This window comes from Mixophyes fleayi, chromosome 2, assembly GCF_038048845.1.
Source record: "Mixophyes fleayi isolate aMixFle1 chromosome 2, aMixFle1.hap1, whole genome shotgun sequence".
NCBI classification, from domain to species: Eukaryota; Metazoa; Chordata; class Amphibia; order Anura; family Limnodynastidae; genus Mixophyes; species Mixophyes fleayi.
In genome coordinates this window covers 59,919,359-59,978,569 of record NC_134403.1, presented here as the reverse complement: position 1 = coordinate 59,978,569, position 59,211 = coordinate 59,919,359, and the positions used below count along the sequence as shown (strand labels likewise).

The window sequence follows — 59,211 nt, the reverse complement described above, 5'->3', positions numbered from 1 at the left end:
CATAAGTTAAATACTGACTGTTTTTTTCATGTAGCACACAAATACTTGATAGCTTATTTGTACACTGAAATTTAAAGTTGATATTTGTGTGCTACGTGAAAAAACAGTCAGTATTTAACTTATGTGCAAAACAGAATACTAATTTGCACCCCTTGCATTGTAACATGGTTTTGTCCAGGAGACTGAATATAAGAAGTTTCTTAAGTTAAGATCCTTAATGAATCGGGCCCATGATCTTTTCAGCCGATGCCGGCAGCAGTGAATATCAGCTGGTGTCCCTGAGAATAAATGTAGAGAGTACTGTAGGTGGAATAATTCATCTGTTCGTTCTGAGACTGAATAGGAGTATGACAGAAATTAATAATTATTGTGCTGTCATTCTCAAAACGACTGACCACAGGACCAGATGAAGAACACAGATCTGAAGGTAAATTGTATATAGTGTGTACACATGTATCAGCAAACTGATTGGAACTTCAATAGTGTTAACAAATTGATTAAAAGTTTTTGTAGTGTGTACCTAGCCTTACGAAGATACAGTTTGCTATCTCCACACAGTGGTCAGATCAGACTGAAAAGCAGCAGAGTATGATGATTAAAACTGTAAATGTAAAATATATGTATAATACCGTACATGTGAGCTTGCTACTAGCTGGCACCTTAATCTGGTGCTGTGAACTGTCTTGCTTCTGCACCCATGCAATTCGGCTTCACGTGGCTTCCTTGGAAGGGCTGTAGACTTTCACAGATCTGCTTCCTTATGTAAACTGGACTCACTATTGTCATGTTGTGTATCCATGGATATGTATGTAGGAGCCATAGGACTTATGATGTTGATACTATTCAATTTTGTCCACTTTTGTGCACACTACTATGGGAGCTATATGGGCCGGCCACATGGTTTTCTGGGCACTCCCCCCACTGTTCACTTGCCCTTGAGTCAACCTATATTTTGGACAGTGCACTCCACTTGTAATCATTAAATGCCTTTTAAGTAGGCAGGGGCGCACACAGGGGGGTTTTCTGGGTCTCCAGAAACCCCTCCCCTCCGCTAACGAAGTACCCCTACATACGGCACTGTGCTATACAGCAGCCGCGGCGCTGTCAAAGAAGCGTCCGCGGCGGTGCTGTATTGTATACAGCACCGCCGCGGATGCTTCTTTGACAGCGCCGCGGCTGCTGTATAGCACAGTGCTGCCGAAATGGAGCTGCTGCACCCCTGGTAGGCCCGTTCTGCTAGTGCAATTAGTCTTCGTCACACCATTCATATTTGCTCTTCTCCCTCACTGCCCTCTCATCGTTATTATTTTTTTTTTATATCTGTCAATCTATTGTCCACCGATAATGAGGCTGGGTACATACTACAGAAATGTTCTCCCGATGTGTTATTTATAACGATTTTACCATCTGCATGCTGATTCATGTGTACACACTATATATGTTTTACAATATTTACCTTCAGATCTGTGATCTTCATCTGTCGTAACTATTGGTTGAAAAGATCGTGACCTTGTAAACTTTATGGAGATCCTGATCGTGAGGTCATAGACATGGACACTGCAGAATTAGAACAACATTGTTCCATCTTTGAACGAGATTTTTAGTGCGATTTAAAAATCAAATGAAACGATACGGTGCTTTGGAACAATAATCGCCCATCGTTGCAGTGTACACACTAATGCGATATCGGGCCAAACAGTCATTTATCGGTTGATTGGCCCGGTGATCGAATGAAAATCCTGTTGTATGTACCCAGGCTTACACTATAGTTCTGCTTAACACAATCCTGAGGATGGAGAGGGCTATTTGTAGAGGCAAGAGAAACTTACATTTTTGCTTTATACACTGTTGACACTTACAGGTAACCCCACATGTTACACTGACCATATTGACTTAAGGGAAAGGGATTTAGTAAACAAAAAATAATCTGTATGTGTTCCACCCTACTTGTACTGAAAATACACTTGAGTATTGTTAACGCATTTAAATCAATCAATGGATCGTTGTGATTTTGGTTTCTAAGTTACAGGCAGGTTGTAAAATGTTTGTACAAGCTCCTAAGGATGATCATTTCCATGTCATCATTGCTTTGATTTGGCTACATATATGAAAACCAACAAAAAGTGCCCTCTTATTTTCTTTATAGCTTGAGACCCATTGATAATCTAGGTTAAGTTTATTAGTCTATTGGTGCATTGATCTGGATACATCACATATGGTGGTGTTTGTTTTGCTTGGTTCTACTATCCAGCATTAGATGTGAAAGCTCTTGAAAGAATGGACATGGTTCCATGACCTCACCGAAAAGGTCATAAGACCAGCAGGGAGCAGATGCTGAGGCCACCAGCGCCCATGAACTTGCTAAATGTTTTCTACCCAGAGCAATATTTACAATTAAAAATATTACCTCAACTGCATTGTTAATGATGTGTGAAACTTATAGGATCTTTCATGGGAATTATTGTATTTCCCTGGAAGCTCACAGCCAATTATCACCTGCTGCAGTAAAAGAACAGGTGTGCAAAGTAAATAATAGTTGACACCTCCTGCTAAGCAAGACAGATACACCAAGAGCATGTTATGTTCACAAATACCTAGTTCATTCATATATTGCAGTTGCACACTAATTCTGCTGTGTTATAAGGTGGTCTCCTGTATTTACATGTCAGACATTTGAAAATAAACTAATGTGCATGGTGTTTTAAGGTTAAATTGTATGTTATAGGCCGTGGTGTCTGATATGACATGAAACAGACCCCACATAAATATTTGCCTTTTAAACTTAAATGGTCTTTTGGGCATTTTTGTACAAATGGTTGTCTGGCAGTCAACCCTCCTGGAAAGCAATGCTGGTGATAATTTACATCTGTTTAAGTGGAAGCAGTACATTAAAGGCCAATTCCACCCAAAAACAAATTCTCTGCATATATTTTTCCCCAGTTAGGAGCACTGTGGTGGTCCCATGCTAATCTAACATGCCCCCCCCTCTTCCCCCAATCTGGAATACTCATCCATGCAACCAGTGTAGTTGCATGTTATTGCCCGTTGTCAACCATCAGTCAGGGTGGAGTAAATCGTCATAAGTATATCCAGTCTGCACTGTTTTGGTTGGCCTTGCAATGGAAATAAATATAAGTGCCGGATAAATAAATGTTAGTGCTGTAGAGGTGAGAGATCCTTGACTGTAGGTTGGGGACAGGTGTCGCTTAAATTGTGTGGAATTAGTCTTTGAATTGAAACTATCATCACAATTGTAACAATTGGTTGGAGACGCACAGTTCTCTAAATTACTCTTCTTTTTAAGTTTGATTAAATGTCCCTTATTTGAGAATCTGAAGTCGATCAATCTAGCTTTACAGTATGTGGCTCAAAAGTAGGTGTTTATTGCTAATTAGATGATCGTGTTATCTCTACATCCTAGATAGCATGAGCCAGCTAAGCAATCACCAATTGAGATCCAGTTAAAGCCCAAGGGTCTTGTGCAGACATATTGACTACACAAATCTATATATGGACTGTTTATTTCTAGTAAAAAGAAAGCTCTCCTACGCTCCATCAGTATTTAATATGTGGATGATCTGTTTTCTACATTCCAGAACATGGACCTCCTTGCTCTTGTAGGACATTTACATTAGGAATTCATTACTAGTTAAAAAAATAATTATATTGTTGCAATCTGTAGAGAGAGCTTAAAACAGTACTTAGTTTTGCATGTACCATTTTTAATGGGATAACATAGCTAAACGTAGATACATGGTTGTGTTTGTACCACATCGATATTAAATGCATATTTTTAAATATGTAAAAATATGAACCGTTACACCAGTAGGCATGTTCTGGAAGCGGCAATGGTCTTGCTCAGATTGTCAGCATCACTGATCTTCTGATCGATCATTTCTTTCTCTCGTAGTCCCGTTTCAGCACAAGCCTCTGTTCCCCCTGGTTCACTGGCTGCTGGCAGAGAGGGGTGAACATATTTGTCAATAAACAGTTTAATTCACAATCCCTGCTACATGTCGATTAAGTTATGGGGGGAGGGGATTTCCTAATAAATACCCTAAGGTCATGCAATGCATATTCTGATTTTTATTCATAATATACCCAGCACCAGTAGCCCTACACCTGCCTGATAAATTGAGTATACTGGGACAATTATGTCTGTTTTTGAGTCCTAATTCACACTTTACTAGAATGAACTGCGATGTAGAATATGCTGCCACTATATAGAGCAGGCCTGTCCAACCTGCGGCCCTCCAGGTGTTGTGAAACTACAAGCCCCAGCATGCTTTGCCAGTAGAGAACCAGTTGATAGCTGGAAGGGCATGCTGGGACTTGTAGTTTCACAACACCTGGAGGGCCGCAGGTTGGACAGGCCTGATATAGAGGATAATCTTAATATCACCATCACCACTAGATAGGGCTCACACATTTTATGGGCAAAAAAAGTGACGCCAGTTTGATATGGAGTTTGCTCAGTCCATTTCCAGCACACTATTTCCTGTTTGGTCATGAAATGCAGCAGAAGTGCATTATGGCAGATTTAGTTTTTACATTTAATTTATTAACACTTATTTTAGTTCATCTACATCCATTAGGTGTTTCATTACAATTCTAAGTTATAGGCATCCCGTTTCAGAAAGGGGAATACGAGGAAGCTCTAGCAGAGAATGAGACGTCCACACATGGAAATCAAATTCTACATTGAACTGTTGGCTCCATAGTGGTTGCAGGACCAGCCTCAATGGATTATTTCCGGCTTGAACACACAAGCGCTTTCTCTTCGCCTGTTGGTGAAGAATGGTTGACTGGCACTGCAGGGCGGCTTTGTTGTACCCTATGAGGAATACATCGGCAGTGCACATGAGCATTCCTAGCTAGTGTTTATTATTTATGTATAAGGTGCCACAGATTCCCTAGCACTACATCCAGAAGCCAGTAAAAAAAGAGATGGTAATACATAGAAATAGCACAGATGAGTGATAAAACTAGTTTGATAACACCTTAACCAGCCTGTCCCTCGTGCCTCACAAAATGTGGAATATAACGTGCACTTTTTATAGCCCTGTTTTTGTTCCCCAGCTCAGAGTACAACCGTAGTATTTAATTACATGTGGATAAGTGGATGTTGTAGCCATGCCTATATAAGAGACTTATTAATTCCATGTTACCCATTGTAAAAACATGTTTGTTGTTAATTCAGTGATGCTGTTATGCATTGTTTTCAAATTGAAGCCAGGTGTGTTATGGGTAAGGATCAGGTGGTGCCCAGGGTACAGGTGAGGGGGCTGGAGCTGCATTCATTCTTCCCTTCCTTTCTTTAGAGGAAGCATGGAACAGCTGGGGACCCTGTGATATCACAAATTAGTATAAGGGGTTAATATTAGGAGGGGTTGACTGCTATCATATCTTTAGAGGTGGAGGAGGCCAATTAGTATCCATTGCCCTCCACAGGACTAGTGCAGACATTTGGCTGGTGGAAGCACAGATCATCTCCACTCCCAACTCCAACCCCCTGATCCAGCACCCATCGATGTTTAAGAGGGAGAGAGCCAGTGGGTTGCTCAGGATGGGGAAAGGACTGGAAATTTGACCCTGGATATGAGGCGCCGCTCTGGGGCGTTCATTCTGAGAATTGATGGCTGGAAGCTACAGTGGCTGGTGTTGAGTTGCCGTTCTCTACCAATGGTGTAGATCTCCAGATCCATAGGTCTTCAAGTCAGGATAGCTAAGTGACTTACTCCTTAAGCTAGTGGGGTAAGGGACAGATGATGTGGTAAACCTGTCTGGTATTTAGTTACTGAGTGTATATAACATTCTAGTGATTGTTTTTATTACAAAAAATGTATGGTTTTACTTTCTAACTGCATTTGTCTGAGTGAGCATAGGAACCTTAGAAGATACTGGGTAGGCTTCTCTGGGATAGTAAGGCACCCGTGGGTGACTTGCCAGTGTAAAGGTGGTAGATTTGGGCCAGAAAACCTGGTATCTTCACAGTGAGTAATGCTATGGGGACTCGCACGGAGTGCAACAATATACAAGACACGACATAAAAGGAAGTCAGTCAGACAGACATAGGTCATGGGACAATATGTAAAGAGGACCTGCCGGCGAGAGTTTACATTTTAGAGGGAGGATTTGTGAGAGACAGTAGGACCAACTGGGAGAAAATGGAGAGGGCAGGCTAAGGAAGAGGAGGTGATGGCTAAGATGGTTAGGAGGTAGTAGGATAGGCGAGCTTGAAAGGGTAAGTTTTGAGTGAGCATTCGAAGGTTGGGGGGGAGGGGAGTTCCAAAGATTTGGGGCAGCACAGTCTTGTACTTGAGCAGGAGGTAATCTGAGTTGAATTGTGGTGGAGTGGAGTGGAGTGGCCAGGTAGGTATGTACCTTGAGACAAGGTCAGAGATGTAAGGGGGGGAAGTGTCTGTAAGAGCTTTCTAAACGAAGGTAACAAGCATGAACTGAATTCTAAAATGGATAGGGAGTCAATGAAGGGAGTCACACAGAGGAGTAGCGTAAGACGAGTGAGAGGAGATGAGCCTAGCTACAACATTCTGTATGGATTGAAGGTCAGAAAAGAGAGAGAGGAAGGCTAGTGAGGAGGAGGTTGCAATAGTCGACAGGTAATGATGAGTGGCAGGATATGGGGAAGGACTGGATCTGAGAGGTAAAGCTGAGGGCAGAGTCAAGAGTGACTCCAAGGCAACGGGTTTGGGTGACAGGAGAGAGAGTTGGATGGACATTTAATGTTGGACAGACATGGATGCAAGACATATTGCATCACACTGAAATTTTTATTTTTTATAAAATTCTTAAATATGTAAATACAACTTTATTAGGCAATTAAATAAAGGAGAGTTGTAGTTAAACCTAAAGATAAAAACAAAGCAGACTGCTGCCACCCATGTGTGCTAAAGGAGCAAAGTTCAGTAATTGATGGACCACACTCATAATTATGGACTCCCTCATAACTGTTTCAAGTGAGATTTACAAATCATAAAATACAATCACTCATAGCTATTTAGCACAACGTGGAGCGGTAAAACACAGTTCCAAGTCATAACAAAAACCTGAAATGCATAAAAAGGGATAAGTAGTTCTTACCATTGTTTAAGTCATTCATTTGAACACATCTTGAATATTGGGTACAGTGTTGGGTTCCAATCTGTAATGTAAGAAGTACACTGGAGCACTCAAGAGGGTTCAGCAACAGGCCAAATCCATAATGAAAAGGTTGAAATTGTTACATTTAAGAGAGGTTAGAAAAACTAAGCTTGTTTACTTTGGGGGGAAAAGGCACCTAAGAGGTGACATAATTAATATACAGAAATATATTGAAAGTCAAAACAAAGATTTGTTTAACAAACTTTTTGTACCAAGGACCATACAGAAGGCAGGTCATCAATTGTGAATGGAATAAAGACTGTTTTATGATCCGCATAGTAAGAGTTCTTTACTGTAAGTGTGGTTGAGCTGTCAAATCCTTTCCACAAAATGTAAAAATCAATTGGCTATCTTCCTTACAAGAAATGGTATCTAGCTATAATTAGTAAAGGTGATGTTTTATCCAGGGAATTCATCGGATTTGTCATTTTTGGGGTCAGGAAGGAATTCTCCTGTAAAGAGTCACACTGGGTTGAACTCTGGGTCTTTTTTCAATCTTATTAACTGCAATAATTGTGTGTACTGCCAGCGTTATTTTCACAGTGTTCAATTAACCTTATCTGCAGTGCCAGTTAAACTGCACTCACCAAGCGGGTACAGTGCATGTGTATGTGATTTTAAATCGCCACATTCCGAAACAGAGTAACACTGCAACAACCCAGCAAGAAACAATTAAATTGCCTGTAACAGACTGACCCAATACTCCTGAGAATGCAGTCTATTGATTCACTAAGAGCCAGTTACTTATGAAGTGTTCGTGAATGGTCAGGTTCCATTCTCGTGAGTATGATTGATTCAGCCCATACAATGCCTGAATCCCATGTTTTGTTTGTGACAGGTGTTATATAATTTAACCGCCCTAAACATTTTATGGCTTCCGTCTCCTGAACTTTCTGAATATGAGAGCAGCAGTGTTCACATATGATTTCACTAATGTAAAAATAAAACATACAAACAGCCGTGGTCTACGATCTATATGTAACATTCAGTACAATGAAACCAATTTCCAGTCTGTTTTGTAATCTATAGTTTGTACAGAACACTCTGCATTGTCTTTTATGTGGAATGCAACCAAATTGATTGCAGAGTTACATATAACCAACTATAAAAGTATGCTGACATTACTGGTCTGTTGCATGTTGTGCATCTTAGGTACTTATTTTGCTAATATTCTGTGCAATGTGGTTGCATTTTTCATAGTCCTAAAATTAAAAAAAAAATGATTTCACATGTCAAAATATGCTATGTGAATAATGTCTTAAAAAAACAAAAGGCTTTGTAACAAAATGGAGAATAGAGATGAGGTCCCGTACTTACAGTCCAGTTGGAGTCACAACCTTTATTCTTGCACATAATCTCCTCTTCTGATAAGTGCAAATTCTTTATCAAGAAATATGTGTTCATTTTCCCTTTGCCTTTTACTTCAATGACTCCTCTTTCTGCTATTTCAAAGTCTAGGTGTTTCAGAGCACTGCAGAAATATCAGGTAATGACAAAATTATAAAGGTCAAATCTTCCATAATAAAAAAAAAATATACATGTTACACTTGTGGTGAACAAAAATGTAAACACTTGGGCAATAAGGCATATCATTGGTAAAATATATAGTACCAAAGGAGTTCTTAAGCTACAGATTTATTTTAGGATTTCCTGGCTGTATGTATGTGCTGATAACAGCTGTTATTTATCCCTGGGCAGGGGGGGGCAATGGGTATTGGTGATGAGTGGGCACCTGGACTATACCTAGCTGTCTGCCCTTTTGTTTTTGGGTACAGATAACTTGCAGTCACCTGATCACTTTTCTGGGATTGCATTGTCCTCTCAAAATAATGTGTATGTGAATGCAGTACACGTTAGTTGGCATAGCACACGGGCTGACAGGACAGGTGGGCTGCCTTGGGCTGGGTGACTGGTCTACCTGAAAATTTTGACCTTTAAAATGTTCCTAATAGGCTGCTGAGCCCAGTCTCGCCCCCAGGCTAAAATTTGCCAGCCAGTCCCAGGTGGCACAGCATGTGTGCTATGCATGAGACACTCCTTTTATGTTTTTGTCTAAAGTAAACAGGCTCCATCTTGTACTAGTGTAGTGCGAGAAACAGAGAGGAGAGGTGATGTGTTGGACATGGGACAGTGGGGAGGAGGTCCCAGGCTCACCCCAGTATTGCCTGGGAGATGGTGAGCAGCAGCTGCTGCAAGGGGCAAGTGGAATATGCCCTGAATAGGGGGAGACCCTTAGAGCATTAGGTCTCTAGAGGGGGAAATTGCAGAAGATGGCAATGTACTTGCACTAAGGCATATAAAAAAGAAACACTGGAGTGGGGGCTGCTGCAGAGAGGCAGGTGTGAGTGTAATCCAGCAGATTTGCGTTCTGCACATAAGAGGTGCCAGAGCACAAGGGATATAACCCCAGTAGAGGAGAGTCATGGCTGAGTGTACACTAAAGAAGAGTATCTGTCACGGGCACTAGGAGTCTTTGCCCAGGATATCACCAGATGATGTTCTTACCAGAGTAATATAGCTGGTACTATGGTCCTCTGGTAGCAGGGTGACAACGGAACAGGAGAATCAGCAGATTGTGAGAGAATGCTCAAGGAAAGTCTATGACTAGCAGCAACTGGTAATGACTTAGATGGATGTACACGAGGAACTAGATGGACAAGGAAACGTGAGGAGAGTCAGTGGTCTGCGTATAGCAAGTTGTACCACTGTCTATAGTGCAGGAATGGATTCCAGGTGCAAGTAGGTAACGGGGAAGTCAGTGGTCTGCGTACAGCAAGTTGTACCACTGCTTATGTGAGAGGATACTTGAAACTGGTGCCAATGGGAAACAGGAGTCAGTGGTCTGCGTCAGCAAGTTGTACCACTGCTATATATATATGTGAGGAGGGGCACGAGGAGATGAATGTAATGCAGAGGATACAAGGGGCACACGGAACTTGATCCCACGATGATATCCACAATACAATAATAACTGACAAGCGCTGCTTGAAGTATACAAAGTCACTATAGCGATCCAGGTAATAGGAAACAAAGTCAATAGTAACAATAGCTTCAGTAGATAGAAGACTCCGGAGATGAACACAACACAGTCCAGACGGAAATGCAATACAATAGCAAAGTCAATGGAAAGTATGCATACCGCGGTTCAGGAGAGCAGGCTGTCAAGGAGATGTGCAGGGATACCTGAACGGCTGAACGCCGGCAGGAGGAGAGACCACTGGAGGATGGAAGCGGTAATCAGGTTGGTGCAGCGCACGGAAGGTAACCGGTAATCAACTGAGCAATACTCAGGAAGCAGTAGTAAGTAAAACTGGAAACATGATGAACACGGGAGAGATGAGGCTGTCTGGAATCCGGCAGAGTAGCGGAGGCAGCGGAGGGAAGGTACGCTGAACACAGGAGAGTAGAGGCGGTCTGGAATCCGGCAGTAGTAGTGAAGGCAGCGGAGGGAAGGTACACTGAACACAGGAGAGTAGAGGCGGTCTGGAATCCGGCAATAGTAGGGAAGGCAGCGGAGGGAAGGTACGCTGAACACAGGAGAGTAGAGACGGTCTGAAATCCGGCAGCAGTAGCAGATAGGAATCAGTGGAGAGCTGACACGCTGATCACAGGAGAGTTGAGGCGGACTGGAAACCACAATCGTAGTAGACAGGAATCAGCTGGAGCTGAATACACGAGGAAACACAGGAACACCTTCAGAGGCTCATGGGGAATGAGACTCCAAGATCAGGCAACCAGGTAATGATCACAGGTGGTTTAAATAGGGAGGGTTGCCTGATCATCCAATCAATAAAAGCAACAGGTACTGAAGGTTTCATAAGGGCTGCACATGCGCAAGACCCTCAGGATGGCGGACGGCCACGGTTCCTGAACACAGGAGAAATGGCACTCACAGTCCGGTGAGTGACAGTATCAGAGCCTAAGCAAGTACATGTATGATATCCCCGCAGAGGAGTGATGAATAGCAGTTGAGAGTACACAGTGTGTGCAGTGCAGTGAAGAGAAGCTAACTCTGGATGTGGGAAATGTTTTAACTGTCAGCATGACCGTGAGTAACACTTGATTACTGGAGTACATGTGAGCCTGCATATGTTGGAAACAGGAGCAGACAGCCTAAAAGTGTGCCTGCAGATGGAGAGGCTGATACATGTGAGTGATGTAGAACTACAGTTCCAGGACGACCTGGTACGCAACGTGATTTATAAGCTATGCAACTAATTTGCTTTATCTGTGAACTGTGATATTTACTACCTGGCAACTTGTGCAGGAGTGAGATTGGGGCTGTATATAGTTACTGTACTAGTGTTGTTTGCAACTCAAGTATTGCTGGTGTGAAGAGGAGTGTAAATAAAGATGTTCTATTTTGCGATAGAGATGGTCTGGCAACCACCTTATGGTGACTTCCATTGCACAGCACCACCAAGTTGCTTCACCTATTTCCCCAGACCTTCAAATAGGCTTTGTACAAAAACCTGCATGTGACAGGGGGATACATATATTTACAGCTGCTCCCTCTCCCCTGTAGTGCTAGATTTTAGTAAGAAGCCCAGATGGGATAACAACATTAAGAATACTAACAATGCAGCTATCATTATACTCCATCATGAGTCCTGCAATGGAGCAACCCCACTCATTGCCCCTTTATGTTATAAACACTGGAAGAGGTTTGGGTAGTTCAACTCAGTCACTCAATGTTACCCCAGCAGGGTTTCTCATCACAGGGCAAGATAGGCAGGGATAGATGACATAGGTGGAATTTATTGAGCATTTGCCGGTTCTTTATTCCATTACTAGACCATTATTCTTACTGGAAAGTTGTTGGACTGAGGTGAATTTTATCTGGAACCCCGTGACTCTCCATCCGGGAAGCTGTGTTCACGGTGTCTCCAAACAAACAGTACCTTGGCATCTTATCCCCAACAACTCCAGCTAACACAGGGCCGGTGTGAACTCCAACTCTAATCTGAAATAAAGATTCAGCTGTTACAATAAGGATATATTAATCACTAAACAAAGAAGAGTAAGTATTACTTTAAGTAGAGGCACTCCTTAGATAATTATATAGGCATTGTCACTCACCAGACTGTTAGTGCCTCTAGGTTGGGACATGGGTCTCTCTCGCTCCTGCCGGCGCCTCTCCTGAGCCGCGGGCGTCCGCCATCTTGACTAAGATTGCGCATGTGCAGAAACCCTGAACTGTTAATACCTCGACTCTAGTCTCATTGGTTAATTAATCACTTCTCATTACTTAAGGCACCTGTTGCACTATTAGCTTTGCCTGTTCTTGGTTCTCATTCCTTGAGACTCTGAGGTGTTTCCTGTTTCTGCTCGTGTTATCCGTTTTCTCTGGACAAGTCTCCTCTCCACATCGGTAATAGAACTTACCCGCTGCAGATTACTCTCGCTACCTCCGTTACCTGCCTGCTTCTGGACAAGTCTCCTCTCCTCATCGGTAGTAGAACTTACCCACTGCAGACTACTCTCGCTACCTCCGTTACCTGCCTGCTTCTGGACAAGTCTCCTCTCCTAATCGGTAGTAGAACTTACCCGCTGCAGACTACTCTCGCTACCTCCGTTACCTGCCTGCTTCTGAACAAGTCTTCTCTCCACATTGGTAGTAGAACTTACCCGCTGCAGACTACTCTCGCTACCTCCGTTACCTGCCTGCTTCTGGACAAGTCTCCTCTCCACATCGGTAGTAGAACTTACCCGCTGCAGACTACTCTCGCTACCTCCGTTACCTGCCTGCTCCTGGACAACTCTCCTCTATACATCAGTGGTACAACTTGCCTATTGCAGACCACTCACGTTGCTCCGTTACATGCCTGCACCTGGACAAGTCTTCCCTTCACATCAGTGGTACAACTTGCCTATTGCAGACCACTCGCGTTACTCCGTTCCATGCCTAGACCTGGACAAGTCTTCCCTTCACATCAGTGGTACAACTTGCCTATTGCAGACCACTCACGTTACTCCGTTCCACGCCTGCACCTGGACAAGTCTTCCCTTCACATCAGTGGTACAACTTGCCTATTGCAGACCACTCCCGTTACTCCGTTCCACGCTTGCACCTGGACAAGTCTTCTCTACACATCAGTGGTAAAACTTGCCTATTGCAGACCACTCACGTTACTCCGTTCCACGCTTGCACCTGGACAAGTCTTCTCTACACATCAGTGGTAAAACTTGCCTATTGCAGACCACTCACGTTACTCCATTCCACGCCTGCACCTGGACAAGTCTTCTCTACACATCAGTGGTACAACTTGCCAATTGCAGACCACTCACGCTATTCTGTTACACACCTGCGCTGGAAAAGTCTTCTCTACATATCCGTGGTGAAACTTACCAGCTGTAGACCATTCATGTTTCCTTGTGATATAGCTACTACTTTGTATGGTACCTATTAGCTGGACTAAAGTCTACAAGTGCCTCTGTATTGTAGCTGCAAGTCGCTGACTCTTCTACTATATTGTTGATTGGTCTTTGCCTAACGCTACCCAGTTATCAAGTACTGGCCTGCTATATGCTACCTGCGTGCTAAGGCACTTGGACTCTTTCCTCATTTTATCCTGTTTACTAAACTGCTGTACCATCACAGTTCCACGGTGCCAAGACTCAGCATTTATACTATTGACATTCCTTTCCTCTATTCTACTGTATGGTTCCACTGATTCACCACACTACCCAGAGGTCCGCACTTCTGGTAAGTGTAGCTACACCTGGTGAATTCTGGGTAAAACTCCTAGTGCCCGTTACAGTAAGAACAGGCAATGACAGACCCAGGATCGGAACCAACAGCTAAGGATATGCTGCAGTACCTGGTTACTCGGGTTGAACAACAAGATGCTCGTCAGCAACAATTATTTCAATGTTTGCAGTCTCTAGTCTCTCGGGTAGATCCTGTGCAAAAGGAATCTTCTACTAATAATCCCCCGGAGTCTTCTTCTCTCCCAGTGCCATCCCAGGTGTCTGTTGCTTTTACTCTACACCTGCCTACTCCCTCAAAATTTGATGGAGATCCAAAAGCTTGTAGGGGCTTTCTCAATCAGTGCTCTATTCATTTTGAGCTCCAACCTCAAAATTTCCCTACTCATCGCTCTAATCTCTCTGTTTTCTGGACAGGCTCTGGCATGGGCCTCTCCTTTGTGGGCAAGAAATGACCCCCTGCTGGAGGATAGTGCCATGTTCATTTCAACTTTCCGAAGAATTTTTGATGAACCTGGTCGTGTTATTTCTGCTGCCTCTAGTATTCTTCGATTACGCCAAGGATCCCGTTCAGTAGCACAGTACGTAATTCAATTTCGCACACTTGCCTCTGAACTCCAATGGAATAGTGAGGCATTGATAGCTGCCTTCTGGCAAGGTCTTGCTGACAAGATTAAAGATGTGCTGGCTTCCCAAGAGTTACCATCTTCTTTGGATGCTTTGATATCTTTGTGCAACAGAGTGGACATGAGATTCCGAGAAAGAAATTCCGAAAAGGCGTCTTCACCTAATGTATCGGGTCGCCTTCCTTTTCGATTTCGTCATCCCTCACCTTCAGTGGAACCCATGGAGGTAGGACGTTCTAGATTGACTTCAGAAGAGAGGGAACGACGGTTGAAGAATAAGCTCTGTATTTATTGTGCTGATCCTAATCACTTGCTGAACTCATGCCCTAGAAAGTCGGGAAACGCGAGGTCCTAACCTGTTCTGGAGAGGTATGGTTGGGGTCCCTGGAATCCTCTCTACACCTTTTGAATTCTAAAGTTTGCTCGTTTGCTGTTACTGTTTATATTTCTACTAAGTCTTTTACATCGCAAGCACTTCTGGACTCTGGAGCTGCTGGGAGTTTTATTTCAAGTTCCTTAGTGTGTCAGTGGTCTTTACCTGTGACTCTGTTATGTTCTTGCCCTTAGATTTGCTCTCATTCAAGATGGCCGTGGTTGCCTCATGAAGTTTCCATCTTGGATCTCTGATATGAACTTGCCCTTACAATAGCCCTTATCCAAGATGGCCAGAACTGTCTCAGGAAGATTCCATCTTGGATCTCATTTCCTGTTTGGGCCTAGAAAAGGCAGCCTTTGCTTGAGTATTGTGTTTGTGTCTGAACCAGATGCCCCACAGAACCTTGCTCCCTTGTGATTTGGAATACAATTACTTGGTACCTCTACAGGATAGTTATCCTGTTGATACTTTGGACTTGCTTGCTGGACATTTAAGATTTATTTCTGTATCAAAATAAATCCTGTTTACTACAGTACTACCTGGCTATTGGGTTCCGTTTGTAATACCAGAAGTGTGACAGGATACTCGAGCCAAAATGACGGAGCCCGCTGGGTCAGAACCATCTGCTTTACAGCGACTTTCAGATCTGAGTTTCCATATGCATTCTGCTTCAAGACAACTACAGGAATTTCATGCAAAATTTCAAGAACTGGAGACCCAGTGTACAAATAATTTTCAACTGCAAAATCAACACGTAACTGAGTTGCAAATAAATGTTCATGAACTCAAAGATCAAATAGCGCTACAAAATGGAGTTATTACAGAACTACAGGTGCGGCTTCAAGAAGGTAATGCTGTAGCACCTTCAGCTGCAGCACATCAGCCCACACTCCCACTACCTCCGGCTCGATTCACAGGTGATCGTAAAAAATACAGAGGTTTTATTAATCAATGTAATATGCATTTTGATTTACATCCTACTTATTTTTTGACTGATGTACAGTAAGTATGTTGTATTCTTTTATTGTTGAAAGATGATGCCTTGGCATGGGCTTCTCCTTTGATAGAAGCAAAAAGTCCCATATTACAAGATCTTTCTAATTTTATGGATGCAATGAACCAGATATTTGATGATCCAAATCGAAGTGCTACTGCTGAGTCAGTTTTATTAAAGATGCGTCAGGGAAGACGTTCAGTGGCTGAATACACCTCTGATTTCCAAAGATGGATCTTGGATACAGATTGGAATTCGGCAGCTAAATAAAGATGGATCTTTGCGGCCATGCATTGATTATAGAGAATTAAATAAAGTTACTATAAAGAACAGACATCCACTTCCTCTCATCCCAGAATTATTGGAAAGACTGCAGACAGCAAGTATTTTCACAAAGCTTGATTTAAGAGGAGCGTACAACCTAATACGTATTCGACCAGGTGATGAATGGAAAACGGCTTTTCGAACAAAATATGGACATTATGAGTACCTCGTGATGCCGTTCGGGTTATGTAATGCCCCTGCTACTTTCCAACATTTTATAAATGATGTCTTTCGAGATTTGCTTGATCTGTTCATTGTTGTATATCTTGATGATATCCTTATCTTTTCTAATTCTTTACCAGAACATCAAGAACATGTTCGAATTATTTTACAACGGCTACAGATAAATCAATTATACATCAAGTTGGAGAAATGCGAATTCCATCGTACTCAAATAAAATTTTTGGGTTACATTATATCCCCTCACGGACTGTGTATGGATCCCTGTAAAGTGCATGCTGTGGTAGATTGGCCCATACCTAAAAACGTCAAAGATGTGCAACGATTTATGGGCTTTGCTAATTTCTATCGACGTTTTATAAAGGACTTTTCAGGAATTGCTGCCCCCATTACTCAGCTCACAAAAAAGGTTTCCTCCTTTCAGTGGTCACCAGCAGCTGATAAAGCTTTTTCCATTTTGAAAACAAAGTTCACGTCAGCTCCTATAATAATTCATCCTGATCCTACACTCCCATTTGTTTTGGAAACTGATGCATCGGATTCAGCTATAGGAGCAGTAATTTCACAAAGAGTAGGAGAAAAAATGTTACTTCACCCCTGTGCTTTTTATTCAAGGCAAATGACTGCTCCTGAAAGAAACTATGATGTGGGAAATAAAGAACTTCTTGCCATTATAGCTGCTTTTTCAGAATGGAGACATCTTTTAGAAGGTGCAAAGCATCAAGTGATAGTCCTCACCGATCATCGGAATTTGGAATTCCTTAAATCAGTAAAAAGATTATCTCCCCGACAAGCTCGATGGGCTCTCTTTTTAAGCCGTTTTGATTACCTAATTTCCTATAGACCTGGATCGAAGAATGGAAAATCTGATGCCCTCTCAAGAGCCTATGCGGAGAATCCTCAACAGGTAAAGCCTGTTCAAACAATAATTCCTGATTCAAATCTTTTGGGGGTTATTTGTACAACTGAGTTATTAACAGAGATCAAAAATGGATATGATATGGATTCTACCCTCACGAATCCTCCAAAAAATGTTAAATTATCTTATGACAACAGAGTCTGGCATATGGCACATCAACTATACGTTCCAGAAAAAGCACGGTTAAAGGTCATGCAACTATTCCATGACTAAATTAGCAGGCCATAAAGGACTTCAGAAAACTCAAGAACTGTTAAGCCGTTCATTCTGGTGGCCCAACTATAAGGAAGATGTAGCAAAATATGTATCCTCTTATACAACATGTGCCAGATTTAAGACTCCTCGTGCTTCTCCTTTTGGACTACTACAACCTTTGCCAATACCTACACGTCCATGGGATTCCATTTCCATGGACTTTATTGTAGAACTTCCGAGATCTAAGAATATAACCACTATCTTTGTGGTAATTGACAGACTGACAAAGATGGCTCACTTAATACCCTGCCAGGGTACTCCTACAGCAAAAGAAACAGCCGACTTACTTATAAAAGAAGTTTTTCATTTGCATGGCGTTCCTAATGATGTGGTGTCAGACCGAGGCGTTCAATTCACATCACGATTTTGGAAACAGTTTTGCAAATCCCTTGGCATTGTGGTGAACTTGTCCACTGCATTTCATCCACAGTCAAATGGACAAACGGAGCGAACAAACCAAACACTTGAGCAATACCTCAGATGTTATATTTGTCACCTACAAGATGATTGGGTTGATATCCTCCCCATGGCTGAGTTTACATACAATAGTTCTCAACATTCATCTACAAGATTTAGCCCTTTCTATGCTAATCTAGGATATCATCCAAATATTTGTCCCAATCTACCTTGTGACTCTCCAATTCCTGCTGTGGAAGATAGACTGATTATTATGCAAAGTAATCTTGAATTATTAAAAGAGACATTGAAAACTGCTCAAGAAAGATATAAACGTGATGCTGACAGATCACGAAGGGCTGCTCCAACTTTTGGTATTGGTGATGAAGTATGGTTGTCAACTAGACATTTAAGAATGAAGGTACCATCTGCTAAGTTGGGAAGTAAATTTATTGGTCCATATAAGATCATTGCACAGATTAGTTCAGTGGCTTTTCGATTGGATCTTCCTGATTCCATGAAGGTACATCCTGTTTTTCATGTATCATTACTAAAACCTTCAGTTAAGAATCCATTTCCTGGTCGCTCTTTGCCTCCTCCTGAGCCAATTCAATTTGATGAGCATGAGGAATTTATAGTCGAAAAGATCCTGGACACTCGTATGTTCCGAAATCAATTACAGTATCTGCTACGTTGGCAGGGATATTGGCCAGAAGATGATTCTTGGCAATCTGCAAAGGATGTTCATGCCCCACTTTTGGTAAAAGCATTTCATCAACAGCATCCTGGGAAGCCTGGTCCTAAGTCGTCCGGAGGACGTCATTGAGAAGGGGGCATCCTGTTATGTTCTTGCCCTTAGATTTGCCCTCATTCAAGATGGCTGTGATTGCCTCATGAAGTTTCCATCTTGGATCTCTGATATGAACTTGCCCTTACAATAGCCCTTATCCAAGATGGCCAGAACTGTCTCAGGAAGATTCCATCTTGGATCTCATTTCCTGTTTGGGCCTAGAAAAGGCACTTCCTGTTATGCAGCCTTTGCTCGAGTATTGTGTTTGTGTCTGAACCAGATGCTCCACAGAACCTTGCTCCCTTGTGATTTGGAATACAATTACTTGGTACCTCTACAGGATAGTTATCCTGTTGATACTTTGGACTTGCTTGCTGGACATTTAAGATTTATTTCTGTATCAAAATAAATCCTGTTTACTACAGTAATACCTGGCTATTGGGTTCCGTTTGTAATACCAGAAGTGTGACAGACTCCTTTAAAAACTGCTATTGCTGTTACGGCCATAGATGGTTCACGAATTATCAATGGAACTATTTCTCAACGTACCATTCCTGTAAACCTTCAAATCGGGGCTTTACATCAAGAGCAAATTTCATTTTTAGTTCTTCCGGTTACTACTAGTCCTATTGTACTTGGCTTTCCGTGGCTTCAACTCCATTCTCCACAGATTGACTGGAATGTTCCGCAAGTTATTTCCTGGGGTTCGGATTGTCATCACAGATGTTTGACTCAAGTGGTTCCAGTGAAAATAAATAAATCATCTATAACACCTTGTCCACCTGGTCTTCCTCCACCATACAACTCCTTTGCTGATGTATTTGATAAAGCCCAGTCAGAACGTCTTCCGCCTCATCTGGCTTGGGATTGTCCAATAGATTTACAACCTGGCAAAAATCCTCCTAGGGGTCGTGTTTACCCCCTTGCGTTACCAGGCGATGTCTGACTATGTCAAGGAAAATCTCCATCGTGGGTTTATTCGACCGTCCATTTCTCCCGCTGGAGCAGGTTTCTTTTTTGTTAAGAAGAAGGATGGGTCTTTGAGACCGTGTATAGATTATCGAGGTCTTAATGCCATAACCATCAAAAATCGTTACCCCATTCCGTTAATTACTGAATTTTTTGATAGCATTAAGGGAGCTCGGATATTCACTAAACTGGATCTTCGTGGTGCTTATAATTTAATTCGGATCAAGGCCGGAGACGAATGGAAGACAGCTTTTAACACCAGGGATGGACATTATGAATATCTTGTCATGCCCTTAGGGTTGTGTAATGCCCCAGCTGTCTTCCAGGGGTTTGTGAATGAGATTTTCCGGGACTTGTTGTATGTTTGTGTCGTTGTCTATCTAGACGACATATTGATATTTTCTCAAGATCTTTCATCCCATCGATTACATGTGGCAGAGGTCCTTTCTAGACTCCGGGCAAATTCGTTATTCTGTAAACTGGAGAAATGTTCCTTTGAATTATCTCAGATTCCCTTCCTGGGATATATTGTGTCTGGAGTAGGTCTGGAGATGGATCCAGAGAAAGTGAATGCAGTGTTACATTGGCCCCAGCCAACTACTCTCAGAGCTATTCAACGCTTTTTAGGATTTGCTAACTATTATCGACGTTTTATTCAAGGTTTCTCCTCCATTGTCTCTTCTATTGTGACGCTTACCCGTAAGGGTGCTAATACCAAGCAATGGTCTCCTGAGGCTCTTCAAGCATTTCAGTTCCTCAAGAGGGCGTTTTCAACTGCTCCTATTCTTCGACAACCTGATGTTACCCTTCCTTTTTTCCTTGAGGTAGATGCCTCTAATGTTGGATTAGGAGCCATTCTATCTCAGAAATCTGAACAAAAGAAATTCCATCCTTGAGCTTTCTACTCACGAAGTTTATTACCTGCTGAGAAGAATTATACTATCGGAGATAAGGAGCTATTAGCCATAAACGTGGCTTTGGAGGAGTGGAGATACCTACTAGAGGGTGCTTGTCACCCCGTGACTATTTTTACTGACCATAAAAATCTTCTCTATCTACAGTCAGCTCAATGTATGAACCCTCGACAAGCAAGATGGTCACTTTTTTCTCTCGCTTTGACTTAATTATAACCTTCAAACCGGCTTCTAAGAATAAAAAAGCGGATGCATTGTTTCGGGCGTTGGCCTCTTCCTCTGATATTGAAGATTGTTTTGATCGTCCCATACTGGATCCTAAATGTGTCAGTTTAGCTGCTTCTTCCACCAATATTCTACCGTTTGGGAAAACCTTTGTTCCACCACTTCTTCGTAAAAAGATTTTGTCATGGTATCCTTCCTCTCGTTTTGCTGGGCATTCTGGAGAACGAAAAACATTAGAGATTCTCTCTCGAAGTTACTGGTGGCCCTCTATTAGGAAAGATGTCAAGGAGTTTGTGGTTGCTTGTGATGTTTGTTCCCAATTTAAAGTTTCCCGTAGAACACCGGCGGGTCTACTTCAACCACTACCCATTCCTTCTAAACCATGGACCCGTATAAGTATGGATTTGGTTACTGATCTTCCTCTCAGCAAGAAATGCAATACCATTTGGGTAGTGGTAGATAGATTCTCTAAGATGGCTCATTTTGTCCCTTTGATAGGATTACCTTCTTCTTCTACATTGGCTGATCATTTCATCAAGGAAATATTTTGAATTCATGGATGTCCATCTGAAATCGTTTCGGACAGAGGAGTGCAGTTTGTCTCCAGATTTTGGCGAGCCCTTTGCAAAACCTTGGGTATCCAGCTGTCACTATCATCGTCATACCATCCTCAATCAAATGGACAGACCGAGAGAGTCAATCAAGATCTAGAGACTTTCATAAGAATTTTTTCTTCAGCCAACCAGGACAATTAGGTAGATTTGCTTCCATGGGCCGAATTCGCCCATAATAATATGTATCATGAGTCATCTTCTAAAACACCCTTTTTCGTTGTATACGGTCACCATCCGTCTATCCCAGAATTTCCTGCCCTCCATCCCACCCAAGTTCCTGCTGTGGAGGGTTTATGTCAAAAGTTTAAATCCATTTGGGCTCAGGTTAAATTCTCTTTGAAAAAGGCATCTTCAAGATATAAATTTTTTGCTGATAAAAAGAGGCGAGCAATTCCAGCACTTAAAATTGGAGATCGTGTATTGCTTTCTACCAAGAATATTCGCCTGAAGGTTCCTTCCATGAAGTTTGCTCCACGTTTTATTGGTCCTTATAAAATCGTTCAAGTGATAAATCCTGTTTGTTTTAAACTGTCTTTAACGAAGAACCTTTGTATCTCCAATTCCTTCCACGTTTCATTACTCAAACCTCTCATCATCAACCGATTTTCTGTTCCTTCTTCAGTATCTCGCCCAGTTCAAGCTCAAAAAGAGGAGGAGTTTGAGATTACTCATATACTTGATGCTAAAATCTCTAGGGGAGTCCTTCGCTTCCTAGTGCATTGGAAAGGTTTTGGTCCAGAGGAGCGCTCTTGGATCCGTGCAGATGATCTTAATGCTCCAGCTCTTCTGAAAAAGTTTTCATTCCAAATATCCGGGCAAACCTGGTTCTAAGTGTTCTGTGCCCACCTTTAAAAGGGGGGGTACTGTCATTCACCGGACTGTTAGTGCCTCTAGGTTGGAACATGGGTCTCTCTCGCTCCTGCCGGCGCCTCTCCTGAGCCGCGGCCGTCCGCCATCTTGACTAAGATTGCGCATGTGCAGAAACCCTGAACTGTTAATACCTCGCCTCTAGTCTCATTGGTTAATTAATCACCTCTCATTACTTAAGGCACCTGTTGCCCTATTACCTTTGCCTGTTCTTGGTTCTCATTCCTTGAGACTCTGAGGTGTTTCCTGTTTCTGCTCGTGTTATCCGTTTTCTCTGGACAAGTCTCCTCTCCACATCGGTAGTAGAACTTACCCGTTGCAGACTACTCTCGCTACCTCCGTTACCTACCTGCTTCTGGAAAAGTCTCCTCTCCTCATCGGTAGTAGAACTTACCCACTGCAGACTACTCTCGCTACCTCCGTTACCTGCCTGCTTCTGGACAAGTCTTCTCTCCACATCGGTAGTAGAACTTACCCGCTGCAGACTACTCTCGCTACCTCCGTTACCTGCCTGCTTCTGGACAAGTCTCCTCTCCACATCCGTAGTAGAACTTACCCGCTGCAGACTACTCTCTCTACCTCCGTTACCTGCCTGCTCCTGGACAAGTCTCCTCTATACATCAGTGGTACAACTTGCCTATTGCAGACCACTCACGTTGCTTCGTTACCTGCCTGCACCTGGACAAGTCTTCCCTTCACATCAGTGGTACAACTTGCCTATTGCAGACCACTCACGTTACTCCATTCCACGCCTGCGCCTGGACAAGTCTTCCCTTCACATCAGTGGTACAACTTGCCAATTGCAGACCACTCACGCTATTCTGTTACACACCTGCGCTGGACAAGTCTTCTCTACATATCTGTGGTGAAACTTACCAGCTGTAGACCATTCATGTTTCCTTGTGATATAGCTACTACTCTGTATGGTACCTATTAGCTGGACTAAAGTCTACAAGTGCCTCTGTATTGTAGCTGCAAGTCGCTGACTCTTCTACTATATTGTTGATTGGTCTTTGCCTAACGTTACCCAGTTATCAAGTACTGGCCTGCTATATGCTACCTGCGTGCTAAGGCACTTGGACTCTTTCCTCATTTTATCCTGTTTACTAAACTGCTGTACCATCACAGTTCCACGGTGCCAAGACTCAGCATTTATACTATTGACATTCCTTTCCTCTATTCTACTGTATGGTTCCACTGATTCACCACACTACCCAGAGGTCCGCACTTCTGGTAAGTGTAGCTACACCTAGTGAATTCTGGGTTAAACTCCTAGTGCCCGTGACAGGCATATCCAAAAAGATCTGAATTATTAATCCACGTGTCGCCAAAACATAATAACTGAGAAAAAATTAAATCTAACTTTTATTACATGTCTTTAAAAAGGAATTAATTGTATAAAATAGACATATTAAAATGCTAAAATTAGGTGAGCAAATGGGAGATACTCAATATATAGTACGTGGTTAGTCCCACTGTAATTAACAGTTGGGATGTTGTATTGGGCTTTGTGTAGGCTGCAACCTCGAAAAAGCATTCGCAAAACATATTTTAGGGTACAAAGCATCACTAGGTTACAGCAATGAGAGAGGGGGATCGGGGCTAAATCAGAAAGCATGATAACAACTATATACGCTACAGCTCTAACCCAGCATAGACTGTTGGTTAGCGCTCTAAGCCATGATAGATTCAAACACACAGAGAGGCTTCATTGATTTGTTACCTTACCTTAAAAATCATTGTGTGGTACTTAAAAGAGACCAGTAAATATACAGCAGCTAAAACCTCTATCAGAGTAGATGGAAGTTTTACTGATTGAAAGAACGTGGTTTTATTAAATCACTGTCAAATGCTACTGCAGTACCTATGTTTGATGCGGAGGAATGTATTTATAAGTTCCACCGATTGATGCTATTTATTAACCTGTTTTTATAGCAAAATCCGCAGAAAACTGCCACATTTTAAAGTAAAGTTGTAATTCATTAATAGGGCATGGCAGCTGATATTGTAGATATCTACTGCTTTTCTTTATTTCTTCGAATTCCAAAGCAGTCCCCAAAGATGTCTATGGGGACCAGTGTTGGACTGGAGCATGAAGGGCCCACCGGGGGACTGCAACGCTAGGGGCCCACCAGAGGGGATGTGGCCAACCATCAAAGAGGCGGGGCCAGACACTAGAGGGGGAGTGGTCAGTCCACGAAGGACAGCTAGCACCATAGTGTAGTATGTAAAGAATGCAGTGTGTGTATAAAGAGTCTTGACCTGCACCTTAGATTGGGCAGAACAGTCACCAAAAATCGGGATTGTCCCACTAGACCAGGCTTGGCTAACCTGTGGCACTCCAGGTGTTGTGAAACTACAAGCCCCAGTATGCTTTGCCAATATATAGCAGCTTATTGCTGGAAGGGTATGCTGGGACTTGTAGTTTCACAACACCTGGAGTACCACAGGTTAGCCAAGCCTGCACTAGACTCAGAACATTTGACATACTGTCCTACCTGTTGTTGTCACTTTTACCACCTGTGGCTGCTGGTTTCTTTAGTTGCGGCTTGTCTGGATCCAGGAATGTTGAGGGCCCTATTTGGAAAAAATAATGGGTACATTTAGAAAATTCCAACCAGCCACGGCGTTAAATCAATAGGACCCACATTTAATACTTAGCCACCACCTACCATATACACATTACATTGCCACAAGCCCGCTGTGCCATCACACACACTACTGTGCCCCTTAATCACCATGTTGTGCCTCCTTATGATCACACTGCGCCCACCATGCTGCTTTTGCTACCCTTCACACTCTGCCATGCTGACCTGGCCCCCCTTCACACACTGCCATGCTGACTTGGGCCCCCTTCTCACTCTGCCATGCTGACCTGGCCGCCCCTTCAAACTCTGATATGATGACCAGGCCCGCCCTTCTCACTCTGCCATGCTGACCTGGCTCCCCCTTCTCACTCTGATATGATGACCTGGCCCCCCCTTCTCACTCTGATATGATGACCTGGCCCCCCCTTCTCACTCTGATATGATGACCTGGCCCCCCTTCTCACTCTGCCATGCTGACCTGGCCCCCCCTTCTCACTCTGATATGATTACCTGCCCCCCCCTTCTCACTCTGCCATGCTGACCTGGCCCCCCCTTCTCACTCTGATATGATGACCTGGCCCCCCCTTCTCACTCTGCCATGCTGACTTGGCCCCCCTTCTCACTCTGCCATGCTGACCTGGCCCCCCATCTCACTCTGATATGATGACCTGGCCCCCCCCTTCTCACTCTGCCATGCTGACCTGGCCCCCCCTTCTCACTCTGATATGATGACCTGGCCCCCCCTTCTCACTCTGCCATGCTGACCTGGCCCCCCTTCTCACTCTGATATGATGACCTGGCCCCCCCCTTCTCACTCTGCCATGCTGACCTGGCCCCCCCTTCTAACTCTGATATGATGACCTGGCCCCCCCTTCTCACTCTGCCATGCTGACCTGGCCCCCCCTTCTCACTCTGATATGATGACCTGGCCCCCCCTTCTCACTCTGATATGATGACCTGGCCCCCCCTTCTCACTCTGATATGATGACCTGGCCGCCCCCCTTCTCACTCTGCCATGCTGACTTGGCCCCCCTTCTCACTCTGCCATGCTGACCTGGCCCCCCCTTCTCACTCTGATATGATGACCTGGCCCCCCCTTCTCACTCTGCCATGCTGACCTGGCCCCCCCTTCTCCCTCTGATATGATGACCTGGCCCCCCCTTCTCACTCTGCCATGCTGACCTGGCCCCCCCTTCTCACTCTGATATGATGACCTGCCCCCCCCTTCTCTCTCTGCCATGCTGACCTGGCCCCCCCTTCTAATTCTGATATGATGACCTGGCCCCCCCTTCTCACTCTGATATGATGACCTGGCCCCCCCCTTCTCACTCTGCCATGCTGACCTGGCCCCCCCTTCTCACTCTGATATGATGACCTGGCCCCCCCCTTCTCACTCTGCCATGCTGACTTGGCCCCCCTTCTCACTCTGCCATGCTGACCTGGCCCCCCCTTCTCACTCTGATATGATGACCTGGCCCCCCCTTCTCACTCTGCCATGCTGACCTGGCCCCCCCTTCTAACTCTGATATGATGACCTGGCCACCCTTCTCACTCTGATATGATGACCTGGCCCCCCCCTTCTCACTCTGCCATGCTGACCTGGCCCCCCCTTCTCACTCTGATATGATGACCTGGCCCCCCTTTCTCACTCTGATATGATGACCTGGCCCCCCCTTCTCACTCTGATATGATGACCTGCCCCCCCCCTTCTCACTCTGCCATGCTGACTTGGCCCCCCTTCTCACTCTGCCATGCTGACCTGGCCCCCCCTTCTCACTCTGATATGATGACCTGGCCCCCCCTTCTCACTCTGCCATGCTGACCTGGCCCCCCCTTCTCCCTCTGATATGATGACCTGGCCCCCCCTTCTCACTCTGCCATGCTGACCTGGCCCCCCCTTCTCACTCTGATATGATGACCTGCCCCCCCCCCCCCTTCTCTCTCTGCCATGCTGACCTGGCCCCCCCTTCTAACTCTGATATGATGACCTGGCCCCCCCTTCTCACTCTGATATGATGACCTGGCCCCCCCCTTCTCACTCTGCCATGCTGACCTGGCCCCCCCTTCTCACTCTGATATGATGACCTGGCCCCCCCTTCTCACTCTGCCATGCTGACCTGGCCCCACCTTCTCACTCTGATATGATGACCTGGCCCCCCCTTCTCACTCTGCCATGCTGACCTGGCCCCCCCTTCTCACTCTGATATGATGACCTGGCCCCCCCTTCTCACTCTGCCATGCTGACCTGGCCCCCCTTCTCACTCTGATATGATGACCTGGCCCCCCCTTCTCACTCTGCCATGCTGATCTGGCCCCCCCTTCTAACTCTGATATGATGACCTGGCCCCCCTTCTCACTCTGATATGATGACCTGCCCCCCCCCCTTCTCATTCTGCCATGCTGACCTGGCCCCCCCTTCTCACTCTGATATGATGACCTGGCCCCCCCTTCTCACTCTGATATGATGACCTAGCCCCCCCCTTCTCACTCTGCCATGCTGACTTGGCCCCCCTTCTCACTCTGCCATGCTGACCTGGCCCCCCCTTCTCACTCTGATATGATGACCTGGCCCTCCCTTCTCACTCTGCCATGCTGACCTGGCCCCCCCTTCTCACTCTGATATGATGACCTGGCCCCCCTTCTCACTCTGCCATGCTGACCTGGCCCCCCCTTCTAACTCTGATATGATGACCTGGCCCCCCCTTCTCACTCTGATATGATGACCTGGCCCCCCCCCTTCTCACTCTGCCATGCTGACCTGGCCCCCCCTCCTCACTCTGCCATGCTGACCTGGCCCCCCCTTCTCACTCTGATATGATGACCTGGCCCCTTATCCCTCTTTCATCCCTCTCACTATTTCCCTCAGGGCTTCTCTGCTCTTTTCAGTTTAAAAAAAAATAATGACAGGCTGGCTTGGCAGCGGACTCACTTACCTGTCTGCTCAGTCTGTGAAAATCTCCGGCATCCTGCTCCTCTGGGCGGCCGCGTCTAGTGATGACAACAGGAAGAACTCCTCCTCCCCTGCTGAAAGTGAAAAACACACTACCGCGCAGGTGCAGAGAGCCGTGTCTAGGCTCTCTGCACCTGCGTGGTAGTGTGTTTATTACCGAAGTGTCGCTGCCGCTGCCGCCGCCGCCATTGTAAGACAGGTCTTCCCCATAAGCTCCGCCCTAACCGCGGAGGGGGCGGAGCTTCAACGCGGCCGGGCCTACCGGTAAATAGTCCGGCTGCCCGGCAGGCCAGTCCGAGCCTGATGGGGACTGTTATTTTGTTCTATTTAAGAAGCTCCATCTTGTGCCCTATGGATCTGGTGTTAGCCATTGAAGCCTATGGGGAGAGCATTGTGATAGAGGGATCTTCGGATCTTACCTGCTTCGTAACTTACCTGTGCTCCTCTCCAGTTACTATTGTAAAGGTGCCCACTTTGCAATAGTGACCTTTGAGGACATTGGTGTTTGCAGGAACAGCAGGGTTTTCATGACTGCTGTTCCTAGTAAAGATTTGTAATGAATAGTCACAATATATAATAAAAGGATTGAAATGGATCGTGTTTCAAATGTGATTAATAATAAATATTCCTCTATAAGCATGATCTAGCATGGGGCAGCATGGTGGCTTAGTGGTTAGCACTTCTGCCTCACAGCGCTGGGGTCATGAGTTCAGTTCCCGACCATGGCCTTATCTGTGTTTGTATGTTATCCCTGTGTTTGTGTGGGTTTCCTCTGGGTGCTCCGGTTTCCTCTCATACTCCAAAAACATACTAGTAGGTTAATTGGCTGCTATCAAAATTGACCCTAGTCTCTCTCTGTTTGTCTGTGTCTGTGTGTGTTAGGGAATTTAGACTGTAAGCCCCAATGGGACAGGGACTGATGTGAGTGAGTTCTCTGTACAGCGCTGCGGAATCAGTGGCGCTATATAAATAAATGATGATGTAATTTCTGCTATTATTGTTTTAGTTGAATATAGAGAAAGGTACACAGAGGTCTCATTGATTTATATGAATCTTATATGTATCCAATATGTTAAAGTTATCTAGCTCTTAATAAAATCATGAGTTCCTTTCATTGATTTGAATGCGATAGGACACAGAGATACAGCTTATGTATCTGGCAAAGTTTACTATTAGATTAGAAGTTTCAGCACATAGCAACAGTGTATATGCTGTCAATACAAACTGAGATTTAGTAACAAGATAAATAAAACATTCTGCATATGATAATGCATGGTATCAAGATAATGTAAAGGTAGAAATAGTAAAAAATAATGTATTAAACCAAAATGAAATTATACACCCATTATACACCCATTTAGATCAAATAAAGGAACTGCTATCAATACACATTGACATTTTTAGAACAAGCTAAATCTGCAGAGTAATATATTCCATCAAATAGGTTACAGTCTTAGAATATCATATCATACCTATGAAAATGCATAATATTAAGCTCATATAAAGCTAAAACTAACTAATAATAATGTATTAAACCAATAATAATTAGTACACCCTTTTGGATCAAATATAAGAACAGAATAATTTATGTGTACAAAAATTATGTGTGAATAAAACAGAATTATTTTGATCAATTATTGGGAATTCTTCACAATTCAGTTATTATCAGGAATTGTGAGAATGAAATACTAGTGATAATTAAATTAAAAAGGTGGACAGATTATGGTTGCACAAAGTCCGATATACGACACCTCCACTATTAATTTCAGTGGGACAAACCATGCACTATAAATTGAATATCCCATTTGCTTACATAATTTTAATATTTCGCTTTCATGGAATTAATTCCTTTTTAAGGACACGTAATAAATATTAGATTTATTTTTTCTCAGTTATTGTGTTTTGGCCACATGTGGATTAATAATTCAGATCTTTTTGGATATGCCTATATAATTAGCTAAGGAGCGCCTCTACTTACAGTCATACTTTCTCTCCTTTGTTTAGTGATTACTGTAACCTACTACTATGAGTGCACCCAATTACTCACTAATCTAGAAAGTGATCTAAAAATAATATCACAAGAATATAGCTAAAGCTAATCAAAGACCAATCATTTTTCTGTGCAGTATGTCATTTTTCTTTTGCCTTGTGCACTAAGAATATATTACCAACTTGGTTTATAAGGGTATATAATAAATGTGGTGACTATATACAGTCCACCAATCTGCTGGTTCTTGATATCTCATGTGCAATCCAGCTCAGCTGTGGCTGTTAGAACTAAATCTACAGCACATGTCACTCACCTGGATTGGTTCTCCAGATATAGGATTGATAACTTCCCTTGCTGCTATTCTCATGCCCAGGGCAAAATTTGCAACTCTCTCCACATGGGTTTCCACAGGAACTGGTACACCTCCCACCACCATGTATGCATCACCAATAGTCTCAACCTGTGATAAACATATATTACTGATTCAGCCATATTCAACTTTATATATAGGAAAACTGAAGTTTGCAAGAACTTTCATATGATAATACTTGGGAAAATGTACCACCTTATATAAATGATACATATGACACATGCTACCAGCCTTGGTTAGTAAGTAGTGTGCAGTGGATGAGACTATAAAACATTCTGACGTTTGCATTGTGTTTGGATTATTTTAGTTCTGTCTTCTTATACCGCTTTCATACTGCCACCCGGCAACATCCCGGGTTTTTCAAGCTGGGTTTTTGCCGGGGCTCGGAGCGTCCCAGCTCAGAAACACCATTCATACTGCACCTCGGACCCGGGAATTTCCCGGGTTGACCCCATTCATACTGCACAAGTCTGTGATCTGGCAATTTGTGGGAGTCATCAGTCATCACCAGAGCAGTTTTCATTGGCTGAAAAATGGTGATGTCATTGAAAGGTGACTGGTTTAACAGTGACTAGTGAAATAAAAGCAATTTTCTCCAACAAACTCCGATTCTGCTTCAGCTTGATCTGCACTCCACCATCCACCATTTCTCCTAAACTCCTTCTCGAATCTTCCACGGCCTCCCACCGATGACATCATCCTCCAGAGACAGGCAGACAGCCAATCAGCTTGTTTTCTGTGCAACCCAGGTTGAAAAACCCGGGTTGCACCATTCATAGTGCAGGCAACCCGGGTCCGACCCGGGAATTACCCCTCAATAAATCCCGGGTTGAAGACCCGGGTTTTTAGACCTGGGATTTTTGACTTGTACCATTCATACTGCACCAAGACCCGGGTCGTTTGAGCTCGCCCCGGCAAAAACCCGGGATTTTGGTGCAGTATGAATGGGGTATTAGTGTCACATGGCAATGAAGACTATTGCTTCTACAAGTGAGTCCCATTTATCCTCTGAGAAACGTTATTACACTTTCTATCCAGGCAATGGTATCTTGTACCGGATCCACTATGTCTTCCCAAAGTGCCATGTTTTCCTTAACAACACCATTCATTTCATACTACATTGCTGGGTTTAAAATTCACACTCGATATTGGTTTTTTGTCTTTCTGAATTTAGCTTGTGATAAATGACAGTGTGCTATAATGGCGCACACAGTCATGTAGGAGTTGGCTGTCGCAGTTGATGCATTAACAATGGCTGTGCTGTGGCACTAAGAGAGGTGTAGAACCTCTTCTCCCAGGGGATTCAGCAGTAAATTACATTTTCCAGTAGGGGTTGGGGCTTATGAAAACAAATAGGTTCTGGTTTAGAACCTCACCATCTCACCATCTATTGGCCAGTATAATTTACTTCTGAAATCCCCAGGTGAGAGGACTTAATTATGTAGTGATGGTGATAATGTTGCATAGACTGAGGTCAGACACACTATTGACCTCCGCAGCCTATGTTCTGAGTCTTGTCTGCTTCTAGGGGAGCTTTGTTCTTTCATTATATAATGCTCAGTTTCGCCTTCATTTCCTCTGCACATAATGATACTGACACATGCAGCCCTACTATAGCTCAATCGCACAAATGGACAAGATCCTGTCTCCCTCAAAACTGAGGGGTAAATGTATCAAACTTTCTAGAAAAGTAAAAGAGCACGTGTTCTAACTATGGGCACCAACTCCACTTTTCATCTTTAGAAGGTTTGATACATTTACATCTGAAAATCAGCACATTCAAGCCTTGAAATACCCCCCATATGGCACTGCCTCTTGCTATACTTAATCCAGCCCTCTTTTACTCAATCAACTGAGTGGACAAGTCACTGCCTCCCATAAGATCTGGAATCTCTGGAAATAATTTGTTCTCCTGTTAACATTCTAATTCTCCCATTGACTACACCAGGCCTGGACAACCTCTGTATTTTGTGAAACGGCAAGTCCCAGTATACCCTATCAGCTGGCAAAGCATGCTGGGGCTTGTAGTTTCACAATACCCGGAGAGCCACAGGTTGTCCAGGTCTGAACAACACGTTATTCCAGCCTTGCCAACATCATTTCCTGCATGGCTATATGTAATTAGTCCTGAATGAATACAATAAGTTGTATCACCCTGGTCAAAATACCTAAAAAAGCAACTAAAAGACAACTTGGCTACAGACTGGTGTTTGGGTGATTCTGCACCTGCTGCATATTATAGGTATTAAAGAGTTAACTTTACCTTGTACACATCATGGACACTTGTTAGATGATCAAATCTTGAATACATTGCATTGAGCATATTGACTATTTGGATGGGCTCACAGGCAGAGCATATGTTGGTAAATGTCACCACATCACTGAAGAGTATTGTGCAGGTCTGAAACTCTCCTGTATGTGGAAAATAATCTGTTAGTATGAATCCTACAAAGACTTTTACTCCCTGTATAACATGAACTAACACTGGGATAACATTCATGGGGAAACTAGTACTTTGTGTGTTTAAAGTTTATTTTACTTTTCAACCCAGGGGCAAAGGCAGGATTTGTAGAGGGGGGTTTCCACACCACGCTGCCAGTGGGCGTGACCAGCATGCATGGGGGTGTGGCTATAATTATAGACAGTACTTGGCTGCTCTCCAACTCTTCCTATCCCCATAATATACATACACAATGCTGCATGCACTACTGTTAGGTTCACTCAGCTTTCCCTTTTCATGCAGAGCTGTGTGAAGTGGGAGCAGGGTCCAGCCACCTCAATTATACAGTGCCCCAGGCTTGGAGGTGGGTTTCCAGGCACTAGGACATCCCTTCCCTCCCCCATCGTGTCTCTTCAACTGCTAGGAGTTGTAAGTGCCATAAAGTTGCAGGTCTGAATAGAGTTCACTTTTCTAGTTTCTACTGAAAATATTACTGTAAATGTTGTTACGTTATTATCCAGGGTTCCTCATCTAATCATTAGCATTTTGGTGAAAAATTACATATTATACAGCATTTTCATTGCTCTGCTATATTCTAAAATGCCTTTGTGGTAAACTTTATGAGGCTAAGACAATCGGGAAGTTCAAATGCAGCTAAATAGTGCTGCTGATAATACTGCGTATTGTCGTACTAGCCATCCAGTACCCATAGAGATACACCTATCAGCGTCTATGTCCAGGTCTACATAAGTCACAATTATGTTGTAACGACACTGAGGCAACTATCAATCCGGATTGGCCCAGACCTTCCCAAGGTGCGGAGCCTAACGGACCCCCTGGTATTCACCAAGAACTTCCGCAAGGCAGGATGGATTCTGCTTCTTTGAACCCACAGGTTGCGACCCTCTGGGTAGCCCTCTGATGTGATAGAGGTAGGATGGATAGATGCAACTGAATACACGGGAGAGACAATGCTGAATGGCAGAAGCACTCTAAGTTCTAAACAAACAGGATACTGCTAGACAGGAGCCTCCTGTAGAGAGAGATCAGGAGGAGTCCGTTCCTATGCACAGGCTGGATAAACACAGGACGGTACAGGAGAGGTGGTCGCATAAACAAGCCGGGTCAGTTTCACACTGGGATGTGTGGTGCCAAGGATGATCCAGAAAGCGTGGTCAGTAAACAAGCCAGGTAAAGTACACAGAGGAAAGGTAGTACAGGAGTAGGCCAGAAATCAGAGTCAATAAAGAGGCTGGGTCGGATGCACACAAAAAGCAGCGGCACAAGGATTAATCCAGGAAACGAAGTCAAAGAAGCTAAGAGATAATTCACTAGGGGCCGGGAACCAGTGAAGTGCTGGGGAAGCCAGAAGCAGGGGTTAGCCTGTTAGGTTAACCTGTTGCTCAGACACAGACAGTGTGTCAGAATGGATCTTATATAGTGCAGCAAGTTTCAAACTCCGCGCCCAGAGTCACATGATCGTAGCACTAAGCAAGAAGTAACTAGTGGGTGCTGCAAGCAGAAGCATGGGACAGGTAAGTTCTTACATATGTGAACATGCCCATGTAGTACATGTACTTGCCCCGTCTCTCCCCTGTACCATCTCTCCAGGCATACGGAGTCATAAGTGTAAGATGCACCAAAATCTTACACTGAATACTTATTTCAGTGTGCATGTCTTGTTTTATGGACAGAATAGTATTCAACTATATTTTTACCTAATATGCATGTTTATGTATAGTAATGAAGTTTGATATTTTTTTTTTTTTTTACATTTTGATGTCTTACTCATTATTTTAAAGCGATAGTGCTGGAGATCTCCAAAACCATAAAACAGCGCCATCCTCGTGTGCACATGGGGATGATCAACTGAATGTTGGTGCGCTGTGTGTATTAATTCCTTGTTTGATTTCTTATTAATGAATTAAAAATACGTATTCATTTTTCATCAAGGCTTTCTATGGTACTTATTACTGTTTCCTGATTCTGTGATCTAGAATATTTTGCACTTTATGTATAATGGATAATAGCAATAATGGATGATATAATTGATACTTTTTTTTAGTAAATATTTAATTGATCATTTTCTCTTGCCAGAAAGAAGAATGCATTGTGCCTAGTGATGTTTAATATAGTTATTATATATAGTATAATTATTATGGCCAGGTGTACAACTTTTGGGTCCACAATGGAATTCATCATCATCAACATTTATTTATATAGCGCCAGCAAATTCCGTAGCGCTTTACAATTGGGAACAAACATTAATAAGACAATACTGGGTAATACATACAGACAGAGAGGTAAGAGAACCCTGGAATTGGAGTCTATATTAAATATTGGCTGTTGAAGACCTATATCATCATATATACGGCTACTGGCAAGATGAGTATGCAATTGTGTAAGATTTAATAACTGGTGAGACTGCATGGGCTCCATTAGACTTCCATAGATTATTCACACAAGGTGCAGGGGAGACTCTTTAGGTAAATAGTTGAAGGAAAGTACCTGATTGAACTTTCTTGCCTTCCTTCAGCTGATTGGCCACATGCGGGGGGAGCATAGCATACAGCAAGGTCTCCGTTTTCTTCTTCTCAATCTCCAGGTTTTTAGACAATATTCGTAGCTCTTCCTTCTTCCTCTCAAGCTGGTTGGACAGCTCCATCTCAGCTAATCTCTGATGGTTCAGCAGGATCAGGTCTCTGGTTACATCATGTTTTGCTATATCAGAAATATGCATATTTATCTCTTCCAGTTCCTGTAGATTACGCAGCTTCGGAGAACACATGTAGATCATACATTGTATGGAATCCATCCAAACCATATGTCCTTAAAGGGAATATTAAGTACTTTGTAATATATTAGATTCATTATAATAATATATGTAAATTCATGTACATATCAAACAGAAATCGAAAGTCAGGAGTTGCCCTTATAAAAAGTAATTAAAAACCTGAGGGCAGCTATGATGCTCAAGGAACATCTTGACGTTGGTATGTTGTGGTTGAGTAGTTATATAGGTATACAATTATATAGCACTATAACATACAGTACACTTTACAGCTGAAAAGGTTTCAGATAATGGGTAGTCCTGTGCCTATGATCTATCACATGCAGGAAAACATTTTAAATGGGAGAGGGTTGCAAGAACTCTGACTCAAGGTAAGTCCATTATTTTCACTGTAAATTAAAAAATAATGTGTATATTGAAAAACAAAGATGTAGCAAAGATCAGGGAGCATTTATTAAGTCTCGGTGAATAGTGTAATGTATAGGCTGTATAGTTGTTTTGTAGACCAGACCACTCAATTACCTTTCAAATTAAAAATGTTACTGGTGTTTGCATATTAAGTGAAACGGTTTCATTGAGAAGCCAAATGCAGCTTCACTTCCTGAAATCAGGGTGGGTTCAGCCAATGAATTCATCAAATTAAAGCCTTGCATATTCATCGAATTAGAATTTCTATTTAATTGACAAATAAAAGCAATAGGTTACACTGACACTCTCGAAAATAGTGGGGATAAATTACCATCAAACACTCAAAGGGAGCAGTAACCAATCAGAAATGAGCTTTGATCGATCTAGTGCAAATCTAACTAATATAATACTGATTGGTTGTTATGGGTAAAAGCACATTTTTGTGCTCCTTGTTTTTATAAAGAATGTGCTCTTCAATCCATATCACAGGGTGAACTAGAGAACAATGCAAATATGGAGCAACATAACGTACACAGACACCAAGTGATGACATAAGCTGTACCTCTGAGCTTCAGCATTGGCTGTGTCTTCCAGGACTCTGGCATCATTTCCCACTTTGTCTTCAGCACAAACTGACTATTGATAAACATCTGAATATTGTTAATGGTAAAAGTAATTTGAGGATGGACAATGGTGAAATATTCATCTAATCTGATATCCATGGTTTGGATCCCAGGGACATATTTCTGTATGTTCACTCCGGCCTGTTTTACTTTCATCTATGCAATGTAAGAAACAGAGAAATAAATATAGTTGTATAGATATGTCATCATGTTGTCATCAGTCAGCGGGAGCAGAGCAGAGGGCGTGGTCATATCATGATGGGGGCATGTCTACCTTCCCCCAGCAATCCCAACTACCCAACAAACATGTCCCCGGGTGGGACAGCTGAGCCCTAAAATCGGGACTGTCCTGCTGAAATAGGGACAGGTGTGTGTTATCTTATGTACACAAGTTAGTTTTATGTTGTACCTCTGGGTAAACACCTTTATGTAGCAGTGTAAATACAACAAGCAGCAATAAATGGTTCTCAGAGACCCCTCCCATCCTTCTCTTCTGTAAACAAATGCCTGATAAATAAGTAAAGTACTTGTATTTGTAGTTGAAGTGATGGATGCAGATGTTGTTGGGTGGATTTTAAATAAACACATACAGGAAAAGTTCTTATCAGACAACAAGAACAATTGTGAAAATTAGCTGGTAAACTGCTGTTTGTAGCAGACACTGTCACAGACTGTACAGAAAGCCATTCTGTACCAATGTTTATATAAATGTAAGTCCATTCCATAAATCATACAAAATATTTAAACAAAATAAGGTTAACAGGGGCGCACGCAGCATTGTCAGGAGGGGAAACCCCCTGACCCAAACAAAAAAAAAAAAAAATCACGAGAGAGAGCTGCTGCGCATGCGCCCGTGCATGTGCAGCAGCTCCGTTTCGGCAGCGCTGTCCTATACAGCAGTCGCGGCGCTGTCAAAGAAGCGTCCGCGTCGGTGCTGTATACAATACAGCACCGCCGCGGACGCTTCTTTGACAGCGCCGCGGCTGCTGTATAGGACAGTGCCGCTATGGTGGGCACTAAGTTAGCGCAGGGGGGGTTCCTGGAGACTCAGAACCCCCCCTGCGTGCGCCACTGGTTAATGTGCCTTTAAATTCCTTCAGAGCTATTTTCAAATGGAGCTGTCAGCTACAAAGTGGAGGCAGCCATTTTGTGGGCAAAACAATATTCATAACATTGCAGTAGAAACCAGTGACATCACTGTGGCTTAAGGCACTCAAATAAAATGGCTGCCTCCACTCTCTGCAGACGACGGGTTTCCTTATTGCACTGAGTAGTCCTCGCAACATAAATGTCCTGTGTCCAATTTAACATGAGAGCACAGTGATCTCACAAAACCACATCACAAAAATAATGAATGTTCCTGCTCGTACTTGCTTGTCAAACACGATATGGAAGGGAAACTCATTGCAGAATGCCTTTTCATCCATCCATAGTCTGGTAGGATAAACTGGTTGAAAGGAATTCAGCAAACTTCCTGAAAAAATGTTAGTAGTGATTTCTTTACGCTACGTCAAGTATTGTTCTCACATACAACATATAAAGGCTTATTTAACACCATGATGCAAAGAGCAATGAAGGTCTGTAGTCCATAACAACCAATTAGATATTGACTTTCATTAGTTTAAGTCAACTACACTGTTAAAAGGTGATTTTTGATTGGTTGCTAGAAGTTACAGCAGATTATTGCCTTTGGAGCCACGTTATTATATAAGACCAATAGTGTATTATACACAGTTAATTAACCATATCAGGTGCAGTACATAAGAATTATCTATAGAACACGTTATTTATTGTTATGTAATACATAAACAGTTATTCCCCTTTTAATTTCCTCCCTTCTTTTGACAACAGTTCATCCTTAATGAAAGTGACATCTTAGAAGCTTAAAGGGGTTGTCTTGTGCTTTGTAAGCCTGTATAGCAAACAAGGGGCAGGGTGCCCAAGAAGCTCCCCTGTGGCTTGAAGCTGTGTGTCTTGCTCTGCTACTGGTATAATATGAATACTACAATCTGTCCACAGTTCTTAAATAGAGCTCTACTGAAAAGCAGTAGAACAGGCCTGGTCAACCTGTGGCCCTCCAGCTGTAGTGAAACTACAAGTCCCAGCATACCTTACCAGTTATCGGCTGGATATCTTGTAGCAAAGCATGCTGGGACTTGTAGTTCCACAGCAGCTGGTGAGCCACAGGTTGCCTAAGCCTGTTGTAGGAGGATTGAGTCTCAGAGTGCTGTGAGCTGCAGTAGTAGCCGGCATCTGGTTACAGGGTCAGTACCCAGGGGAGCCCCTTATTTGCAATACAGGTGTACTTCTTATATTGAGCAGTAATTGTCTAAAAGCGGACAATCTCTTTATGAATTAAGATGAGATAAATATATTTTATCTCTGTAACAGAAAGTTATCACAAAAAGGGATAGTAAGACCTGTTTTATATTTTATAGCGCTCTATAAAATGGAAATAAATCATAAGTGGATAGGTGTTGCTCTACTGATGGGAGCAAATATTTCTTGAGTATAGCTTTAAGAAAAAAAAATTCTTAATATTTAGTAAACAAATAATATTTATTTGTAAATAATAATATAAATTCAATAATTATTGAATGTGTTAAATTAATTGTTACTGGTCTGTTTAAAGCCATGATAAAAATGTTTTTGAAAAAAATTCATATAGCCAAAAGATAATGAATTAAGCACGATCAGCTGGAGAGAGCAATCTGTAATCAGCCAATCAGAAGCCAGCCAATGAAAAGCTAGCTAATGCGTATTAGAGTGTATTTTGCAACAGCTATCCAACATCCTCAAGAGGCATACTTCCTGAAAGGGGTATGTATAGGTAACTGTGTCCATATCTGACTTGGTTACATTTATGAGAACATGTCCTTATTGTACTTTCCCACCCTTCCATCCCCCATTCCCATGTCTCTAATACTCGTAAGTGTAAGATGTGACCAAATCTGCACATGGATATAAGCATACAAACGTTTTATGCGCATGAGTGGTATGGAAATGCCTATTTTAAGCATACATCCTACATGAACTCCACAGTGACAACAAAACATATGAATACTTAGAGAACCTGTTTGTATTATTGTAATAACTGAAATGATGTTAATAAATGCTCACCTCTTCCAAACCTGACTACATTTCTGATGATGTCCCAGTGTGATTTCTTTAACTGACAACAAGATGATGTATTATTCTCATCAATTATTTGTTTTAATGCTCCATTATTCTGATCCTGTGTGTATAAACAGACACTTTATTTGCAGTCTTATTTAAGCAACTTGAGATTCCATGAGGATATTGGTGTTTCTGTACTTTGTTTCCATTTATTGTATTTACTATGCATTATTAGAGATGGGCATCTGAGATTTTGTTTGCTAAAAAATTCAGCCCTGCAATGAGATTTTTGCATTTTGGTTAAATCACCACCTTGGCTTTAAAGGTGTAGAGAATCAAGTTGACTTTGAAAAAATGCCATTTCAACATCAATATGATTTGAAATGAGGTTCCAAGTGGTAAGCCTACTTTATTTTTCTCTCTGTGTCGGGTTATGTGTTTAAACACTTAACCTGCGGGGTCCCGACATTGCCATTTTAAATTAACTTTAATAGAAGTCGTGATGACAGTGAACTGTAGTGCCGGACAGGTCTTCATTCTAAATCACTTGCGGTCAGCATTCTGCATCATCGGTCATGTAGACAGTCGCTTTTCAGGTAAGTCTATTAATATTAGAGATGGGCGGGTCCGGTTCTCCGAGAACCGAACCCACCCGAACTTTGGGTATCCGAGTACCGAGCTGAGCAGCTCGGTACTCTCCCGCCCGTTCCGAATCCAAATCGAGGCCGAACGTCATTGTGACGTCGTCGGATCTCGGGGCTCGGTTCTCGCGATACTTCAACTTTATAAATACACGCCTCCACAGCAATCCATCGCCATTTGACAGAGGGAGAGAGCAGGGTGTAGTCACAGGCTGATTAGAGCAGGGACAGAGAATACAATATTGTTCTTGCAATTGCTCTAACCAAAATCGCTAGTGCAGAGAGGAGGATAGAAGTTTATTATTTTTTCTTAATATTTGGCACTCCCCAGCGCTTTTGGGGTGTTCCCCATAATTGTGCATAAATATTTCTGGCTGTCAAAAGTCATATCTGTCAGCAGTATCTACCAACTAATTTTTAGCACTCCTCAGTGCTTTTGGGGTGTCCTCCCTAATCTGCATTAATATTTCTGGCTGTCAAAAGTCATATCTGTCAGCAGTATCTACTAAATAATTTTTAGCACTCCTCAGTGCTTTTGGGGTGTCCTCCCTAATTGTGCATTAATATTTCTGGCTGTCAAAAGTCATATCTGTCAGCAGTATCTACTAAATAATTTTTAGCACAACTCAGTGCTTTTGGGGTGTCCTCCCTAATTGTGCATTAATATTTCTGGCTGTCAAAAGTCATATCTGTCAGCAGTATCTACTAAATAATTTTTAGCACTCCTCAGTGCTTTTGGGGTGTCCTCCCTAATTGTGCATTAATATTTCTGGCTGTCAAAAGTCATATCTGTCAGCAGTATCTACTAAATAATTTTTGGCACTCCTCAGTGCTTTTGGGGTGTCCTCCCTAATTGTGCATTAATATTTCTGGCTGTCAAAAGTCATATCTGTCAGCAGTATCTACTAAATAATTTTTAGCACTCCTCAGTGCTTTTGGGGTGTCCTCCCTAATTGTGCATTAATATTTCTGGCTGTCAAAAGTCATATCTGTCAGCAGTATCTACTAAATAATTTTTAGCACTCCTCAGTGCTTTTGGGGTGTCCTCCCTAATTGTGCATTAATATTTCTGGCTGTCAAAAGTCATATCTGTCAGCAGTATCTACTAAATAATTTTTAGCACTCCTCAGTGCTTTTGGGGTGTCCTCCCTAATTGTGCATTAATATTTCTGGCTGTCAAAAGTCATATCTGTCAGCAGTATCTACTAAATAATTTTTAGCACTCCTCAGTGCTTTTGGGGTGTCCTCCCTAATTGTGCATTAATATTTCTGGCTGTCAAAAGTCATATCTGTCAGCAGTATCTACCAAATAATTTTTAGCACTCCCCAGTGGTTTGCGCTCAGAATGGATTCAAAGCAGTCCACATATGATCTAAATGAGCAACCAGGTTCTGTCACCAGTCCTGATGTTAGTGTTCCCAGTACGTCATCTGGCCAAGGCGATGTCAAACAACAGAGTGTTTCCAAATTAGTGCAAAAAACAAAAACCCCAAAAAAATTTACTGTATTGAAGCGAAAAAGAAGTGTAACTGAGCAAAAGTTAAGTGACGATAAAAAAAAAATTGCAAGCATGCCATTCTACACACGCAGTGGCAAAGAGAGAATGAGGCCTTCACCTTTGGCTATTAGTGGCAGATCCAAAAAAGTTACCCAGCCTACAATTGGTGCACAACTACTGTTACGCGTCAAAGCCGAGCTGCAAGATAACAGTGAGGCATTACAGGAGAATATTTGCTCTGATTCACAAATGACAACAATCCCTGTGGAGAGTCCATCCAACAGTGGGATGTCTAATCGTGAGCATTCTGCTGATGTGTGCCTTAATAGCCCGAGTGTAGCCGGTGATACCCAAATTGAGGATGCCACTTTGGAATTAGAAGAGGATGAGGGGGAAATTTGTGTAGGCGACGAGGGCGCTAATGAGGATGAGGTTGTTTGTGTAAGTCCTGCACCAGTGGCAGCAGTTCTGGCACGTGACAAGAAAAAGGCCATTGTCATGCCTGGGCATAAAACAAAAAAATCTACTTCTTATGTGTGGAATTATTTCTACCCAAATCCAGACAACAATTGTATAGCCATTTGTAGTGTATGTCAAGCCACAGTCAGTCGAGGGAGGGACCTTAACCATCTTGGAACCTCGTCTATGTTACGCCATTTAACGAGAGTTCATGGCAAAGTGTTGGGAAAAGCTGAAAGTTCTTCCCAAAAGAATACAAGCACTCCCTCATAAGCTAAGACCCTCTGCTCACCGACATACCGACGGCTACAAAATACACCCACCACACCATTCTCATCAATATCCTCAGTAGCGCTCGGAGTTAGCCCGGCATCCCACTTAAGGCTGGATGACTCCAGCACTATTATTGATTCCTCTAAAGAAAGCGTTAGTCCTGCTGTTGCTGTTGCTGCTGCTGGGGGTGAATCGTCATCCCAGAGGCAGGTTAATAAAATGAGCAGTCCTACATTTCAGCAATTAACTGTGAAACAATCATTTGCGAGGGGAAGCAAATATGACAGCAGTCACCCAGTCGCCAAGCGAATCACAGACGCCATGGCTGCAATGTTAGTGTTAGATCTGCGTCCAATCTCCACAATAAACGCAGCTGGTTTTTCACAGTTAATTGAGGTTTTGTGTCCGCGTTATAGAATTCCATCGCGACACCATTTCTCCCGTAAAGCTATTCCACAACTATACCAAAAAGTGTGTAAAAATGTAGAGATTGCGCTGAAAAATGCCATTCTGCCCACTGTTCACTTAACCACAGATATGTGGACAAGTGGAAGTGGCCAAACCAAAGACTATATGACTGTGACAGCCCACTGGGTTAGTCATTCACCTTCACCAGCAGGAACAGCAGCAGCATGTACACCACTACGTAACATTTGTCACAGGCAGGCCACTCTTTGTATCACCGGCTTCACTAACAGGCATACGGCTGACAATTTGTTACGCAAACTGAGAGATGTGATTGATGCATGGCTTATACCACTCGGACTCTCCCCAGGGTATGTCATTTCAGATAACGCCAACAATATAGTGCGAGCATTACAGCTGGGTGATTTCCAACATATTCCCTGTTTTGCTCACACCATCAACTTGGTGGTGCAGAGCTTCCTACGAAATAACCGTGAGGTGCAGGAGATGCTTTCGGTGGCCCGTAAAATTTCAGGCCATTTCAGGCATTCAGCCACAGCATGTAGGAGATTACAGCAGCTCCAAGAGCAGTTTAACTTGCCCTGCCACCAACTTAAGCAAGAGGTGGTAACTCGGTGGAATTCCACCCTGTACATGCTTCAGAGGATGGAGGAACAGCGCAAAGCCATCTAAGCATATTGCACAAGCCATGACATTGGGAAAGGAGGGGGGATGTATTTCACTCTTGCACAGTGGGGAATCCTTTCAGTGCTGTGCAAGGTGCTGAAACCATTTGAAGTTGTGACGTGTGAGGTGAGTGCAGACTCTGCTAGTTTGAGCCAAGTCATTCCTTTAATTAGACTATTGGAAAAGCAGCTTGAGAAAATGAAGGAGGAGCTGAAAGCAAGCAATTCAGCAAAGTATGTTGGCCTTGTCGATCAAGTACTTAATTCGCTTCACAATGATCCTCGAGTTATTAAGATCTTGAACTCGGATCAGTACGTTTTGGCCATTGTGCTTGATCCAAGGTTTAAAACCTACATTGAGTCTTTACTTGTAAATGAGCGAGATGTAAACTTTTGCAAGGAGCTATTGCTCAGCAAGTTGGCCGCTGAACTGGGCCTTGGCTTGACGACGTGTCCTCCTTCACTTTCTCAAGCTGCTGCTCGTAAAAAATTAAATTTCCAAAAAAGAAGCAGGGAAGACGCAGGGGGCAGACCAGAACAATTTAACATCTGGGCTGGTTTGAAGGATTTTTCAAAAAAATGTGTCACTTTGCCCATAACTCCATCCAATACGAGTATAAACATGCAAAGGATGGTGGAGGATTACTTTCAAGAGGTAGTTGATATGGAAATGTCAGACAGTCCCTTTCCTTACTGGGAAGAAAAGCAGGCCATTTGGAAACCCATGTACAAACTTGCTTTGCAATACCTAAGCTGCCGACCCTCCAGTGTGTACTCTGAACGAGTGTTCAGCACAGCAGGGAACTTAGTCAGTGATCGCCGTAGAAGGTTACTTCCCAAAAATGTGGAGAAAATGATGTTTATAAAAATGAACTACATCTTCCACGAGGAAGGCCTTCACCATCAAAGACATCCAAGCACTGACTGTTCTCTAATGGCGGATTCAAGCGGCGATGAATTGATAGTCTATGATGATGACGTACACACTGATGAGGGTGAGGATTAAGCTGAAGATGATGCCGATAACATCTTTTTAAAGCTTTCAATGTAAGTATAGGGTGCAATCTACCCCCAAAGAGGAAAGGGACTTGTGGCATTTCCATATCACATACCATCTTGAAAGGCTGCTGTTAGGGCAATTTATCCTTAAGGGTAGGGTGTCATAGACAGAGTGACCCTAAACTGGCTTTGTCCATTTTTCATAATATTGTACAGTCTATAATGGCTGAATTTTTTGGTATTTTATACAACTGGAGGGGGGCCTAGAGAGACAGAAACCAAACTGGCTTTCTCCATGTCAATTAATATTGTACAGTCTATAATGGCTGAATTTTTTGGTTATTTTATACAAGTGGAGGGGGGCCTAGAGAGACAGAAACCATACTGGCTTTCTCCATGTCAATTAATATTGTACAGTCTATAATGGCTGAATTTTTTGGTATTTTATACAAGTGGAGGGGGGCCTTGAGAGACAGAAACCAAACTGGCTTTTTCCATTTCTTTACATATTTAACTATAAGTGTAGGGTGTAATATACATTCAAAGACGATGGCTGCATTGCCAATATGCATAGATGGAGAGGAAGACAATCTGTTTTGTGTGTAGAATAAATGAAGGCCTACCAATGAAGAATTAAACTGTTTTTTTGGATGATTTATTACCTCAACAATTAGATTACTTGTCTCTAAAACAGTTGGAGCACTAAATTGGGTTAATTTAGGCCCAAAAACATGGATTTTCCCAAAAAATAGCAAAACAAAACCAAAACCAAAACACGCAATGGCGGTTTTGCAAAACCAAAACCAAAACCAAAACACAACGGTAATCCAGATCCAAAACCGAATCCAAAACCAAAACACGGGGGTCAGTGACCATCTCTAATTAATATTGAGATCACTTTTTAATACTTTCGGGGGTTTTTTGTAGGGATGAGCGGGCTCGGATATCTGAAATCCGAGCCCACCCGAACCTTGCCGATCCGAGCCGGATCCGAGACAGATCCGGGTATTCCCGCCAATTGCAAAACTGAAAGCGAGGCTCCGAGTCATAATCCCGTTGTCGGATCTCGCGATACTCGGATTCTATAAATTTCCTGCTGGCCGCCGCCATCTTCACTCAGGCATTGATCAGGGTAGAGGGAGGTTGTGTTAGGTGGTCCTCTGCCCTGCTATATCCTGTGCTGTGCTGTGCTGTGCTCAGTCCAGTGGTGCTGTGTCCTGTGCTCTGTCCTTCTGAGTTCAGTGGTGCTGCTGGGTCCTGTGCTGTGTCCTGTTCAGTCCAGTGGTGCTGTGTCCTGTGCTCTGTCCTTCTGAGTTCAGTGGTGCTGCTGGGTCCTGTGCTGTGCCCTGTTCAGTCCAGTGGTGCTGGGTCCTGTGCTCTGTCCTTCTGAGTTCAGTGGTGCTGCTGGGTCCTGTGCTGTGTCCTATTCAGTCCAGTGGTGCTGTGTCCTGTGCTCTGTCCTTCTGAGTTCAGTGGTGCTGCTGGGTCCTGTGCTGTGTCCTGTTCAGTCCAGTGGTGCTGTGTCCTGTGCTCTGTCCTTCTAAGGGCATTGTTATTTCCCCATTATTCCCAAGTTATAAAAAAATTTAAAAAAAGTTATAAAAAAAAGAAATTAAAAAAAAATATCCAAAAACAATCCTGCAGTATAAGTCCATTGGTACTGCAATATTACAACGTTCACTGATTCTGCAGTATAAGTCCAGTGGTACTGCAATATTACAAAGTTCACTGATTCAGCAGTATAAGTCCAGTGTGTAAGTCGCGCATATTAGCATAAATGAGCAGCGTGATCACTGGCCAGTTGTCACTTTATTGAACCAGTTTCCCTAGACCAGCGTTTCTGGCTCTGCTTCCTCTGATTGGTTACTTTGTCTGACCCCTTGGCTTTGGATGACTACTATTCTGGCTCTTGATTCCTGGCTTCCCTTAGGGCCAATCTATTGTCTGAGTTCTAACTCCCCATTTCAAGATTCTTTCTTGCTCTTAAAGGTACATCACCTATGGACGTTATATATTCTTTAGAGTCTTTTTTACCTCCTTCTGCTATTGGAATTCACCAGCTAATATTTTGCTATCACAAAATATTCAAGACCTTATTGGGTAATAAGATAATAAGACTTAATCATTAACAATCATTTTCAATACTACACCAAAGAAGGTTTAGTGTGGTTGTGCATCATTCATTCACCAAATGCTAAGAATGAGTTTGCTCAAATTGCTGCAAGTAGTCATTCAGTCATATATGACGGTCTTATATTGTCATATTTTTGCTCTTTGTCATAGATTGTTCTAGGAACACCTTCAGCCTGATATCATACAGGAGAGACTTCTTCAATGAAGAATAGGGCCCTTTTACTAACACAGCATTTATTTGCAAACTTTGCATTGAATTATAGCAACTAATTAGCAATTAGATTGTATCTGTCTAATGCAAGTTAGCTGATGGAAGTGTCAACTTGCCTGCTATGTTTTAGTGTTTGTATTGTAGTGTATGTTTGATGCTTTATAACAAATAACATAGCTTAGTTTAGTTATATAATGATAATGTAGTCGCTAACATATTAAAATAGTTTCCAAGGATACTGCTCCTGATACAATGCATCTAATGCTTAGATTCTAAGCACATCACACAACACAGTGCTACAATCCCCATCATGGTTACTGAATTTTAATATACCTGACATTTTGCCCTTTAAGTACTCCTGGAAATAAAGCCTGGCAGTAGGGCACTGCTCAAAATGTGGATATTTTAAAATAGCCAGGACTGAATTCTTTAATTAAGCCCTGGCTATTCAGGGTAAAATTTCTGTTGAGTAACACTAGGTACACACTACAGAAAATTTCTCCCCATGCCATATCAGTAATCCTTTTACAAATGACTGAAAGAAAAAAAAAAAGTCCTGGTCAGCATGCTGATTCATGTGCACACACTATACATGTTGTAAAAGATTTACCCTCAGATCTGTGCTCTTCATCTGTCCTAACCATCTGCTGAAAAGATTGTGACTCCTAAAACTCCATAGAGATGTATGAGTGCATACACACTGTGCTCTGTCCTTCTGAGTTCAGTGGTGCTGCTGGGTCCTGTGCTGTGTCCTGTTCAGTCCAGTGGTGCTGGGTCCTGTGCTCTGTCCTTCTGAGTTCAGTGGTGCTGCTGGGTCCTGTGCTGTGTCCTGTTCAGTCCAGTGGTGCTGTGTCCTGTGCTCTGTCCTTCTAAGGGCATTGTTATTTCCCCATTATTCCCAAGTTATAAAAATTTTTAAAAAAAGTTATAAAAAAAAGAAATATCCAAAAACAATCCTGCAGTATAAGTCCATTGGTACTGCAATATTACAACGTTCACTGATTCTGCAGTATAAGTCCAGTGGTACTGAAATATTACAAAGTTCACTGATTCAGCAGTATAAGTCCACTGGTACTCTCCTGTGCCGCATATAATTTTTAAAGGCTTTGCCGAGTGTGTGTGGCTTAGGGGTACGCTCTCTTGTGCTACATATAATGGAAAACAAAAATTTGGAGGATAAAGCTGCGAGAAAAAAGCTCAGTTTTCCTAAAAGACCCGCTGGCGGGGATGCTGATAACATCTGGTCCGGACTGAAGGACCTGCCAACCATTGCAGACATGTCTACTTTTGCTGCATTGGATGCTGTCACAATAGAAAAAATGGTGAAGGATTACTTTGCTGACACCATCCAAATAGACATGTCAGACAGTCCATATTGTTACTGGCAGGAAAAAAAGGCAGTTTGGAAGCCCCTGTACAAACTGGCTCTATTTTACCTGAATTGTCCCCCCTCCAGTGTGTACTCGGAAAGAGTTTTTAGTGCAGCGGGGAACCTGGTCAGTGAGCGGCGAAGGAGGTTGCTTCCTCACAACGTTGAAAAAATGATGTTCATAAAAATGAATTATCAATTCCTCAAGCAAGTACAGCACTGCCCTCCAGATAGTACAGAGGGACCTGTGGTTGTGGAGTCCAGCGGGGACAAATTGATAATGTGTGAGGAGGAGGAAGTACACACTGTAGGGGGAGAGGAATCGGAGGTTGAGGATGAGGACGACAACTTTCCTCAGTAGAGCCTGTTTAGTTTGTACAGGGAGAGATGAATTGTTTTTTTGGTGTGGGGGCCCAAACAAACCAATCATTTCAGCCACAGTTGTTTGGTAGGCCCTGTCGCTGAAATGATTGGTTTGTTAAAGTGTGCGTGTCCTATTTCAACAACATAAGGGTGGGTGGGAGGGCCCAAGGACAATTCCATCTTGCAACTATTTTTTTGGCATTATGTGACCATTCAACAGTCGTTTTCCATGTTCAAAAAGTAAAAGAAAATGCCAACAAATTCCATAAATTAAATCAAAAGTTAAATGCCCTGTCATTATTTAAAACAAGAGGTTTTGACGTGCTAGAATTAGTGTAGTGTTAAGATGTTATAAACACTACACTTGGAACTTGGAGGAGGTATTGTGGCCCCGGTATCAAATTGGGTACCGGGGCCACCCCACTACGCAGTCCAGATACTTGTTTGGTGGAATTCTGACCAGTTGAGGGTGTATTTATTTTATTGTGGCCCCGGTATCAAATTGGGTACCGGGGCCACTCCTCTACGCAGTCCAGATACATTTATTGGTGCGAATCATACAAGTTCAGGGTTTTTAAATTATATTGTGGTGACCACTCCTCTACGCAGTCCAGGTACATTATTCGGTGCGATTCAGACCAGTTGATGGTTTTCTTATTATATTGTGGTGACCACTCCTCTACGCAGTCCAGATACATTTATTGGTGCAAATCATACAAGTTCAGGGTTTTTAAATTATATTGTGGTGACCACTCCTCTACGTAGTCCAGGTACATTATTCGGTGCGATTCAGACCAGTTGATGGTTTTCTTATTATATTGTGGGGACAACTCCACTACGCAGTCCAAAAAGATACCTCGTTGCAACGTTTTAGACTAATAACTATATTGTGAGGTGTTCAGAATACACTGTAAATTAGTGGAAATGATTGTTATTGAATGTTATTGAGGTTAATAATAGCGTAGGAGTTAAAATAAGCCCAAAAACTTGATTTTTGAACTTTTTATGCTTTTTTCAAAAAAAATCCGAATCCAAAACCTTAAATCCGAACCAATACCTTTCGGCAGGTGTTTTGCGAAACAAATCCGAACCCAAAACATTGCGAAAATCCGGATCCAAAACACAAAACACGAGACACCAAAAGTCGCCGGTGCACATCTCTAGTTTTTTGTAGGTCAGGTGGGTGTCGGATTTTTCACAACCGAAAAACCGTACCCCACCCCACTAAACAGTCCGACATTAAATAATTAGTAATCACAGTTAATAAATATCCCTCCTTCTCCCCAAACTCAGCCTCACATTCAATTATTAGCCCAAAACCACCCCTGCATAAAATAGTCCCTTCATCCCACTTTAAATTAATAGGCACCGCCATGAAATAACATAATGCACAAAGTTTTGATTTGAGCAACGACAGGTGACATAGATTAGACTTTACTGTCAGGAATGGCCATCTAAGTAATGTAGTACTTATATCGCCAGCGGCAAGAAAAATAAAAATATAAGCATTGTTAATAGGTTTTGTCCTTAATGTTTGAATTGCAGTGTGCAATAAGCAATTTTGGCTTTAATTTGAATTGTAGTGTGCAATGCTGTCACAAAACACACGTGCGCACACCTAAGTTAACTTGCAATGTGTGTGTAAACTTGTACAGAGTGTAAAACTAATATAATTATGTTTTAAATTGAAATCCCCCATCCACTATTATTAGCCCTCACCCTCACTATCATATTAATAGCCCACAACCCATCTACATTACATTAAAATCAGGCACTGGGGCCCATCTGAGCCCCAATCTATGACATTTCTTATAATAAAAACAGCAGTATAATACATCACAGTCACTACTAGTGTATAAATTAATGGCATATGGCACTTATTATGAGAGATTTGAGATCATGGGGTAAATGTATGAAGCTCCGGGTTCTTCAACACCCGCGCGGCGCTGCTTTGTAAAGGGAAGTTTCCCTTTACAAGGCAGCGCCGCTTTAAATTTAAGCGCTGAAGACGCCGAACTCGCGGGTGTTGAAGAACCCGGAGCTTCATACATTTACCCTCAGGTGTTGAATCTCTGCATTTATTTTCCCTTTCCAGTGGAATATTCCCAGTTGATTTTCTAATGCCAAATTACTGAAATTCTGAGACTCTAAAATTAGCTGAATCAATTCACTCATCTATATTCTTGGTGTTAACAGAAAGTCTCTCTCACAGATACAGCTACAGCTTCTGGGTGTCAGGTCCCTTGTTGACTAAAAGTTCCTCAGAGGTTTACCTTGCTCTAAATGTCCAGGAGTTTCCTATGTCCCAAAAGCCTGATGACAGGATTTCCAGTATGAATACTATGGAGAGTTGTGGTAGTGAAAACAGAATGAATGTCTTTATTGTTGATCAAGGATCACACAGATAATAAATAGGTGCAGTCAATGGTTAACAGTAAGCATAGTCTATAGGAGCAGCAGGTAGAAGACAGTAGTATTACTAGACATAGCTTGGAAACTGTAAATGCTGGATACACAATGGTTGAAATGCAGATACATGTGTCAGGATAACCAGGTTATCAGGGAAGCTGGAGCTGAAAAGACTGGTGTTCAGGAATAGAGATAAAGTGCAGGAACATGGAGACTGGATTACCAGGTTTAGCCACAGGAGCAGGAATTCTGGTGTCCAGATATAACAGACACAAGGAGAATTAAGTACCAGGTTAGCCAGGAGGCATGAGGCACTGGATGATCCACGGGAGAATAAGGCAAAAAGAGGGTCAGGAAAGCCAGGGGTCAGAAGGCGAAAGATCCACAATATACCAGGGAGTAAACAGGAGCAAGGTCAAATGTAGCTGGGGTCTGGGTCATAAGATAAGGTGCAAAACGTGGAAACAAAGCAGGAGTGAAATGCCAGGCAGAAATCAGGATCCAAACAAGTGTTTTACACAGAGATCAGCAGCAAAGACAATTTATGAAATGGCTCAGATTGCTGAGAAAGGCAGTGTCTCAAAGGCCAGACAGGTAATTAGGGTCCAGGAGTAATGATGAAGTAATGATGAAGGTTTAACCCCTTGCAGGCAGGTCAGACGAAGGCAGCGCAGTATCTAGAGAGGAGATACTGAACTGCAGCCTGATGCAGATCATGACACCTGACTGTATGCATGCAGGGGTCACAGCTTTAAGTGTCAATACTTTCCCAAAATGGCACGGTCGCTTTACTGCCACAGATGCCGGGTTTTCCACACAATCTATCAGCCTATATCATGGGCAGGCAATTGTCACATTTTGTTTCCTCGGCTCAGTGAGGTCTGAGAATGTGTAAGTCGCGCATATTAGCATAAATGAGCAGCGTGATCACTGGCCAGTTGTCACTTTATTGAACCAGTTTCCCTAGACCAGCATTTCTGGCTCTGCTTCCTCTGATTGGTTACTTTGTCTGACCCCTTGGCTTTGGATGACTACTATTCTGGCTCTTGATTACTGGCTTCCCTTAGGGCCAATCTATTGTCTGAGTTCTAACTCCCCATTTCAAGATTCTTTCTTGCTCTTAAAGGTACATCACCTATGGACGTTATATATTCTTTAGAGTCTTTTTTACCTCCTTCTGCTATTGGAATTCACCAGCTAATATTTTGCTATCACAAAATATTCAAGACCTTATTGGGTAATAAGATAATAAGACTTAATCATTAACAATCATTTTCAATACTACACCAAAGAAGGTTTAGTGTGGTTGTGCATCATTCATTCACCAAATGCTAAGAATGAGTTTGCTCAAATTGCTGCAAGTAGTCATTCAGTCATATATGACGGTCTTATATTGTCATATTTTTGCTCTTTGTCATAGATTGTTCTAGGAACACCTTCAGCCTGATATCATACAGGAGAGACTTCTTCAATGAAAAATAGGGCCCTTTTACTAACACAGCATTTATTTGCAAACTTTGCATTGAATTATAGCAACTAATTAGCAATTAGATTGTATCTGTCTAATGCAAGTTAGGTGATGGAAGTGTCAACTTGCCTGCTATGTTTTAGTGTTTGTATGTAGTGTATGTTTGATGCTTTATAACAAATAACATAGCTTAGTTTAGTTATATAATGATAATGTAGTCGCTAACATATTAAAATAGTTTCCAAGGATACTGCTCCTGATACAATGCATCTAATGCTTAGATTCTAAGCACATCACACAACACAGTGCTACAATCCCCATCATGGTTACTGAATTTTAATATACCTGACATTTTGCCCTTTAAGTACTCCTGGAAATAAAGCCTGGCAGTAGGGCACTGCTCAAAATGTGGATATTTTAAAATAGCCAGGACTGAATTCTTTAATTAAGCCCTGGCTATTCAGGGTAAAATTTCTGTTGAGTAACACTAGGTACACACTACAGAAAATTTCTTCCATGCCATATCAGTAATCCTTTTACAAATGACTGAAAGAAAAAAAAAAGTCCTGGTCAGCATGCTGATTCATGTGCACACACTATACATGTTGTAAAAGATTTACCCTCAGATCTGTGCTCTTCATCTGTCCTAACCATCTGCTGAAAAGATTGTGACTCCTAAAACTCCATAGAGATGTATGAGTGCATACACACTGCAGAATTGGAAGGATATCGTTCCATCGTTGAACAAGATTTTTAGTCCTTTAGGTCATTTCAAAAAAATCAAAGGAAATGATACGATGAGCTTTGGAAGGACCCATCATTCATTGTTTCCGTGCACTAATGCAATATTGGGTCAAACAGTCGTTTATCGTGTGATTTGCATGATAATCGGCTGAAAAGCCTGTAGTGTGTACCCAGCCTAAAGAGGATAGGTGTACTGTTGTGAAACAAAATCTGACCTCTTATCTTATATTTGTATAAAATTTGTATAGTAGCGTACAACTGTCAAATGCCAAAGACGCATACAATACAATCCAGCCTGAAAATCCTGCAAGTCACAAAATGTAATTTCTGAATCAAGAAATACAAGCCTGCAGCAAAAGGCCCTTTTGTGATGTAACGTGCCTATATATCCGCTAATGTACCTGTTTATGGATTTGTGGGGACATCATCAGAAGTGCAAAATTTTCCATCTTCTTATAGGAGGAACTGGGCGTATCGGGGCATTTCTAGCTGAATGCTAAGCACCCATATACAAAAATTGGAGTTTCTCTCAAATGATATTTAAGAGGTGTAGAGAGAACATTTATGTTTTGGGAGGAACCGGGAGCCTTTGTTGATTATTACATGTTGTCGATAGTGATGGAGAACGGGCTTTGTCTATACTTTCATTTGGATGCCTTTTGTACCTTACCGGTACACTTAATATGTGAAAGGGCATTCACAGGTACAATTCTAGGACTGTAATAAACACATTAAGATGATAACTATTTTATGTCTGTATCATATATGTCAATGCTCTTCATACCCTTTCACCATCCAGTGCAGAATTTCTTAGCTAGCATGTGAATTGAAAAACATAGCTCCTTCCTCTACAGCTGTAACTCCAGCATATTATAAAAGAATAGCCATAGCTTTGTTGTCAAATTTAACTGGACACTCATTGGAAGTCACAAATACTACCTGATCTTGGTGGGGTAGATGTTTACCTACCAGATTATGCTTTGGCTTTAACATTTTCTTTTGACCTTCCTCCTTTTGGAGAATTTCAAATATGACGTGCTCTCTCTTCCCAGTGCGTTCCTTCTCCTCAGTTTGATAAATGATCCTCATTGTTACATCACTGTCGAAGAAATCTTTTGCCACAGATTCTATTATCCCTGTTAAACCAAGTTACAGGTCAACCAAGAGAGTATACATTTACACAATCAACACCTTTTCTACTTTTTATTTTGTCCTTAGTGGAAGCTTCAAGAATTGTGATAATGGAATCTCAAGAAAGAGCTCAAGTTGATAAAGTATCAGTCAATATAACTTGTCAGCATCTACTGTGTCCAGTACTTTCTAAACTACAGCTGAATCTGTTTCTGCTCACTCATTTTCCAGAATGACATACACATACCAGCTTGCAGGTTTGCATTCATAAAAAGGTATGGCTGGCCCTGTGAAGGTGTATAATCATCAATTTTATACTCATATAGAGTGATTATTGACAGAAGTGCCCATTAGGATAGTTTATCCTAATCTAAAGAGATTTATAACATATATTAAACTGAGCTTCTTTTATGAGACTCTTCCATTTTTTATTAAAGACTCTATTTAAGGCTCTTCCATTTTTTATTAAATAGATAATACAGTTTATTAAGGATATAATATTTTTCTGTACAAATATCTGATACAAAATTAAAGCTGGCCTCACATGCTGAACTCACTGAAGGACAAGGTCTGTGTCCAAGACTGAATTAGCAGATCATACAAGGTTTAATCAGTACAATTGGCTTGTTTCCTCATGAGGAACAATACTGCTTGATATACACGCCTGTGACCCCTTTTAGACCAGTTTAATCCAAGTCACGCAAACATGGGCAATCATTTTTCACACATGTGGCTAGCTGTAGCCAGATTTGGTAAGCTCATACCTGGAACTATGTGACAGAAGCCAGTTCTATCAGAGTAGTAATGAAGGAACATAGTCCCGTCAACTGTTTTTTCCACTCGAAAGGATGGTGCATTCATTTCCTGTAAAACATAATATATATTGTGGATGACAATCAGAAATATATATACCAGCGACATTATCTGAGTAATAAAATCGTTTGCTCTTTTTGGTTTTCCTCTGAAAGGGGATTTCCACATCAGACGACTAATGATGATAATGTAATAGCTTGTATATGACCTCCTGTGTATTTTATGTATTTATATCATGTACTTATATCACCAGACCGGATTGTTTATCTTCACTGCCATGGGATACAACACAAAACTGTTTCTTGGATACAATTGTATCCAATGCAGAGTCCACAGCAAAGCTTTGTCGTATCCCATGGCAACAAACACAACAAACAACTGCGTATGATTGCATAAATACAAGGCTGAAATGCAATCTGATAAATATAGTAAAAGTTGCATGAGGGAACGTACAAGCCAATAAATTAATCATCAGAGGGTGAAAACCCCTTTATCATTTATGACATTATCCTTATTTAAAATACACAGAATATTACATCACTTATTACCTTATAAGAGAGTGTCAGGTAGCTATGCAGAGCATCTAGATTCTCAATGAATTCCATTAGATTCCCTCCCAAAGTCCGTAGCATTCTATCATATCCAGATTTCTTACAGAAGGAAAAGAAATAGGCTCCAAATAGCTTCAGGACTTCTTCCTCAGATACATCTAAAACATAATGCTACAATTAAAGGGAAATATGTGCATGGAAAGATCTATATATCGGTATGCAGACGACAGCTAGACATTCATTTGGGCAACAGTATTATTAGGTTGACTATTGAAATGTAGACAGTTTTATTAGGTGGACAAATGAAATGCATAGGTTTAGGGATAGGGATATTATTGTTGACCAAATAAATGTTGATTAATACTGTCTACATTTCAATTGTCGACCTAATAATACTGTCAATGTTATTATTGTTGACTTTCTAACCCTGTCTAAATAATGGTGTTGACCATATAAATGTTGATTATGTAACTGTTGAACATATATATCACACTCCATATATCACAGCCTGAAACACATCATTCTCATAGCCAATATGGGTGTAAAAGTATCTTTGGAGAGGACGTATCAAAGTGGAGATTTTTCAAACCGCAATTTAAAATGTGTCCTTTTGTGCGGTTTTCAAACCATGTCGTTTTTAAAAATAAAACCACTTATCAAGCCACATTTTTACAAACCAGCAAACCGCGATAATGCAACCAAAAAGACGTAAATGTTTTAGATATGGTTCCCATTGGTGAGATGAGTCACATCATGTGCTTAAAAATAGATTTAGACACAAATCTTATGTAAAACTGTAAGTATAGCGAATCAGAGCATAGATGGCAGTCATCATCATCATCAAGTAAACTTGCATCAGACACACAAACATAAGCCTCCTAAATAACATACATTAAATATGCATCGCAAAGGATTAAATCATGAGCAGTCTTTGCATGATGTTCTCTTTGCAAACCTGTGGTGAGCTACAAACCCCGTGCAGTGTGTTCTAAACCACATGTGGTTTGTGACGGTTTTAAAATCACATAATAAACTGCACATGGATACATTCCCCTTTTTTAACTACATGTTACTGTATAAATGTTACACCTATGCACTTACATTTTTATGCCAAGTTCTAATACAGAGCTGCCCAACTGGGGACCTGTGAGTAGGAATATGGCCCCCCAAAGCCTTTTGGTGCCCCCCACTAACTTCTCTGACATGAAGAGACTTGACACAATTAGAACAGGACTCGATTTGTGCTCTAACTAATAAAGTGACTAATACCGAAGCACTTACTAAGCATCCTGCAAGCTTCTTTGATCATTCTCAATGTAATTGCATCATCGTAAACTTCATAAGTCATAAATGTATCCTGGACTCCGGCCAAGCCTCTGAAAACATAAATAGAATTGTGTTTATTTGTGCAGTCTAATCCATGTTACACTTAGTAATTACAGATAGGAATGTACTACAAGCTCCAGACGGAATCCAATATTGGGTGGGGAAAGGGCAGAATGGCACTGTCCATGCCATGGCCCCAATAAGGTGACTGAATTGTGCAGAGGGTACAATGATTGAACCAGCATACCAATAAACCAAAGTACTGATTATATAAACCCATCTAGGCAACTCCAAGATACCCTGGCACCCAAGAGCACCAATATGCAATCTTACATGTATCTCCACCATACAGAGGGAATTCAGTTAATAAACTCAGATTGTCAGCGTTTCAATACTGTACAGTCAGAGTCACTGGTGGTCCTGGATTCCTTCCCTTCAATGTTTGGCAAAAGTAGAATCTCTTGGTGCAAATTGGAAAAAAGTGAGACAAAATAAAAAACAAGAGCTGAACCCCTAGAAGTAGGGGGAAGGGGTCTCCTGAAAACAAATGACCCACACAAACAAGTTAGACAGTCAATGGAACAGTCAGTCTTACAGAATGGAAGCTCACTTGAATACAGAACAACCAACATATCAAACGGTTGCTGAATAGAACAAACAACAGAAAGCAGTACATCAACACTTACTGAAGCCTTACCATAGCCGGGATGAACCAGAACTGGAGGTTGCTGAATCAGATGAAATTGTGGTGAAATACTGATAACAGGCTTTCATTTCCCAGGGTATCCCTTTCCATGGACATTGAGTGAAGGAATAGGGAACTGTGATAATCAGACCCAAGTTATAGGAAACGAAAGGGAAGTAGATTCCCAACTACCCAGTATAAAATGCATGCAAAATACAAAAGGAAAAATCCCAGATAGATATTTATAAAAAAAAAATTGTAATTTCATAGATCAACATACATTTGAAGCTACATGAGGACATGTATAGTTTAGAAAGGGGAGACTGCAGTGAGACATGGACTGCCCTAGTATTACTATATAATGATGTTAGAGTAAAAAAAATAGAGGATAAATAGAAATGATAAATAATGTAACAGTATTAGCTGTTAATATGCTATACAGCAGATATTCAATTTCAAAATTGTTTTTTTGCAATAAAGTTGTACAGTTTGAAACATTGATGTGAGTAGCCACAATAATATTTGATGCAGAATGACTTTGGAAAGATGGAGAGAGAGATATGTAGATGAATAAAGAGAGCTGCAGGATTTAGTTGGAAATTTTTGTTTAGAGAGCTGAAAAGGTTAGCTGGATTGAAATAAAGAGAGCTGACAGGAGTCTGTTAAGAGAACAACTACAGAGAGATACAAAGGGAATGTGGCATCACCTGAGACTGATCCTGTACCTAAAGAAAAGGGATTATATATACCTCCCGATAAGTGGCAACGCTCAAAGGTTTGTATATTACACTTACTAGAAATCAAAGTTGTACTTATAAGCCCTGGCCAGGTGAAAATATTGTCAGAGAACACATAGTAGCTATTGAGAGACTACCCATATGAGCAAAACTGCACCATATATATAAACTGGGCAGAAAAATATAATGATTATACCATTAAAAAAAATAAAAAATCATAGTTTGAATAGTTCTGATCATCTAAGAAATATACTCATTTTTGATTGCTTACAGAGTAATGATCATATTGTATTGATTGCTGTTAAATTGATGTATTGGGTAATTTAAGAATACAGCATATAGTTTTCTAGTAGATTAATTAAGGCTTTAGAGAGTTGTCTGCACCACTGTATTGTGTTAATTTTTGTGAGATCCCTAATAAAAGCCTATCCTGATCTTGCAGCAGTCCTCTCACTTCATTTGTATCTCTGCCTGGCTGGGGACTCCCTCTCAAGCTCTTATCAGAAAGCCCTTATGAGAAAGCTCTTATCATTGTCCAATTAAATTAGGACTTAAAGCTTTTAAGTCCTAATTTAATTGGACAATAAATCCTACAGCTATATGTAAAATCCATGTGACACAAAGTACAAATCATAGTAATCAGTTTGTGTGTATTTGGATTAATTCAGCAAACTATCCATATCGTTGCTAATTGAAACACTTGTGTATATCGCTT

At 42.0% G+C, this 59,211-nt stretch overlaps 1 protein-coding gene across 3 annotated transcripts; it reads right to left on the bottom strand.

Moving 5' to 3' along the window:
- Positions 1-3,701: 3,701 nt before the first annotated feature.
- LOC142140104 (guanylate cyclase soluble subunit beta-2-like) lies at positions 3,702-57,161 on the bottom strand. 3 transcript variants are annotated; one of them, XM_075197961.1, is made up of 14 exons: positions 57,030-57,161; positions 55,746-55,906; positions 55,149-55,248; positions 54,223-54,389; positions 39,599-39,713; positions 37,849-37,952; positions 36,418-36,634; positions 35,165-35,485; positions 32,480-32,628; positions 30,160-30,306; positions 11,970-12,124; positions 8,479-8,632; positions 7,102-7,162; positions 3,702-3,954 (listed from the first exon to the last, which is right to left on the bottom strand). In XM_075197961.1, exons 1-14 carry the CDS (start codon positions 57,094-57,096, stop codon positions 3,818-3,820), a joined length of 2,055 nt encoding a protein of 684 aa, XP_075054062.1. In that variant the 5' UTR covers positions 57,097-57,161; the 3' UTR covers positions 3,702-3,817. The 3 variants fall into 3 exon arrangements, with proteins under 3 accessions (XP_075054062.1, XP_075054064.1, XP_075054065.1); XM_075197963.1 differs by having other exon boundaries at positions 3,702-3,951; XM_075197964.1 differs by having other exon boundaries at positions 35,165-35,377.
- Positions 57,162-59,211: the final 2,050 nt, after the last annotated feature.

Excerpts from the sequence above, each read along its gene's own strand:
- LOC142140104 (XM_075197961.1), bottom strand. The coding sequence starts at position 57,096 with ATGACTTATGAAGTTTACGATGATGCAATTACATTGAGAATGATCAAA. Across the intron at positions 55,907-57,029 it reads AGAAGCTTGCAGGATGCTTA|ATGTATCTGAGGAAGAAGTC; the intron begins GTAAGTGCTTCG and ends ATTATGTTTTAG. Across the intron at positions 36,635-37,848 it reads ATATCGTGTTTGACAAGCAA|ATGAAAGTAAAACAGGCCGG; the intron begins GTACGAGCAGGA and ends TACATTGCATAG.